At 43.0% G+C, this 53,597-nt stretch overlaps 7 non-coding genes across 7 annotated transcripts; 4 read left to right on the top strand and 3 right to left on the bottom strand.

The window, feature by feature from the left end:
- Window positions 1–21,823: 21,823 nt before the first annotated feature.
- LOC132896954 (U1 spliceosomal RNA) lies at window positions 21,824–21,982 on the bottom strand. The gene has a single exon (XR_009656212.1). It is a non-coding gene; the product is annotated as a U1 spliceosomal RNA (small nuclear RNA).
- A 5,046-nt stretch (window positions 21,983–27,028) lies between these two features.
- On the top strand, window positions 27,029–27,142 carry LOC132899219 (U5 spliceosomal RNA). The gene has a single exon (XR_009656668.1). It is a non-coding gene; the product is annotated as a U5 spliceosomal RNA (small nuclear RNA).
- A 180-nt stretch (window positions 27,143–27,322) lies between these two features.
- LOC132898252 (U2 spliceosomal RNA) lies at window positions 27,323–27,510 on the top strand. Its single transcript, XR_009656470.1, has one exon. It is a non-coding gene; the product is annotated as a U2 spliceosomal RNA (small nuclear RNA).
- Window positions 27,511–49,414: 21,904 nt separating this feature from the next.
- Window positions 49,415–49,599, top strand: LOC132897191 (U2 spliceosomal RNA). Its single transcript, XR_009656264.1, has one exon. It is a non-coding gene; the product is annotated as a U2 spliceosomal RNA (small nuclear RNA).
- A 349-nt stretch (window positions 49,600–49,948) lies between these two features.
- LOC132895977 (U5 spliceosomal RNA) lies at window positions 49,949–50,063 on the bottom strand. Its single transcript, XR_009655892.1, has one exon. It is a non-coding gene; the product is annotated as a U5 spliceosomal RNA (small nuclear RNA).
- A 1,506-nt stretch (window positions 50,064–51,569) lies between these two features.
- On the bottom strand, window positions 51,570–51,760 carry LOC132897052 (U2 spliceosomal RNA). The gene has a single exon (XR_009656228.1). It is a non-coding gene; the product is annotated as a U2 spliceosomal RNA (small nuclear RNA).
- An 843-nt stretch (window positions 51,761–52,603) lies between these two features.
- Window positions 52,604–52,675, top strand: trnad-guc (transfer RNA aspartic acid (anticodon GUC)). The gene has a single exon. It is a non-coding gene; the product is annotated as a tRNA-Asp (tRNA).
- The last annotated feature ends 922 nt before the right edge of the window (window positions 52,676–53,597 follow it).

The following is a 53,597-nucleotide window of genomic DNA, read 5'->3' as shown; positions in this document are numbered from 1 at the left end:
GAAAAGAGTCAAAATATTCTGATTCCCACAATATACAGTTTCAGTATTATATATGTGGGTTTAATACACTCAGATAATGACACGCCCTTCCTCAGGACAATCCAACAGTGTAATTACTCCAGTCAGAACAGAGAGACTCGGGTCCACAGTCATTGTGGAATTCTGGTATGAGGATTGAGCCAAGCCTTGTCTTTAGTGCACTGGCTATTGAGGAATATGGAATTGTACCATGAGGGTACAAAGATTTCTTTATGATAAAAACGACATAATGTCACACCAGAAGGAAACACTTTCAGCAGAAGAATTATAAAAATGTGATAATTTGATGATTATTTATTTTACTGGCAGCACTGTGACACATGTGCAGTTTTACATGTTCACCCCACATGGGTTCTTTAGTTTCGCTGTTGCATTGGAATGGGCCAGGTAATCAGCCACCATTGTTTTCTCGGAATCTGGCATGCTCACAGTTGCTGTCTCAAAGACTCTGCGTGCCTTCTGGCTGGTCACTGGTGGGAGGTTGTACCTTTTGTGGAGCCGGTTCAGGTCAGTGGAGGCATTGTGGATCTGCTTCCCTGTGGTGGAAATGAAGAAAAATTATTTTTCTCCACCCATCTTGTCCTTCACATCCCTGTTGTGTCTCCTGCTGGCTCTCAGGAGCTCTGGCCGCACCAGTCTGTAGTACACAACAAACCATGGTTGGCAGAGGAGAAAAGGGAATTGAGATTACTTTCTGCTGTAACAGAAATTATGTTCTGAAAAGGTTCTGACAGGAAGTGTGATGAACTTATGTGCTCGTCCTCCTTTGACAGGGCAAATGAGGCCACTTGCTGTGCTCCATTCTTGTGCTCCTTTACCCCAATTACATAACGTGAATCATATGCTTTCCTGCAAAGCCACTCCTGGACCTGTAATAAATAAGGGTATCATTATTTTGTAGAGTTAATGACAAAAATATCAAGGGGAAATGTACCATTGTAGACCAAAATAACACAGAAACACTCACAGTCATGTTCTTCACCACACTTGGTCGTTGGAGGTGTTTCAAAATCACAATAGCCTGGAGGTAGTACAACACAAGCATGTGATCGCCAGACTCCAGGGTGTCAGAACTATCATCAGACAGTTTATCCATAACTGCTAAGAAGTCCTTCTTGGCAAGCTCCAGTACAGACAAGCTGTCTTGTGTTGACAACGGATTCGTGTCCATCAATATGTCATACCTATGAGGAAAAAATGTCAAAAGAATGAACTAATCATATTACAGCAGCCAGAGAGAGGACTACCAATTCTTGACCATTTACATGGGTAAATCACTGATACCTAGTTGAGAGAACCTCTTCCAATGCAGACTTGGTAATAATTTCCTGCAAAGCACCAATGAAGGAAATGAAGTTCTCGCACTGTCTATAGAGTGTCACATCCTCATTTCTCAGGTTGGTTTGGACTGTGTGGAAAACCAGGAATCTGTCAGAGGAAGTATAAGGATATAAGTATGTACATGTACGAACAAAATACAGAAACTTGGCTGAAAGTTTAATTTACAAACAAGTTACTAAACTGTTGATATCATAATAAAAAACTGCTACCAACCTTTTCAAGCTCTTGAGGTAATTCTGCTGTGTTCTCTTTTTCAATTTTGCCCCCGAGAGGTCACGGAGGTACTGTCGGATATTTTCTCTGTCTTTGACAAACTGCAGGGATGGTGTCTGTGGTTCAGCATAATATAGATACCGAGCAACGTTTTCAACCTAAAAATAAAAGGGATCATGTTACATTACCTTCTGGTCATGACTGTTTTGCTTCATCTTTTATTAACCTGCATATAAATTTCCTTATAAAAACTGTTTAATAGTCCTCACCTCCTGTTTGTAATTCTTATTGAAGAGATCCTCCCTCAGGTATTTCGCAAAGTCATTCAGCAGTGGATGGTCCAGGGAATGCCTCTTGTAAAGGCACTTCTCAAGCATGAGCTGCTTGACCGGTTGAGAATACTTTACATGTTGGACATGCTCTTGACTCTCAGTGGTCCTGGATTGCCCAGTAGTAGCAATGGCATTGGGCGGTGAGTGAGGAGATCCAGGTGGCGTTTTGTCACTGGATGGCCCAGCTGTAGTGGCATTAGGCAGTGAGTGAGGAGATGCAGGTGGCGTTTTGTTGTTAGATGGCCCAGCTGTAGTAGCACTGGGCAGTGTGTGAGTAGCTCCAGTTAGCTCTCTGGTAGATGGTTCAGCATTGGGCAGAGGGGACAGGTGTCCAGTCACAATCAAGTTATGACGATCCGGCTCCTCGATCAATCTTTCAATCAGAAAAACAAGATATTTCAAAATGTTTAAAGGACATGGGACATGAAACATAAATGCACGCTATATCAGTTTCTTTCCATTAAAAATATGAAATAATTGCATCAACAAATACAAAATTATCTATTAAATTCAGCAAAATCGTTATATTCGTGATGATTATATGGCATTTCTGCTCGAGCTCCGATATACATATTTTACAACCGGAAGAGCCGCTGTCACGTGATCATACGTCACAAAAACTTTCGGGCACAGCACAAGCGGGTAGATGAATATGGAGAAGTGGATGACAAGAAAATTGTTTCTATAGTCTTTAACGTACATTGAACATCATGGTGTATTGTGCTGCTTATGGTTGCAATAATTCCAATGGGAAATGCCCTGGAGTAAGTTTTTTTGCATTCCCCAAGGACCCGAAGCTGAGGAAAGTGTGGGCTCACTACTGCCGTAGAAAAAACTTTGCACCTACTGTTTCCCACAAACTGTGTTCGGACCATTTCACTGAGGATTCTTTCAACATTAATACTCAGGTACTGAGCGATATTAATTGCCAAGCCAAATTTAAGAGGCTACTTAAAGATGGAGCCATTCCCAATGTTCCAATTCAGGAACAAGACGGCAGAGTGAAACCCGAAGTGCTACGGCTACCACGAGGTGCATTCGCTAAGTGACTGAAAACCGAGGTAAGGATTAGTATTATAATTTTGGGTGTATCAATTATTGATTATCATAATTCTGACTCATCTCTTTCGCCAAACGGCATAGTGTTGTTGGCTGTGTGATGGTGTTTCGCCATTTTGAATGTTTTCATCTCGGACTCTGGAAGCATTGTATCCAGGGTTCGAATTATAAATTTGACCCTATGGGGGTCTCTATTTAAAAAAAAAAGCAATGCATACTTGCTCTCCTGGACCAGCGCACTTTTGCGCACTGCAGTGCACAGCTTTCACACACAGGCGCGCGCATGCACGCACGCACACACACACACGGTGTTGCATATATATATATATATATATATATATTGTTAAATGGGTGGCACGGTGGTGTAGTGGTTAGCGCTGTCGCCTCACAGCAAGAAGGTCCTGGGTTCAAGCCCTGGGGCCGGCGAGGGCCTTTCTGTGTGGAGTTTGCATGTTCTCCGTGTGGGTTTCCTACACAATCCAAAGATATGCAGGTTAGGTTAACTGGTGACTCTAAATTGACCGTGAGTGTGAATGGTTGTCTGTGTCTATGTGTCAGCCCTGTGATGACCTGGCGACTTGTCCAGGGTGTACCCCACCTTTCGCCTGTAGTCAGCTGGGATAGGCTCCAGCTTGCCTGCGACCCTGTAGAAGGATAAAGCGGCTAGAGATAATGAGATGAGATGAGATATTGTTAAACAAAGGAAGATCGTTGTGAGATAGAGGACAAGTCTTCTTCGGACTTAACTTCACATTCGATTTCGCAGGCTGCAAATTTCAGTTTGCGCGCATAGTGGTGTGGTGGTGAAGTACAGCCGTACATGTTGCAGTTTAATAACACGTTCAATACAAAGTTATAGCTACATGGTGATCGGAAATGAAACGAGTTTTATTTATATGGTGATATAGGCTATTCAAGCTTATTATGGTGATATATGACATATTTGAGAGACTTCCATAGAAAATTAAGTTTGCTTCTTTCATGGGAGCCTGAGGGAATGGGAGCTCAGCTCCCATTGGCTCCCACGTAATTCGAACTATGATTGTATCTCAATCAATCTCGAAAAGTATCAGCAAAAAAAAAACTAGCTTGCAATGGACTTTAGCTAGATCTATGATGAACTTTCAATGTATGATACAAAAATAATACCGTATTTTCTGGACTATAAGCCGCTACTTTTTTCCTAGGTTTTGAACCATGCGGCTTATACAAAGGTGCGGCTATTCTGTGGATTTTTCTTCCACCGCTAGGGGCGCTCTAACCGGAAGTAGAATCAAAAATAAGATAGACGAAAAATCAATGCAAAGAAGAATTAGCAGATCTTTAGCAGATAGAACACGCACGACAAATTACTAACTGGTAATTATTTTCAAATCCAGCGAAGATGATTAAAGTGACTTGTGGTTTCAAACACAGGAGAAATGAAGGTAAATAAATCCCGGTTATTTTCTCTTGGTTCTGTTCCGTTTTAATCAGCAAAGTTGCTGCCGTGTTAAAAGGCACTGTTCGGAAAGAATCTGTTCAGGTACATACATGTACATTTACAGTACAAAATCGTTCTGTACATGCAGTAAATATCTAATTTTTCAACATAGACATCTGCGGCTTATAGCCCGGTGCGGCTTGTATATCTTTTTTTTTTTATTTTTTTTAAAAATAGAGCGGATGCGGCTTATATACAGGTGCACTCTATAGTCCAGAAAATACGGTACTTCTTTCACCAGATCATTAGCCTTTGAGCAGAATTGTTTTTAACTTACCAGGAAGTGTTATCGAGCCGACCGCTTTCAGTTTCATGGGGATTGAATGAACTCTCACTCTCAGAATCATCTGACCCGTCAGAGTAAAGACAAGATCCATGTTCATGTGAATTTCCAGCTATTGGTTCGAATTGATAGGGTCTAACTTCATATCTCTGTGAAACATCGGGAATGTTACTGTCGATGGTGTCCATTTCGGTAACCTGTTTACATTAGATTCCCAAGCGCTGGCTCCTTGGAAAGTTTTTGTGACGTCACGGGTCACGTGACCACCTAGCTAATTAACGAATCATTGTTTTACGCTGATGTATAAAAAAGTTGAATAATGTGATGATTTTCACATTTTTGACACCCTGCAGTGACTTAGATGGCATTTCTTATGTCCTTTATACATAATTATACCCAGAAAAAAATCCATGTCCCATGTCCTTTAATGAACTAAAGAAACTCAGTTCAAAGAAATAGCAAAATGGGATTGTGATGAAAGCAAAAAATAACAGTTTTAAGTGTGAAAGCAAGGCTTTTCACACACACACACACACACACACACACACACACACACATAGCTATCAGCCAGAACAAAATGAGGGCCATTAACCAAAATAAAGCATGTGGCCCTTTGGGGGATGAGCTCTGGCAGGACTAAAGTGTTTAAAACTAAATTCAAAGAAATATTAAAAGGGGATTGTGATTAAAGCAATAAAATAGTTGTGATTGAAAGTAATAGGAAGATAGAAAGTAATGAGGAAGTCACCATCCTTTGGATTGGATGTGCATTTGACAAAATGTGAATAAGGACTGCATAGTCAAATGCTCTGCCATTCCTCAGAAGATCAACAACATCCAACTTGGCCTTTTCTACAATGGCTGCAATTGCGGCCTCAGTACTGTTCTTCAAGCATGCCTTCCGCAAATGGCATGACAAGCTCTCTTGTGTTTTGTCACAAAATGGGCAGAGTAGAAAATGTCTGTTTTTAGGTTTCCAGGAAAAAGAAAAGAAAGGCATTAAGTAAATGTGGTTAATAAAAGAATAATATGTTGATTCATAATAGGTTGCATTAAAGGCACATGAAATGTACAAACTAAAAACAAAAACACCTTACCTTGGAGCCATATGGAATGAGTGAAGCAATCTCTGAACAATTTGAAGAAGTTAGAATCGAACCAGAAGAACAAAAAGCAAAGAAGTGCAATGTTATACAGACAGCTGGTGCAGTATAAACAATAAAGACATATAGTGCAGTGTAGACAAAAAGGTAACGGTCTGATCAAAATGCTCAAAAACAAGTAGCAATGAGATTTTTTTTTGGGTGGCTTCAGGAAAAAGCCAAATAAATAAATGCTAGGTAAAAGTCTGAGCAGAAGGCTCAAAGGCAGGTAGCAATGAGAATTGCTTTTTGGCTTCAGGTATAAGCCTGAAGAAATAAAAGCTTTTTAGTTAGCAATTTAAACTACTTGTGTGGCTTGATCTTGCAGAGTTTCCAGCAGAGTTTCTGGCAAAATCTCCAGGAGATTCAGGCTACATCCACACGACAACGGCAACGAGATGTTATTTAAAAATATATTGCATCCAAATAGGCAACGATCAGTAAAATATCAGGTCCATATGGCAACGCAACGCTTGCTGAAAACGATGCAATACACATGCCACACCTCTAGGGGCGCTGTAAGACGGTCCCTTCGGAGATACCAGAACAATAGAAGAAGTAACGATGCATGCGCATAAACTATTATGCGCGAGACTTCATATTAGCCACAAAGTCAGGAAAATCTGTTTGTAAAATTACATTATAATGACCAAATACAATGAAAAGTATTTTTCCAGTCTCACCTGTGAAAGGTAATCCCATGTGATCTCGTTTGGACAAAAAACCTGTTGGTACAGTTAAACGCAGCTAATCTTTATTCTCCGCTTTGGCCTTTCCAAAATGGCGGCGAGGATGACGTATGATTCTACGCGGAAGGCGGCGTCTTTAATGGTCCGGAATAAATTGGATTAATTTGCTCCTCTACGCCCTTTTTGAGGAATGTATTGTCGGACTTAAATCAACATCTGCAGAGGTGAGATTGCTCCTTTTTTTCCCTATTTTTGCTGGCGGGATTGCACCATTACACAATAAATATTCACAGTGAAAATATTTTGTAAGCGCGTTTCATGAACCAAGTTATAGGATTTGTTGACAACTCGCATCGCAATGAGAAGATCATTGGCACTACTGGTGTTAAGAATCAGACCATTTCATAAATTAATATTTTGCTGTAGAGCTGCAGTGTTTGTACAATTGCATGTTTTTGCTTCACTATTACTGTCACTATTCTGCTTCTTGCATTACTACTGTGAACTAACACTGAACATAATAATAATAATAATAATAATAATAATAATATTATCCAAGCTCGTGTTTCACTCTCACTAGTGCTCTGTAAGGCTTTTTCCTGGTGATATTCGTTACACTTCTACCCGGCGTGAAGCACTCACAGTCATGTGGTCGTGACGTCATCAAATCCATTCTACTCATCCAGACGACTTCACAATGGCAACGTTGCCAGATCTTTCCACTCTGGAACCCGTTCTCAAAAAGATTGCGTTTTGGGCACCCAAAACGCCGGTGCCGTGTGGACGCCAGGCCTAAACGATAAGCAATTGTATCGGAGTCACCTGAATCCGTTGCCATGTGACAGGGCCTAAGAACAGCACGAATCAGCTCGCTTCAGCCCTGCTCAGCCACCAAAACTCGCACGGTTTTGGAGTGGGGCTGAAGCGAGCCAAACCGAGCCAAGTGGGGCTAGGGGCGTGAGCAGACACTCCCCTGTGCACTGATTGGTGAGGAGGAGTGTCCTCACACGCCCACACACGCCCCGCGAGCACGCTGGGATCTGTAAACACCGTAAACCCGGAAGAAGGAGAATTACGAATTACGAGAATTATGAAGCCTTATGCGCCTTGCCTCATCTATACGCTCTTGCCAGTATCTGTTGGCGTTGTCGGTGACAACAAGCCACAGCACCAAGACCAGCAACACTAATGACTCCATGTCCTCCATGTTTATTGTTTACTCGCCGGGTTGTGAGACTACCGCTTAAAAGGTCACTGATGTCACTGTTTGCGCCGCCTAACGACATCACCTGATGTCCACCCACTTTCGCTAACTCCACCCAATGTGTCCACCTACTTCCAGCCAGCACGGTTCAGCGCGGTTGTAGTCGAAATGCAACGCCAACAGCCCCGCTCAGCTCGACTCAGCCCAACTCAGCACGGCACGGCTCAGCCCAACTCAGCCGCGTTGGTAGTGGAAAAGTGGCAATAGTCACAGCTTGGGCCAAAGCTGTGGCCAAAGCAACCCAACCACCCATGGACCAGCTCTTCTATTAATGGCTCTCTCTTTGTTAGACTCTAAGGCCCTGTCCACACGGCAACGGATTCAGGTGAATCCGGTACAATTGTTTATCGTTTAGGCCTGGCGTCCACACGGCACCGGCGTTTTGGGTGCCCCAAAACGCAATCTTTTGAGAACGGGTTCCAGAGTGGAAAGATCTGGCAACGTTGCCGTTGCGAAGTCGTCTGGATGAGTAGAACGGATTTGTTTACGATGACGTCACAACCACATGACTGTCAGTGCTTCACGCCGGGTAGAAGTGTAACGAACTCGATGCGAGTTGTCAACAAATCCTATAACTTGGTTCATGAAACGCGCTTACAAAATATTTTCACTGTGAATATTTATTGTGTAATGGTGCAAAGTGAGAGAGAGAGAGAGAGAAAATAGAGAGAGAGAGAGAGAGAATAGCCCTTAGGGCAGAGTCAATCCTGCCAGCAAAAATAGGGAAAAAAAGGAGCGATCTCACCTCTTCAGATGTTGGTTTAAGTCCTACAATACATTCCTCAAAAAGGGCGTAGAAGAACAAATTAATCCATCAACGTGTAGCATTCAATTTATTCCGGACCATTAAAGACGCCGCCTTCCGCGTAGAATCATACGTCATCCTCGCCGCCATATTGGATGGGTCAAAGTGGAGAATAAAGATGCCTCATTCATGTGCTGCGTTTAACTGTACCAACAGGTTTACCGTCCAAACGAGATCACATGGGATTACCTTTCATAGGTGAGACTGGAAAAATACTTTTCATTGTATTTGGTCATTATAATGTAATTTTACGAACAGATTTTTCTGACTTTGTGGCTAATATGAAGTCTCGCGCATAATAGTTTATGTGCATGCGTCCTTACTTCTTCTATTGTTCTGGTGTCTCCGAAGGGACCGTCTTACAGCGCCCCTAGAGGTGTGGCATGTGTATTGCACCGTTTTCAGCAAGCATTGCGTTGCCATATGGACCTGATATTTTACTGATCGTTGCCCATGTGGATGCGATATTTTTTTAAATAACATCTCGTTGCCGTTGTCATGTGGATGTAGCCTTAGACCCCCACCTCTGTTCAGTGATGGCCATTCCAGGTTTACAAAAATGGCTTCTTTAACTCCTCGCTCATACCAACGATCCTCTCTGGCTAAAATGCATACGTTGCAATCCTGAAATGAGTGTCCTTTGTTGTTAAGATGATGGTAGACAGCACAGTCCTGGCCTGAGGAACTGGCTCTCCTGTGTTGAGACATGTGCCTGTGAAGCGGTTGTTTTGTCTCCCCAATATACCGTATGAGTCCATGCATTCCTCACTGCACTGAATGGCATACACTATGGCTACATCCACACGACAACAGCAACGAGATGTTATTTAAAAAAATATCGCGTCCACATGGGCAACGATCAGTAAAATATCAGGTCCATACGGCAACGCAACGCTTGCTGAAAACGATGCAATACACATGCCACACCTCTAGGGGCGCTGTAAGACGGTCCCTTCGGAGACACCAGAACAATAGAAGAAGTAAGGACGCATGCGCATAAACTATTATGCGCGAGACTTCATATTAGCCACAAAGTCAGAAAAATCTGTTCGTAAAATTACATTATAATGACCAAATACAATTAAAAGTATTTTTCCAGTCTCACCTGTGAAAGGTAATCCCATGTGATCTCGTTTGGACAGCAAACCTGTTGGTACAGTTAAACGCAGCACATGAATGAGGCATCTTTATTCTCCACTTTGACCCATCCAATATGGCGGCGAGGATGACGTATGATTCTACGCGGAAGGCGGCGTCTTTAATGGTCCGGAATAAATTGAATGCTACACGCTGATGGATTACTTTGTTCTTCTATGCCTTTTTTGAGGAATGTATTGTAGGACTTAAACCAACATCTGAAGAGGTGAGATCGCTCCTTTTTTTCCCTATTTTTGCTGGTGGGATTGACTCTGCCTTAAGGGCTATTCTCTCTCTCTCTCTCTCTCGCTCTCTCACTTTGCACCATTACACAATAAATATTCACAGTGAAAATATTTTGTAAGCGGCAGCACGGTGGTGTAGTGGTTAGCGCTGTCGCCTCACAGCAAGAAGGTCCTGGGTTCGAGCCCCAGGGCCGGCGAGGGCCTTTCTGTGTGGAGTTTGCATGTTGTCCGCGTGGGTTTCCTCTGGGTGCTCCGGTTTCCCCCACAGTCCAAAGACATGCAGGTTAGGTTAACTGGTGACTCTAAAGTGAGTGTGAATGGTTGTCTATGTGTCAGCCCTGTGATGACCTGGCGACTTGTCCAGGGTGTACCCCGCCTTTTGCCCGTAGTCAGCTGGGATAGGCTCCAGCTTGCCTGCGACCCTGTAGAAGGATAAAGCGGCATGAGATGAGGTATTTTGTAAGCGCGTTTCATGAACCAAGTTATAGGATTTGTTGACAACTCGCATCGAGTTCGTTACACTTCTACCCAGCGTGAAGCACTGACAGTCATGTGGTTGTGACGTCATCGTAAACAAATCCGTTCTACTCATCCAGACAACTTCGCAACGGCAACGTTGCCAGATCTTTCCACTCTGGAACCCGTTCTCAAAAGATTGCATTTTGGGGCACCCAAAACGCCGGTGCCGTGTGGACGCCAGGCTGAAACGATAAACAATTGTATCGGATTTACCTGAATCTGTTGATGTGTGGACAGGGCCTATGTTGTCCTGTTTGTGTCTGGGTATTCTGTCCTTAGGGTGGACCAGTTTCTGCTTCAGAGTGGAGAATGCTGACCTTTGGCCCATTCCTCCAGTGGGCCGAATGCTTTTGTTTTGGTTAATGGATCTCCTTTTGTTCTGGTTGATAGCTCTGTGCTGCTGTGTGTGTGTGTGTGATGAAAGCATAAAAAATAGTTTTGAGAAAATGCATGTCCCAGACCCGGTGACATGCATTTTCCATTCCTTACATTGAATAATCAACGACCTATTTACATCTGACTGAGGGAGGTGATAGTGGGGCTGTAAGGATAAAGTACCTACTTTGGAGAATGCTGACCTTTGGCCCATTCCCCCAATGGGCCAAATGCTTTTGTTTTGGTATTTGGCTCTCCTTTGGTTCTGGTTGATAACTCTGTGCTGCTGTGTGTGTGTGTGTGTGTGTGTGTGTGTGTGTGTGTGTGTGTGTGTGTGTGTGTGTGATGAAAGCATAAAAAATAGTTTTGAGAAAATGCATGTCCCAGACCCGGGGTTAGGGTTATGCTTCATAAATTAATAAGTCAGGACCTAATCATCATCAAAGAGAGAGAGAGGATTGAGAGAGAGAGGACTGCTGGTCTTGGACTATTTGGTCTGGCTTCATAGCTCAGTGGTGAGAGCACTGGTCTTGTTCGTGAGTTCAATTCTCACTGGGGCCTGTAAAGGACATTTTGAAAGTAGAATGATGATCCAGACAGAAGAGGGAATATTAAGAACACTGCCACCAGAAGGTGAGCAAGTGCTGCTCATGATTTCTCATCACCTGAAGACCACTTTCTGCTGGTGAGAATGGCCACATGTGGACAGTTTGAAGATCCGTGAGATTACTGGGGATGAGACTGAGGACCTGAAGGTGTCTTTGGCACGCAATTTCTGTAAAACACTTTGCACTCAAGTCTCTATCAATCCACAGTTGATAACATAAAAAAACTTCAAATGAAGAGTATAATGGATTCAGAAATAATAAGCACTGCCCAGAGTATTGCAATAGTGAGCCAAGCAGCTTCAGGGACGGGACTGTGTGATTTCGGATGTGTATGATGCAGTGAAAGCTTTTCAAGTCAAGTTGCACCTGTGGGAGGCGCAGATGCAAAAAGGGAACTTATGCCACTTTCCATGTTGCCAAAAAATCACAGACCAGGTCTCCACCGCTGTGTTTCCAGCTGCGCTTTTTGCTGATAAACGGAACACACTGCGCACTGAGTTTACACGGCGCTTTGCCGACTTTGAAGTGCAGAAATTTACCCTTGAACTGCTCAGAAGTCTATTTGCAATTGACATGGAGAAAGCTCCAGCAAACATCCAGATGGAACTGATAGAACTCCACTGTAACGGCACACTTAGGGCAAAGTATGACTCTGTGGGGCCTGCACAGTTCCCCCAATTCATTCCTGACACGATGCCCCAACTCCCCTACACGCTGCTCGAATGCTCTGCATGTTTGGTAGTACAAACCTGTGTGAGCAACTTTTCTCTGTGATGAAGATGAACAAAACCACACAAAGAAGTCACTGATGCACATCTCCACTCCATTCTGAGAGTTTCCACAGCTCAGAGCCTAACTCCGAACATAAATGACCTTGCAGCCAAGAAAAGATGCCAGGCATCTGGCTCGGAGAAATGAAATAAGAGAGAAAACTAAATAGCTTTTTGTTGCTTGTTTCTGGACTTTTTGCTGATATCACATCACAGTTTTTATTTGAAAAAAATTGCAAATTTTCATCAGCTTACAATATGCTCATTTAGCCTGATGTCATTTTTGAAGAAAAATATAATTTTATATTTTATTTAATGTGTTGAGGAAAAAGTTGTTGTATTCTGGCTATTCAAATTCATATTGCTGATTAAAATATTGTCAGTTTTAGACTGTTCAATAAATGTTAATCCTGTTTGGCCCGTGACTTAGAATGTGTTTTCAATTTTGGCCCGTTCTGTGATTGGGTTTGACACCCCTGCCCGAGACCAACGAGCCAAACAACCCAAAAAATAAAAATAAATAAATAAATAAATTTGTCCGCCTCTTTCTCCATGGCTATAGGTTCTAAATCATCCTCAAAAAAAAAAACAACAACAAATAACGTCATGCGTGCAGCACCGCCGACGCTGCGATCTAATAATGGTGGACAAGCATTTCGATTTTTGGAACAGAATTCAGACGCAAGAAAGCATTTTTTAAACCAATTTTCTATTTATCCACCAACTTTACAGTGTATTTGAGCACATCACACACAGAAAACCAGGGATTTTCTGATGTATCTTGCACGAAACAAGCATTTTAAGAACAATGCAGCTAAGTGAAATCCATCTAGCCAGCAGTACAGGTCGACCATTAAAGGTAAAACCTGGGCTCATCGGGGATTTGAACCCAGAATGTCCCGCACCTAAAGCAAGAATCATACCCCAAGACCAATGAGCATAGCAGCAGCAAAATAAATAAATAAATCCGCCTCTTTCTCCGTGGCTATAGGCTCCAAGTCATCTTCAAACAAAAAAACAAAGATTGAGGACGAATTCGAAGAGTTTTTGTGTCTTTTTCAAAAGAATCGGTATCAAGAACCCACACACCACTGCAGAGAATAGTATTAGATTCCGTGTGGAAACAAAAGAAGGTACTGGCGCAAATAACATCACGCGTGCAGCGACGCCACCTGTGGCGATCTAATAATGGCGTACCTGATTTTAGTCATTTTGGAACAGGATTCAGATGCAAAAAAGCTTTTTTCAGACCAATTTTTGATTTATCTGCCAACTTTACAGTGTAATTGAGCACAGCACAAACAGAAAACCAGGGATTTTCTCATGTACCTTTCATTCAAAAAGCACTTTAAGAAGGATGCAGCTAAGTGAAATCCATGGAGCCAGCAGTCCAGCTCAATAGTTTAAGGTAAAGCCTGGGCTCAGGTAGGATTTGAACCAAGGACTACTTGCACCCTAAGCAAGAAACATACCCCTAGACCAACAAGCCACTGAAGCAAGAAATAAAAAAAACAAAAATTTCGTTCGCCTCTTTCTCCGTGGCGAGAGATTCTAAATCATTCTCAAACAAACAAAAAAAACAAACAAAGATTGAGGACGAATTTGAAGAGCCTTCGTGCCTTTTTCAAAAGAATTGGTATCAAGAACGCACGCCACTGCAGAGAATAGTATTAGAGTCCGTGTGGAAACAAAAGAAGGTATTGGCGCAAATAACATCATGCGTGCAGCGCCGCCGACCCATCAATCATTGCGATCTAATAATGGTGGACAAGCTTTTAGTGATTTTTGGAACAGGATTCAGATGCAAAAAAGCATTTTTCAAACCAATTTTTTATTTATTCGCCAACTTTACAGTGTATTTGAGCACATCACACACAGAAAACCAGGTATTTTCTGATGTACCTTTCATGAAACAAGCACTTTCAGAACAATGCAGCCAAGAGAAATCCATGTCGCCAGCAGTTCAGGTCGACCATATAAGGTAAAACCTGAGCTCATCTGGGATTTGAACCAGCTCTCACACCCAAAACAAGAATCAGACCCCTAGTCCAATGAGCCAAACAACCCAAAAACAGCAATTAAAAAAAAATAATAATCCACCTCTTTCTCCATGGCTATCGGCTCCAAATCATCCTCAAACAAAAAAAACAAAGATTGAGGACGAATTTGAAGAGCTTTCGTGTCTTTTTCAAAAGAATCGGTATCAAGAATTCACGCCACTGAGGAAAATATTATAGAGTCTGTGTGGAAACAAAAGAAGGTCCTGGTGCAAATAACGTCAAGCGTGCAGCGCCGCCAAGCTGTAAATCGCTGTGGTCTATAATGGCGGGCAAGCTTTTAGTGATTTTTGGAACAGGATTCAGACGCAAAAAAGCATTTTTCAAACCAATTTTTTATTTATTCGCCAACTTTACAGTGTAATTGAGCACAGCACACACAGAAAACTGGGGGTTTTCTGACATAACTTTCATTAGACTAGCACATTCGGAACGATGCAGCCGAGTGAAATCTGCCTACCCATCAGTCGCAGAGGGTCGTTGAAACGACGTAGAGTTTTGGTCAGAATGGTCGGTTTCCGTCGTACGTCAGAAAATCAACGTTGAAACGGCGCTGTGAAACGTCGATTTCTCCGCCGTCTGAGAGGGTCGATTTATCACCGTTGAATCAACGTGGGTAAAGGTTGATCTGTCGACCGTCAGAGAAGGTTGAATATACGACGTTGAACCATCGTCACTTTTGCCGGCCAGTTTTCAACATTGGTAGGATGAGCAACTGGCCCGTAGCCAGGGGGGATCGGAGGGTTCGTTCGATCCCCCCCGCCGCCGCGACACCGCGCCCCGGACACACACGCCTCAAGATTACTCAAGATTTATTCATTTGTTCATGTCCGATGAATATACATTGATTCACATTTAAATTTACAATATCAAATCCAGACTAATCAAAAAAGAAAAGTAGACTAAGTGAGGACGAGTTAGAAAAACGGGTTCATTTCTCCTATGTTTATGTTTACACGTTTTGTTCAGACTGCTTTACACCCCAATCCAGTGGGTGGCGGTAATGCCCCCATTAGACCCCTTTCACTGACGTCACCCGAAACCGGAAGTAAACAAACCCTGCGCCACATTGGAAGACCAACAAACTCGTGATTTGGGGGAAATGACGGCAGCGCGCGGTATGTGAATCCACGAGGCACTTGGTTCATCATAAACCTCCAATGGTAAACTTTTGTGCTGTGTTAAGGTGTTCTAACAAAGCTGATGGGAAAGGTGAAAAGAAGTCTTTCTACAGAATACCAGCTGTGATTGAGACACAAGCAAACCAAGGAGCTTTCTGCCGGGAGACAGAGAGAGGATTTAGCTGCTTTACGCAGAGCGGATCTGAATACTTCAAGTCTATTTTGTTACTGGTAAGTCACTAGGCTAGAGTGTTGTAGAACATTTTTTAAAATGTTTACTGAATAAAAACATCCTTAATTTTATCAAATATTCTCTACTCTATATTTCATTTCTTTCTTTTGTTTTAATTTTCCTCCCTCCATCCCTCTTTGGATTTTAAATATAGTTTTTCCCCATGTCCAAATAATGAGGTAGGGTGGCATTTAGAAACCCATAGCCTACTGCTGACTTTCTTTATCAATGCTGCATCAAATTAATTTTGGTTATGTCTTTCTGTTTCCATGTACAGGTCTGCGCCGCAGGAGGAATAGGCCACAATTATAAATAAATCATAAAATGTTTCTAAGAACTTGTTCAAGTGTGTTCTGTTCCTTATAAATGTTAAAAGTTATGCCTCATTAGATAGCTTGACAAACATTAGGAGAGGTGCATTGTTGCATGCATTTTTATATCCTGTTGTACATTAAACAGGACGTAGCCTACGCACATTGATATAAATTAAGTTTCACTTTCATGGTTGAAGTATGCATGTGTGTGTTCATCCTAGGCAAGAGCCCCGATGCTTTATTGTTAGCTAGTTTAATTTAGCCTGTTTTGCTTAATTTGTAGCCTTCCTGTTGTACATAAAACAGGAAGTAAAGTTGGATGAATCATCGCCGAAAATTCAACTATAAATCGACCGAAATACGTAGTTGAATAAAGGGTGAAAGGGGGTCTATTCTCTGTCGGCCACCATCCACTTTTCAACGTCGTTTCAACGGAAACTCGTATGAGCAAAGCGGTGTTGAATCAACGTCGGTGATCGACGGTGATTCGACGGCGTATAGGTCGAAGAACATGCCGATGATTCCACGTCGAATCAACGACCCTCTGCTATCTGGGATGCGATCTAATAGTAGAGTAGAGTAGAGTAGAGTAACTTTATTGATCCCTAGAGGGAAATTAAAGTGTCAAGTAGCTTATACAAAAATACAAAAAAAAAAAAAAAAATTAAGATACAGAGAGGGAAGAAATTACACTAGATCAACATTACACTAAATTACACTAAATCAACACTAAATTACTCTAATTCAACAAAGAGCAAAAACTTCTAGTATGGTGCAAAGAGAGATATTAAAGTAAAACATTAAGTGAACAAATAACAAGTAAACAAATAGCAAGTGTCAGCCATGATAGAGGGGATGCTTCTCAATTGTAACAGTAAAAAGTCCAGTGAAGAAAGTATTGCACAGTCAAAAAACCCACCCACACACATCACACACACACACCACACACAGGGATTACAGTGAACAAGAACAGACTTATCAGTTTTCACAGTGAGAAATCCAGTGAAAAGTGTATTGCACAGTATACACACACACACACACACACACACACACGCCAGCTCAGGCCCACACACACACACACACACACACACAAGCATAGAAGCCTGGAATAAATGGAGGACATGAGTGTTAGGCAGTCCAGTCCCTAATGATAATGTCCTTGTTGTCCTTCTGTGTGCTGTTGAACAGTTGAATGGCCCGTGGGACAAAGGACCTCCGTAGCCTATCTGTCCTGCATGAGGGGGCACGGAATCTGTGGCTAAAAAGACTCATTTGGTTGGTGAAAATGGTGTGAAGGGGGTGGTTTGGATTGTCCATTACAGAATCCAGTCTGTTCAGAGTTCTGTTCTCTGCTGTTGAGGTGAGGGTCTCTAGCTCCATGCCCACCACCGAACCTGCCTTCCTCACCAATCTATCCAGGCGTCCAGCGTCCCTCCTCCTAATGCTACCACCCCAGCATGCCACAGCGTAGAAGAGCATGCTGGCCATGACAGACTGGTAAAACATCAGCAGAAGTCGGTTGCAGACATTGAAGGACCTCAGCCTCCTGAGGAAGTAGAGTCTGCTTTGGCCCTTCTTATAGAGTGCCTCGGAGTTTGTAGACCAGTCCAGCTTATTATCTAGGTGCACCCCCAAGTACTTGTAAGTGGAGACAATCTCCACATTCTCTCCCTCAATAGAGACCGGCACCACAGGCGGGGTGGATCTCCTGAAATCCACCACCATTTCCTTGGTTTTGGTGGTGTTCAGGTGCAGCTGATTGGTCCGGCACCATCCCACAAAGTCCTCCACCAGACCCCTGTACTCCTCTTCCTGACCCTCCTTGATACAACCAACAATTGCAGTGTCGTCTGAAAACTTCTGCATGTGGCATATCGCAGAGTTGTAGCTAAAATCAGTTGTGTACAGAGTGAAGAGCACCGGGGAGAGCACTGTTCCTTGTGGTGCTCCTATGCTGCTGACCACCGTCTCAGATGTAAGGCCTCCCAGTCTAACAAACTGGGGCCGCTCGGTGAGGTAGTCTGTAATCCAGGTTACCAGGCCAGGCTCCACTCCCATCTGCACCAGTTTATCTCTCAGCAGCAGTGGTTGGATGGTATTGAAAGCACTGGAGAAGTCAAAAAACATGATTCTCACAGCACATCCACCCTTGTCCAAGTGAGAGTGCACCCTGTGAAGAAGATACAGAATAGCATCCTCAACTCCTACGTTCTCTTGGTAGGCAAACTGCAGAGGATCCAGTGCATGTTGTACCTGGGGTTTGAGATGGTTGCGCAGCAGCACACGTTCTAATGTTTTCATTAGGTGAGAGGTGAGAGCAACCGGTCTGTAATCATTGAGTTCTTTGGGATGTGCTTTCTTTGGGATCGGTATAAGACACGAAGTTTTCCACAGTGTAGGTACCTTGCCTTCCTGCAGACTCCTATTGAACAGATGATGAAGTGGTTCGGCTAGTGACTCTGCACATGACTTTAGCAGTCTTGCACAGATGCCATCAGGCCCAGCCGCCTTGGACTTCAGTCCTTTCAGTGCCCCCCTCACTTGGCCTCTAGTGACTGTAGGTGGTGGGTGTGCTGGGTTTGGGTGTGGGGAAGTGGGTGTTGGGTAGGTTGTTTCTGATAGCAGAGATGAGGGGACAGGGTGGAAAATGGAGTCACTGGTTGAGCAGCCGATGTCCGGGTCGTTGTCTGAGTCGTTATCACATGGGGGTAGTGGGGGTGGGGGGGCTATAGGGGTGACGATAGAATTGGCTGCCCCCATCACAGAGTTGCCAAACCGGTTGTAGAAGTGGTTTAGGTCATTGGCCATAGACAAGTCGCCATCAGCCATGCCTCTCTTCTTCCCACAACCAGTAATGTTTTTGATCCCCTGCCATGCCTCTTTAGCGCTGTTTTTCATTTTCAATTCCACCTTCCTCCCATATGCCACCTTGGCCTCCCTCAGACTGCTTTTGAGATCCCGCTGTACATCCCTCAGCTCCGTCAGATTGCCCTCCTTGAAGAGTTTCTTTTTCTTGTTGAGGAGTTGTTTGACATCCCTGGTTATCCAGGGTTTATTATTGGGGTAGCAGCGCACAGTCTTAGTTGGTGCAACAATGTCCATGCAGAAGTTTATGTAATCCGTTGTACATGCTGTGGCCTCCTCCAGGTCATCACTGTCCTGTAGTAAACTCCAGTCAGTGGTGTCGAAGCAGTCTCTCAGCGCCTCCTCTGCTTCTGGTGTCCATTCCCTGAAGGTGCGTGTGGTAGCTGGTAGCCTTTGTACTTTTGGAACATACACTGGCTGAAGGTGGATCAGATTGTGATCAGATAAACCCAGTGGGGGAAGGGGAGTTGCACTGTATGCGTCCCTCACGTTAATAATGGCAGACAAGCTTTTAGTAATTTTTGGAACAGAATTCAGATGCAAAGAAGCATTTTTTATTTATCTGCCAACTTTACAGTGTATTTGGCACATCACACACAGAAAACCAGGTATTTTCTGATGTACCTTTCATGAAACAAGCACTTTCAGAACGATGCAGCCAAGAGAAATCCATGTCGCCAGCAGTTCAGGTCGACCATTTAAGGCATCCATTAAATTAGCTAACTCAATTTTCTGATATTTACCTAAAAGCTAAAAACACAGAAAACAACTACAACTTAGTAAATGAAGATAAAATATGACAGAACTACAGACAAAAAGATCTGAACTTCAGCAAATGGAGGCATGAATTTTTCGAGGAGCATCCTGTCTGTCAATGTTAGCTAACGCTACTTATGTCATCTGCTGCACTAGTATATTTTGCCTGAGAAAGTTTCTCAACTAAAGACAAAATAAAAAAAAGAACCATGATTTACCTCTGTCTACTTTGCTAAGGCATAGTGTTTAGCAGATAGTTACAACTTCGTACGACACAAATCCTCATAAAATATAAAGTATGACAGACTGATAGAAAACAGTGGCGCCAATTTCTCAAGCTGAAGTCCATTAACGTTAACATTAAACGTATGATGATGCTGTGTGACGTCACGCATTCTCGCAGCGCATGCGCATTCAATGATAATTCCAATGAAAATGTTTTTTTTAATTGATGGGTGTAATTCACTTTAGCTTATTTTTTTTGTTGTCTAAATCATTATTGATGAACTCTCATATTGATGGTGTTTTTAGAATAGATGAAAATGAATAGAGGGCAGCACGGTGGTGTAGTGGTTAGCGCTGTCGCCTCACAGCAAGAAGGTCCGGGTTCGAGCCCCATGGCCGGCGAGGGCCTTTCTGTGCGGAGTTTGCATGTTCTCCCCGTGTCCGCGTGCGTTTCCTCTGGGTGCTCCGGCTTCCCCTACAGTCCAAAGACATGCAGGTTAGGTTAACTGGTGACTCTGAATTGACCGTAGGTGTGAATGTGAGTGTGAATGGTTGTCTGTGTCTATGTGTCAGCCCTGTGATGACCTGGCGACTTGTCCAGGGTGTACCCCGCCTTTCGCCCGTAGTCAGCTGGGATAGGCTCCAGCTTGCCTGCGACCCTGTAGAAGGATAAAGCAGCTAGAGATAATGAGATGAGATGAGATAAACACTGAAGCAGAGGGAGCTCAGCTCCTGCTGGCTGTACTGCCGAAGCGAGGAGGTGGAGCTGAGCTCCGGAGGGCTCCGGCCCAATTTACTGTAATCTCTGGGTTTGGAACCTGTAAAGTCGGTCCCCTTCCAGATAGCTGTTTTGGTTTTTTCCTGGTGCTAACCATGACGACATCAGAGGGCGTGTTTTTAGTTTAGGACAAGTTTCTACGTCTTCTTATGATTACTAGTTGGTCTGTGGTCGTATTTTGGAAGAAAGCAAATATCTGCTATGTCTGCAAGTCTTATGAAGACAAGGAGGCTCAAAGCGCAGCGTGTGGAGAAAATATACCTGGCTCCGCATGTTGCTGGTGTTTTTGTTCTGCTCGCAAGGCTTTCTGACCACCAGGGAAGAAATAACAGAATAAAGCTTGGGGGCAAGCAATGCAATCCACCATCTCCGGACTACTGTTTACTTCTGCTGTGCACTGTGCAATGCCTTCTGTCGATGATGCATTCTTGATGACAAATTCCTGCTGAAAACTCATGGAGACCCTTGCTCATGCCAAGGTTCCCAGAAGCCTGACCTAAACCTGTTCAAGAACACGTTCCCTGGTGGTCGGAAAGCCGTGCGAGCAGAGCGAAAATAACAGCAACATGCAGAGCCAGCTACATTTTCTCCACACACTGCACTTTGGTCCCTGAGCCCACTTGTCTTCATAAGACTTCAAACACATCGTGCAACTTGCACTCCAGCGCACAACGTCAGGGGAGGGGAAAGAAGGAAGAAAGCAAGGAAGGAGATAGATAGATAGATAGATAGATAGATAGATAGATAGATAGATAGATAGAAAAGCCACCAGCTCAATTTTTGACTCTGTCAGGGTTATGGGAAAGAGGAGAGAGCAGGAACGCATTCCCCCATTGTCAGAAATTATGCAGTCAATATTCCCACATTTGAGGAATTCGCAAAGGTCTGCACAACCCTGGTGAAATTCCCTCCATCCACGGTGCATCCTCAACAACCATTTTCTGCTCAAAACTTGTGGAAACCCTCGCTGGGTGCCAAGGATAAAAGAAACCTGAACAAAACCTGCTCCCTAGTGCTCAGAAACCCAGCAATACACAGAACCAGAAAGATTTTTTCCACGTTACCCTTAAGAGCATAGTTCTCCAAGCAGCCAGTAACTCTTGATATAAAACGTCTGAATGCTAAGAAAATAAAAACTTCAGAAAAACAAACAGCTCTATTTTTGACTCCAACAGAATTAAGTGAAAGGTACTACTACCAGAAATTATGCAGTTGAGATTCTTGCATTTGAGGAATTCATAAAGCTCAGCACAGCCTGAGTACAATGCCTAGGCCTTACTTTGAGCAAACCGCCTTCTTAATCATGGTGTTGCTCCTACCAAGTAAGTATGAGCGTCTTTGCCTGGCTGAGATGTAACCCTGCAAGGGTGTAGGCCGCTCCGTGAGGGTGGGCAAAGCGTCCGAGCAGGGTTTTGCATAATTTTTGGCCCCTCCTCTTCCAAGTCAGCACAAGACACTGGTGGTGATTTTATGTGCGCTCCCTCTACTGGTCAGACAAGATATGGACCCGACAAGACTTTGCACCGACCGACACGTAGCCCTTTTCCACCAACAGGGAACGGGTTCCGTTTTGGTTTGCGCACCAAAGTTTGATCCATTCAGAGCATTTTGGTCAAAAATCCATTGGTTCGGACAGTGGGTAAATTGGCTTTTGGAAGGAGGGGGAGCCCTTCTTCACTCACAGTGGTCAATATCTCTCAAAACATTTTTATTTATCGCACCATCGGTTTAATACATATTTTATCAACGTATGGCCTACTTATATCTCACATCAATGCACATATTGGTAACTTATTAAGCCTACGTTTCACCATCAATCTACACTGTAATTTGTAAAACTTATTCACAATATACACCACCAATTCACATATTAGCAATAGTTATTTACATCTCATCAATCTACAGTATTATTTGCATTACTTGTTTACATCTCACACCATCAATTCACATATTAAGAATAGTTCTTTACATTTCACACCATAAATCTACATCAATCAAATCAATTGTTTGCTAAACTTACTTATATATCACAACATCAAACCACATATCAGCAATAGCCAGTCATTCCAATTTAATTTACAACTTTCCAATTAAGACTTAGATCAAGTTTCTCCTGCCTTTCCTGTCTCTGTCTACATGCTCCTGGGGAGACTCCCAGAGCATCCGGGAGACTAGGGATGTCTGAATCATTTAATTTTGTTATTTAGTCTAGTCTTAGTACCCCACAGCAACCTCATAACTTTGGCCAACCAAAGCAACATTGGATTGGGGGTCAAGCGCGCGAGCCAATGGAAAAATCCAGCCTGCCAGTTCTCACTATCACGAGGGAGGTTTGCTAATGCTAAATGCACACAGATAGGTTAGCGGGCATCCATGAAATTAGCTAACTCAATTTTCTGATATTTACCTAAAAGCTAAAAACACAGAAAACTTTTTTTGTCTGACTTTTACTAGACTTAGAAATAGAATATTATTAGAAGAACATCATCAGAGGGTCTACCATTGGCAATTTATAATAGTCATAATTGACATTAACATTGACTTTAGGCATATTAAAGTATGGTCTATAGTCACTGGATTTATCTAGATCTGTTACTATTAATAAGATTTAATTGACACAAAACATGGTCATTCATATATACATACTGTATATGTATATATATATGCTCAAGAGCACTTCAGCACAACACCACCCCATGTTAACCGAACTACATGTCTTTGAACTGTGGGGTTAACCAGAGCTGACACAGGGAGAACACACAAACTCCACACAGAAAGGCCCCCACCAGCCACTGGGCTCAAACCCAGAACCTTCTTGCTGCGAGGCGACAGTGCGAACCACTCCATCCCCCTACTGCACAAGTTAATAAATTTTGAAGCCTCCCCGTCAGGGAATCAAACCCCGGTCTTCCGCGTGACAGGCGGAGATACTGTCCACTATACTAACGAGGATGATGCAATGGTCCTCATTTATCAATAAAAAATGTGGTATGGAAAGCACTTACTGCTGTGGTCAACAGCATTCCTGTCAATAATCAAACTCCAGCTGATGTTTTCATATTTAATTTATAGGCCTACATCCGTGATATTGGACAGATCACACAACGCTCAACTGTTCCTTTTCAAAATTCAACACCCCCCACCCCGCTTGCCTATCTATCTATCTATCTATCTATCTGTCGATCGATTGATCTTTCTTTCAAAAAAGCTTGTTGGTCAGACATTTCTCTGCCTGTGTGCAATGGCTAATATTCAGACCCTCCAGGATTTCGCGATGTTGCGATTTGCAACTTCAACGCAAATTCAACCAATCCCCGTGAATTCAGACCGGTGTTGCAATTATATCCAATCACCGCAACTTTCCCGCAAGTTTGACCAATCGTTGGCATCATCTTGAGGTGACGTCGACAAACTACCTTCTGCCTTCCGGGTTTTGAACATATTTTGGGATGGAAAACATCAGCAGTATCTGGCAACACTGCTTACTTCCGTGTTTCCGTTCAAGAGAAGTTGCATGTGCGAGTCAGTGTTTATGTAGGCTTAAATTCTGTTACTGAAAGTGTGTTATGTTTACAGTGAAGGACTGTGTGCATTTTACATTATTTTTTTTTTACTTAATACAAGAAATTAATGGATGCCAACATTTTTGCCAAAATGGTATTTTATTTTCCATTGTTTAGACAGCTTCAGCATCATACTGTGAGATTCTGTTCAAATTTTTTTTTTCTTCTATGAAGCCTGAGCCATTTATTTTCATTCATTCATTCATTCATTCATTATCTCTAGCCGCTTTATCCTTCTACAGGGTCGCAGGCAAGCTGGAGCCTATCCCAGCTGACTACGGGCGAAAGGCGGGGTACACCCTGGACAAGTCGCCAGGTCATCACAGGGCTGACACATAGACACAGACAACCATTCACACTCACATTCACACCTACGGTCAATTTAGAGTCACCAGTTAACCTAACCTGCATGTCTTTGGACTGTGGGGGAAACCGGAGCACCCGGAGGAAACCCACGCGGACACGGGGAGAACATGCAAACTCCGCACAGAAAGGCCCTCGCCGGCCCCGGGGCTCGAACCCAGGACCTTCTTGCTGTGAGGCGACAGCGCTAACCACTACACCACCGTGCCGCCCCGCCATTTATTTTATTAGTTTATAATTATTGTTTAATTTAGTCTTCAGGAGAGACTGCCTGCACACAGTACTAGTATTAATAGTTTTTTTTTCTTACATGAAAGCTTTATATTATATTATATTTTAAGGTAACTTCATGTTGTGCTGTGAGGTTCTCTGCACTTTAACTTTTGAACCAACAGGTGCATTTGGATAAGTAAAGCCTATTTTCTGCATTTTTGTAGTCCTGGTAACAGGCCCGGCGCCAGGAACAGTTTATTAAGGGGGCAATTAGAAATCGCAAGGGGGCAAATATTTTTCATATCGTGTGTAGTAGTGATGGCGGTCTGACAACGTGTTTCAAACAATTAACTGCGCCAACCACAAAACCACGGCCCCGAAGGTTGCTTTAGTCCGGGAAAATCATGTGACATATTACCAGGGCAGTTGTGCTTTATCAGCCCCCGTGCCCACCTGTTACCTCTCCCCTCCGATTTTCTCACAGACATGTGTTACAACCGGAAAGATGCCAAACATAAAACAACACACACAAACCTACAGGCAAGTCCTTTACATTTAAAATACTTACAAATAGCTCCGCGGCAGGGCGGCACGGTGGTGTAGTGGTTAGCGCTGTCGCCTCACAGCAAGAAGGTCCTGGGTTCGAGCCCCGGGGCCGGCAAGGGCCTTTCTGTGTGGAGTTTGCATGTTCTCCCTGTGTCTGCGTGGGTTTCCTCCGGGTGCTCCGGTTTCCCCCACAGTCCAAAGACATGCAGGTTAGGTTAACTGGTGACTCTAAATTGACCGTAGGTGTGAATGGTTGTCTGTGTCTATGTGTCAGCCCTGTGATGACCTGGCGACTTGTCCAGGGTGTACCCCGCCTTTCGCCCGTAGTCAGCTGGGATAGGCTCCAGCTTGCCTGCAACCCTGTAGAAGGATAAAGCGGCTAGAGATAATGAGATGAGATGAGCTCCGCGGCATGAAAACAAAACGCCAATGCAAGTCTAAGGTACTTGGCTCGGCGGCCAAAATAATACTAATTTAAAAAAATCAACAGACCCCGCGGCTGCACCAGTAACAGCCTTCCTGACTCGCACCGAGTCAACGCTAACCACTTAATCCGCGATCCCAGTTTAGGCGTGTAGGGGACTAAACACTCTGAAGTGATGAATTTTCACCCCCGCTGCATGGGGGGTGACGTCAACGACATATTCTTACGCTATTTGCGCACAAAGCGGACCATATATGAACACATACACCAACATAAACGGAGATAAACTTAGCCTACAAAGAAAGAAAATGGATTCACAATATTGTGATTGAATTCGTTTAATTCGGAGGAGGAAAGACTCCCGTAAACTTGACTGCATATTACAGGATATTGCAGAGACAGTGCACTTGTAAGTGTAGTACATGTAAAACCCCCGCCCGCCCGCACGACCCCTCCCCTTGTCCTTATCACAGGTGTGCGCGGCTGTGTCAGCATTTCACACATACACCCACAATAACTAGTCCCCAGTAGTTAGGATTGATACATATGTCTAAAACAGGGTTAATATTAAATTCAGGCTTTTTGAAATAATCCTACCTTAATACAGTTGAATTCTACGATTGCAACGTAAGAATCATAACAACCAATCAGATTTGTTCTACCGTGCCAGTTTTAGTAGTGATTTATGTGAAATGTATTTTTGTGCAATGCGCAACCACTTAATATTTCGTATTTGAAAATGCAAATTATTAATACGTCTATAATACATTATATTTTCATAAGAAAACAATTAAGTGATGAGTCTCCGTTGAGGGGGCGGGGCTGTAGCCACGAGGGGGCGACGCCCCCTTTCGCCCCCCCCCCCCCCCATGGCGCCGGGCCTGCCTGGTAATCTTTTACATTGGTAAAGTTGTTTATAGGACAATTTCTCAGTGTCTTTTTTTTTTTTATCAATAGTTTTTCAGTAATAACTTAATATTTAACATATCACTCAATTTTAATTACAAAAAGAGAAAATCGCAACAATTTCTCGCAACTTTCACTTCCTCCCGCAGTGTAATCGCAACAAAAACCTAAAAAACACCGCAACTTTCATCGCAATTTTTTTGGAAAACCCCCCGCAACATCAGACATTTTAGCCCGCAACAATCACAAAAAAAGGCCCGCGGAATCCTGGGGGGACTGAATAAAGCCCAGGCCACCTTACCCTATACCAGCTTTCTGCACCTCCAATCCAGTGTCACTAACCTGATCCAGTGTTAAGTGCAGCTCAGGTTTCTCTTCATTGACGCATAAATCTTTCGCCTTTTACTAAAGATTTCCGTGGAGAAAAATGTTAATGAGTTCAGTATATTTTTGTAAGCTTTGCTCTGGCAGAGCTGAACATTTTCAGTTAACAAATGTTAGATCTTTTTGCATTAAAACATCTCCCACACACCCCACAAAGCGATGTCTCTTTTCCAAAGGATCCAGCTGTTGGGGGCGGAGTCTAGCTGTGTTTACTTTCCTGGATTTTAATATTTGGAGGTGGTATATTTAAAGCCATTAGTTGCAGCAAGTTGTCATTTTTCCGCATTTTGACCTGGATCAAGTGTAGTATCTATTTTAATCAATTAAACATCTGATTTGTTCTCTAAATGAGAGCGTTATATCAAGCAGTTTTTTTAGAGCAAGGAGCTGTGATAGGAATTTGCTCTTTCGGCTCCATAAACCAACCTGATATTGCAGTATTTCTTTGTTCTAGAATTTTTTTTTCTTTTTAAATGAAGCTGGTGAATGGGTTTTTTAGAGTAGAGAATAAAAATAGGAATTTGGTCCTTTTATTCTATACTCTCATATGGTATTATAGTAGACTTAGGAATAGTTACCTTATTTAAAAAAAAAAAGAAAGAAAAGAATCTTTATTTTGCCTACCCTAACTTTTTCCCTATTTTCTGGTTTTCTCCATGCTCAACAACACAGGTGTAGAATTGGGTGTGGGCGGTGTGGGCGTGTCCCTACCAATATTTCTGATTGAAGAAAAAAAAATCCCGCCCCGTGCGCGGTACACAAAGGGTTACTGTAGGTTTCCACTGGGCGAAACACCACGCCCAATTCGCTCATGAATATTCACTCTGGGGGCGTGGTCGCGAAAACAGCCCGCACTTTTGGCTACCGTGTCAATTAGCAAGTGCGGTTGCAGTGATGATGATCATGATGATGATAGTTTATTTCAAACATGTAAACAAATGGGGCTTTTCCACTACCAACGCGGCTGAGTCTGGCTGAGCCGTGCGGTGCTGAGTTGGGCTGAGTCGTGCCGTGCTGAGTTGGGCTGAGTCGGGCTGAGCGGGGCTGTTGGAGTTGCATTTTGACTACAACCGCGCTGAACCGTGCTGGCTGGAAGTGGGTGGACACATTGGGTGGAGTTAGCGAAAGTGGGTGGACGTCACGTGATATCGTTAGGCGGCGCAAACAGTGACATCAGTGACCTTTTAAGCGGTAGTCTCACGACCCGGATAGTAAACAATAAACATGGAGGACATGGAGTCGTTAGTGTTGCTGGTCTTGGTGCTGTGGCTTGTTGTCACCGACAACGCCAACAGATACTGGCAAGAGCGTATTGAGGTATTTCACCTGACGTCACAGGGTCACGTGACGCCCCGGTGTCCGCCATTTTGAACGTCAAGCTACATACTAACGCTACAGACAGAGAGGGAGAACCGGCTTGAAAAAATCATGTTACAGACACCTAGAATAGATTAATTTGTCAGTAAGCACTCTATAAATAACCATGGTGTTTGCTTGTTGTGCTGTGGGCTGCCACAACAGACAGGGACAGCGTGCAGGACGCTCCTTTTACCGGTTTCTAGTGATGGGAATTTCGGCTCTTTTTCGGGAGCCGACTCTTTTGGCTCTTCTTACTATAAGGAGCCGGCTCTTTCGGCTCCCAAACGGCTCCTGAGATTTTATTTTTGATTTAATTGCTGCAATTAACTAGTTAATTAATTACATTATTTATATTTTATCAAGGGCGGCACGGTGGTGTAGTGGTTAGCACTGTCGCCTCACAGCAAGAAGGTCCTGGGTTCGAGCCCCGGGGCCGGCGAGGGCCTTTCTGTGTGGAGTTTGCATGTTCTCCCCGTGTCCGCGTGGGTTTCCTCCGGGTGCTCCGGTTTCCCCCACAGTCCAAAGACATGCAGGTTAGGTTAACTGGTGACTCTAAATTGACCGTAGGTGTGAGTGTGAATGGTTGTCTGTGTCTATGTGTCAGCCCTGTGATGACCTGGCGACTTGTCCAGGGTGTACCCCGCCTTTCGCCCGTAGTCAGCTGGGATAGGCTCCAGCTTGCCTGCAACCCTGTAGAAGGATAAAGCGGCTAGAGATAATGAGATGAGATGAGATATTTTATCAATAGGATGTTTTCCATTTTATTTTTTAGTTTTTGTAGCCATTGTAAAGCTTTGTAAAGTATAGCAGTGTAACAATGTTCTAGCTATAGAAATAAAACTTACCAATTAATAAATTATTTTCTCACAAACATAATGCAAAACTGTGTTATACTACCAATATAAAATACACAGCTGATTTTCCCCTCCTCAGGTGCCTCACAGACTCCTCTCCCCTGCGCTCCACAGCTTTAAGCATTACACCAATTTTCCTATTTTCGCAGCTGTGAATGACATCAACCCCCCCCAACCAAAAAAAGTAGGCGTACACCATGCTACTTTTTTTCCTTGGAATGGTAATAGACAACACAAAGACGCAATCAGACAGCAACTTTTTTTGTGAAAGTCTCTCTCTCTCTCTCTCTGAGGCACCTAAGGACAAAAAACTAATTCGGCTCCCCAACTCGGCTCCCACCGAAGAGCCGGCTCTTTGAACCGGATCGTTCGCGACCGACACATCACTACCGGTTTCCTACTGACCCAGACAAGAGGGCCAAATGGATTGCAGCTTTGAAGAGACAGGATTGGGAGCCAACAGAGTACTCCAGACTTTGCAGTGATCATTTCATTTCAGGTTAGTTTATCAGTTAACGCAATTTTGATAAAATATATAGCAAAAAGTAAATAGGTCAGTGTTTGTTAACCCATCTGAGCAGTGAAACAAGGCAGTGTTAATTTGTCTAGGGTTGCATGTAGCAGACATCAGACATAAAACGCAATAACAGAGGCTAGAAAGAAACGGGACACAGAAATAAATAAACAGGGCTCCATACCAAGGCTGGGTACAGTGTTTGTGATAAAAGACAGATCCAATTTAACACGAATCACAGCTTACTTTCTTGTTAAAATGTGCAAAGGTCTCCACCATCTCATACCGCCTTGCACTGAAGGACTTAAGCGTGCCGTCCAAAATGGCTGCGTCACATGACTTGGTCACGTGGGTGAAATACCTCAATAGATGAGGCGAGGCGCATAAGGCTTCAGAAAGAGAGGGAACTTCTTCAATTCCTTCTCAATGAAGACGACGAGGACACAGACGATACAGACACAGACGATACGGACGACACAGACACGGACGATGGAACAGTTTCTGACACGGAGTTCGAGCTCACTAGCAAGAGACGACGTGTAATGGTAAGCTAACAGTTACATTTCTAGCTTTCCGCTCTGTCTCATACACTACGTTCAGACTGCAACCTGAAACGACCCATATCCGATTTGTTGTGAAATCCGATTTTTTTGTTAGGCCGTTCACATTACCAATTATATGAGACTTGTATGCGATCTCCAATATGAATGGAAAACGACCCAAAAGTGTCCCGGATGCGCAAATTGACACGTAATAAGCACATCTACATAATACGTAAACAAAAAAAAAGCGCACTCTTCATGTTTAATGATTTCTTTCTTTTGTTTGTTTGTTTAATTATCTGGTTAGTGTTAAAGTGTGAGGTCTCGTGTGTGTTTTTGTTTCTGAACTAAAATGAAAACGTGTAGCCTGGTAACGAGGGTTGACTCCTAAATGTCTCTCTAATTTCTATATAAGTGCACTACATGTTACTAGGAAGTAATGGATTTTTAAACTCTATATAGTGCACTCGAGCTTCAGTAGGCAGTCATTTGGGATACGGCCGCTGTATTACCAAACTCTTAATTCAGGCTTAATAATTTGCACATATTTATTTCGTCATATTAATAAACTTTTTCTACATTTTTATAAATATTTATTTAGATTGTTTATAGCCAGCTGAATTCTGCAACTTCTCTCAGCGCTGGCTCAAGGTGCATAAACACCAGTGCAGTTTGCTATGGAGATGAGGCAAGACCTGGCGATGTGTTTTTTGTGGCGGCGGCGGAACTCACACAATAATCTGATTAATGTGGGCAGCAGACTAATGAGACCGAAGGTGTCAAATTACTGGAAATTTCCAGAACAATCTTATAATCTTGTAATACAGGATGGTTTAAGTTATAAATCAGTTATAGAAACTGTTTTATTTAATCAGGCTAACAGATCAACATCCAGGTCCCTACCAAATCCACCATTAGCTTGATCAATTCTATAAAAGTCTATTTAAATTCTGTTTAAATTAAACGTTGTTGTTTTCCACCAAAGAGGCGGGATTAGCCAACGCAGAATAGTGACGTTTGTCTCTTGTTGATGACGTGTAGGTCGCATGAATGTGACCTGTCCAGTCAGACTGCAGTCGCATGTGAAAATATCGGATATGCATCGGATTTAGGACCACATATCCAAGCGGCCTGGGTCGCATGTGAAAAAATCGGATCTGTGTCATTCAGATTGTCAATAACAAATCGGATACAGGTCGCATATGGGCAAAAAAATCGGATATGGGTCATTTCAGGGTGCAGTCTGAACGTAGTCATATAGACCCCTTTCACTGACGTCACCCGAAACCGGAAGTAAACAGACCCTGCGCCATATTGGAAGACCAACAAACTCATGATTAGGGGGAAATAACGGCAGCAGTATGTGAACCCACGAGAATAAAGTGGAGTGGCAAACGACTTAAACAAACAAATCTGAGCTGTTTTATTTATGATTTATTGGCCCAACAGTCGGCACGGTGGTGTAGTGGTTAGCGCTGTCGCCTCACAGCAAGAAGGTCCTGGGTTCGAGCCCCGGGGCCGGCGAGGGCCTTTCTGTGTGGAGTTTGCATGTTCTCCCCGTGTCCGCGTGGGTTTCCTCCGGGTGCTCCGGTTTCCCCCACAGTCCAAAGACATGCAGGTTAGGTTAACTGGTGACTCTAAATTGACCATAGGTGTGAATGTGGGTGTGAATGGTTGTCTGTGTCTATGTGTCAGCCCTGTGATGACCTGGCGACTTGTCCAGGGTGTACCCCGCCTTTCGCCCATAGTCAGCTGGGATAGGCTCCAGCTTGCCTGCGACCCTGTAGAAGGATAAAGCGGCTAGAGATAATGAGATGAGATGCGGTGGCCCAACAGTAGACTTGAAAGAAACCTGTGTGAGACTTGGCAAAAAACTGTGGATATAATGGATTAGTCTGTGCATGATCTGTGGACACTTTGAGGTAAGCAAACGCAAGAAATTCAGATTTAAAACATGCTAAATTGGCCCCAAGTTGATAACTGTATGAGGAGCAAGCCTCCCAGACTTCTACAATTTAATAATAATAATAATAATTTAGGATGGTTTGGGGCTTGCTGTCCCTCTTATTATATAAATAAAGCATAGTTGTTGTGTAGGCATATATCATAAATACATATGTATAATGGATAAATTAACCTAAATTATGTATACCTTAAAGGGATAGTTCGGGATTTTTGACATGAATCTATATGGTATCCCCGTCAGCAGTGTCGTGCATCCACACTGACTTACCCCCGACAGTGTTCTGTGAGCCTAGATATTGTACAGTGTTGGTCAGTGCACAAGTAGTTCCGGCAGGTTTCCTGGGGTCTGCAAAGTAACACGTTTTTCTTCTCAAAACAGCTCGTGTTCGAATGAGTGATTTATTAGCATAACAAAACCCTTGTAGTCCAAAAAGTCACACCTTGTAATTGCTTGGGGCTACTTTCTCTCAATAGCGATCAGTGCACGCTGTCACTGTTAACAGTTGTGTGCGAGCTAGCCAACAACTTTCATTAGTTGTTCGACAGTGTTTAGCAGCAGCAAATTGCTTTCCTCCTCAGTATACAAGTGCGCTTCCATGGCAGGGAAAAAGAAACTACCACTGCTGCCTATGTAGTGCCCTATTTATACAAATAGGAGTCATTCAGGATTCAGCCATGACACGGAGCAAAAACATGGCTGAATCCTGAATGACTCCTATTTGTATAAATAGGGCACTACATAGGCAGCAGTGGTAGTTTCTTTTTCCCTGCCATGGAAGCGCACTTGTATACTGAGGAGGAAAGCAATTTGCTGCTGCTAAACACTGTCGAACAACTAATGAAAGTTGTTGGCTAGCTCGCACACAACTGTTAACAGTGACAGCGCGCACTGATCGCTATTGAGAGAAAGTAGCCCCAAGCAATTACAAGGTGTGACTTTTTGGACTACAAGGGTTTTGTTATGCTAATAAATCACTCATTCGAACACGAGCTGTTTTGAGAAGAAAAACGTGTTACTTTGCAGACCCCAGGAAACCTGCCGGAACTACTTGTGCACTGACCAACACTGTACAATATCTAGGCTCACAGAACACTGTCGGGGGTAAGTCAGTGTGGATGCACGACACTACTGACGGGGATACCATATAGATTCATGTCAAAAATCCCGAACTATCCCTTTAATAGTAACAAAAAGTATTAATTTTTCAACTGAAAAGATATATTATTAAAAGATATCAACAAGATTACCTTGGCCATAACTATGTATAGGTTATTCTTAATAACAGCTGTAATATCACGAACCAAGCCACTAACAACATAATTGTAAGCCTGTAGCCCTTTGTAGGCCTTCAAGTCATCAGCAGTGTAGGCAGTGTTCGAACTACGGGGGTACTCGGGGGATCCGAGATCCCCTGAAACAGACATGAGATCCCTTGAAAACATGATTTGGGAAATGTTGGGGAGTCTCTAAAATATTGGCAAAATGATGTTTATTGACATAGCAATCGTGTGTAATGGGAAGCATTTGCATATCCGAAGTGTTGTGTTTACATCAAAGATAAAATAAACCGATATGACAACGACTGCTGCTGCCAGGTTGGTTGTTGAGTAGCCTGACTGTTTTTTTTTTTCTTGCGTGTGGTATCATTGTTGACGCGAGGTTGTTTTTTGAACATGCCAATGCGGACACGATTTCCCCTGATGAGTTATGACTTCAGACGTGATGCGTGTGTGGAGGTGTGGAGTCTACGTGATATGTGCGTAAGATAGGCTTCTCATGTGTTTGGAGATCCACGCTCTGAGACAAGCGCAAGCACACACACCCCCAAGGGAAAAAAAGGGACCCCCCGAAAATATCGGCATTGTTCGAACACTGAGTGTAGGCACTGGGTGTAAACAACAAATAGTTTACAATGTCTGGGTAGCAAACAGATGGCAGAATTGGTGTCCGGTCCTCCTTATGTTTCCATTCTCCCTTGCCGCGAATCTTATCATATGGGTCAAACCCATCAATCACAGCCAGTTTCTCCACATACCGTGCCCTTTCTGCAGCTGGTAATGTACTCACATAACCAGAATTATCAGCCATCATGTCACTTTACTCTCGCTCGTACTTTGTTTTATATTGTGAGTGCATGTATTTGGTCTTCCAATATAGCACCTAACAAAATCTCGCGGTGCGGTGACATCATGCGGTAGCCCTCTATAGAGGGCTATCACGTGACATCACCGTACCGCGAGATTTTGTTAGGGCGCCATATTGGAAGACCTCAAGTACATACATACATACATACAATATAAAACAAACTACGAGCGAGAGTGAAGTTTTTATTTATATATCTTTGAATTATTTGGACATGGGGGAAAAACTATATTTAAAATCCAAAGAGGGATGGAGGGAGGAAAATTAAAACAAAAGAAAGAAATGAAATATATAACGTAAATGTGATAAAATTTAAGGATGTTTTTATTCAGTAAACATTTAAAAAAAATGTTCTACAACACTCTAGCCTAGTGACTTACCAGTAACAAAATGGTCTGAACATATTCTGTACTGTTGTAGATTTGAAGTATTCAGATCCGCTCTGCATAAAGCAGCTAAATCCTCTCTCTGTCTCCTGGCAGAAAGCTCCTTGGTTTGCTCCCCTTGTGTCTCAATCACAGCTGGTATTCTGTAGAAAGACTTCTTTTCACCTTTCCCATCAGCTTTGTTAGAACCCTAACACAGCACAAAAGTTTACCATTGTAGGTTGTTTGATGAACCAAGTGCATGAAATTCTAACGAAAACACCCTAATCATTAGACACACTAAATGTGTCAGTGGCTGGCTGTAATAAACGCAGCCAAGGGACCAAACCATATCGCTTCCTTTCAGCAGGCTTCAGGGTTTTGAAATAATCTGCCATGTCCACAGATCATGCACAGACTTATCCATTATATCCACAGTTTTTTGCCAAGTCTCACACAGGTTTCTTTCAAATCTACTGTTGGGCCAATAAATCATAAATAAAACAGCTCAGATTTGTTTGTTTAAGTCGTTTGCCACTCCACTTTATTCTTGTGGGTTCACATACCGCTGCCATTATTTCCCCCAATCACGAGTTTGTTGGTCTTCCAATATGGCGCAGGGTCTGTTTACTTCCAGTTTCGGGTGACGTCAGTAATATCCCTCTATAGCGCAACAACATTGTAAATCAGCATGAAGTACTAAAATGTGTTGTGTTGTGTGCATTTCAGGCGGTTATTGGAACAGGCCGCACTCCTTCAGTGTGATCTCTCACTGGTGAGGTCCATGGTGGTGACTTGCTGTGCTCTTCACAACCTATGTGAAAGTCATGGTGAAAGATACGATACAGAGTGGGACCCTGCAGCAGTAGCATTGCCACTGCCAGGTGTTGCAGGACCACAAGAGGTTGAAGAGGAGGGCAGAGATGTTCGGGAGGGGTTGATGCATTACTTGTTGTCAAACAGTTAAATGTGAATGTGAAGTAACACTTCCTGTATGTATATAGTAAAATTTTTGTTATTGCTGATGATACCTGTGTTGCAGTTTTCCTGCCCTCTCCTCAGCGATGTTGTCCACCCACTACTTGCGCATGGAAACAGCCCCTGTTATTTGTAATGTGCCTTCAATCTTTGAATAAAACACCAATGCAATAGATCCATCTGCGTTTTGATTTCAGCTTTTAGTGACATCGCAACATATTTGGTTTGTCTCATAGTGCAGCATTCACGATACACGAAGAGGCAAATATCAAGTGCACATATGAAGCATTGTTTTCATGGTCAAGTTTTCACCAGCTGTAACTGTTGGAGTGTCAGAGTATGTTTACAGACAATGAGCATCCCATGATCTCATAAACCCATACTATGATTTTCATTACAGATGTAGGTCTCAATTACTTGTATGTACATGAAATCTTGGTCATTCAATATTTTTATGTAATAACTAATGCCTCCACATCTTCAATTCTGATTGACTCGGTGCCTCTGTGATGGTCTTTAATCATGTATATTTATGTTGGCAGTCAAAGCTGCCATTTTCCGGCGCTTATGAAATGCATGTGTAACATGCACATTATCACATACTATCTCAATTCAAACATACATACAATGATCTTAAAACATATTCTACACAAACACTTTGTATTTTTTCCCCTGGGCTCATTACAGGGGTCGTTCATAAGGGGCCTCATAACCCTGTGGTCAGGTTACCTGGAGTCAGGTGAAGTGTGAGGGCCCCCCTTTGTCTACTGAAAATGATGCAAATGACACATTACAGGGACATTAGGCTGGTTCATTGTGAGTTAATCTAACAAATCCACAAAAATCAGGATAACAGATGAAGAAAATACATGGATGTAGACAAAAATAAATTAAGCAGAATAACTAGGCCTATATAAAACAGACAGGATAAAAAAATATAGATAAATAAAAGCTAAATAAAAAATAAATAACCTCAGCAATGCAGATGTTATAACCCTGGAGTCAGGTCACCTGAGGTCAAGTGTGAGCCACACCACCCCTTTTTGTCTACTGAAGATGATGCAAATGACACATTACAGGGACATTAGGCTGGTTTATAGTGAGATTGGTAACCCTGAAGTCAGGTCACCTTGAGGTCAAGCGAAAACATGATGAAGAAACCTACCAATTGAGCTGCTAAAATCATGTCTAGAACAAGAAATAAGTTGTTGTCTTTGCATAATTCTCTAACTTAAGTATGAGTTGAATGTTTTGGGGTTGTAAATGACACATTACAGGGGTATTAGGCAGGTTCATTGTGAGATTGATAAGGTCAAGCGGTCAGGTCACCTGGGGTCCCCCCATTAAGTAATGGATGGTTCATTGCAAGATTCAGAAACCTGTTGTCAGGTTAGCTGGGTTCATTGCCACATTATGAACCAGGTCAATACATTTATGACACAAGGCATTTTGTTTTTTTTCTGTAAAACACAACTGTTTATTAAAACTCTCACCAGTGACCATAACACGTGCAATTAAAAATAAGGTGCAAAATTTAAGTGATTCAAATGACACAAACATACAATAACAATGAAACACAATGACGATGGTGAATAGTGCAAACTATATACATGGGCATGAGTATGAACTATATACAAGTGTGTTGTGCAATAGTCAGTGGACTATTGTGCAAAGGCAGTAGTCAGGGATCAGGGAACCAAGAGTCAGGGGTTTGTAGTGCCACTACAGCTGCGATGTCCGGTTCCTGTCAGCCATCGCCTGCGCCATCCGGTCCAGCACCCTGAGTAGTGCTTGCCCAAAGGCTTCAGACTGAGCTGCCTGGTGGCTTCGTGCGGCGAATTCTAACTCCCTTGCAGCACGGGAGTCTTCCAACATCAGCTCAAAGAGGCGTTCCCGATGGGCCTCACGCCGGGCCTCACGCTGTTCTTGCTGGGCCTCAGGCCGTGCCTCACGCTGTTCGCGCTGGGCCACACGCTGCGCCTCATGGCATTCGCGCTGGGCCTCTGCGGACGCCTGCAGCTCACGCAGGACAGTGCCCTGTTCCTGGAATAAGCTCCTTTTCCTCTTTCCTAAACAATGGAGATATTCAAAGAGAAACATATAAATGGGGGGCAGTAGACATTTTTCATGCAGTGATTCCTTTGCAACCAGTGAGACCATACCAACCATAATGTAGGCTGGCCAGCTCACTTTTGTTAGAGATTACAATGCTCTATGTCTTCATGTTATGCCTGATTTTTTACAGGAGTGGCAGAGTGTTTCTGGTGGTGTGACTGGGTTTGATTTGAGTACCCAGAAGTATTGTGATCACTTGTGAAGTAGCTACTGTTGAAATGCATTGTGTTGCAACCCAGAATACAAGTCAATGGAATTGTACATGTAAAATTATTCAGGCAATTTGTTGTGACAGCAAGACAAGATGTATGTTTAGTTTGCACATACCAGCGTGAGGACGTGGAGCGCTCACAGCCAGCACTTGCGGTTCCGACGCTGGTGTCGAAACTCCTGCAGGTGTGGAGTCTGTGGACGGCGAGGGAGGAACGTTTTCGGACTGTTCCGAGGTAGGCGCCAGTTCTGAGGTAGACGCCAGTTCCGAGGCGGACTCCTCCTCAACCAAGTCTTTGGGAGGAGAAAAAAAGGTGTATGAAAATAAGGCAGAGCAAAAGACACACACGTAGTTCTCACATGGCAACATTGCAATACTGCTTGGTATGTAGTATCCTATGCATTCGTTGTTAATGTGTTAAAAACCGCACCAACGTGTAACAGCTATTGCTAACTCAAAATTGCAGAGCAAAAGACACACACGTAGTTCACACATCACAACACTGCAATACTGCTTGGTATGTAGTATCCTATGCATTCGTTGTTGTGTTAAAAACCGGACCAACGTGTAACAGCTATTGCTAACTCAAAATGGCAGAGGAAAAGACACACACGTAGTTCACACATCACAACACTGCAATACTGCTTGGTATGTAGTATCCTATGCATTCGTTGTTGTGTTAAAAACCGCACCAACGTATAACAGCTATTGCTAACTCAAAATGGCAGAGCAAAAGACACACACGTAGTTCACACATCACAACACTGCAATACTGCATGGTATGTAGTATCCTATGCATTCGTTATTCATCTCTAGCCGCTTTATCCTTCTACAGGGTCGCAGGCAAGCTGGAGCCTATCCCAGCTGACTACGGGCGAAAGGCGGGGTACACCCTGGACAAGTCGCCAGGTCATCACAGGGCTGACACATAGACACAAACAACCATTCACACTCACATTCACACCTACGGTCAATTTAGAGTCACCAGTTAACCTAACCTGCATGTCTTTGGACTGTGGGGGAAACCGGAGCACCCGGAGGAAACCCACGCGGACACGGGGAGAACATGCAAACTCCACACAGAAAGGCCCTCGCCGGCCCCGGGGCTCGAACCCAGGACCTTCTTGCTGTGAGGCGACAGCGCTAACCACTACACCACCGTGCCGCCCTGCATTCGTTATTAATGTGTTTAAAACCTCACCAAGTCTAGCAGCTATTGGTAACTCAAATGTGACTTACCATTATCTATCGCCTCCAACAAAGACATTGTGGTGTCAAGACCCGTGTCCCTCTGGTTTGCCAGACGGTGGCCGTAGATAGCATCCATCTGATCGTACCATTTCCACCGCTTGCGGCTAGCCCCACTTTGTGCGTTGTGGTCCTTCACTTGCCTATATTCACTCTTCAGTTTCTTCAGTTTATCCCGGCACTGAACCACGGTGCGGGGATAACCGTGTTCCGACATCAGCCGGGATATCTCCTGGAACACCTTCTCATTACGCGTAGCACCGTCGAGATTTTTCTGAATGTGCTCCTCAGCCACAACACAGAGAAACGTCTGTGTCTCCACGATGGACCACTGGCTGGCCTTTCCTTGCTTGGGTTAATCTTCCATCTTCTAGTTTTCTGATCTTCTTCTTCTTCTTTGTCGTAATTCTTCTTCTTCCGGGTTTACGGTGTTTACAGATGGTGGTTAAAGATCCCAGCGTACTCGCGGGGTTTGTGTGGGCATGTGAGAACACTCCTCCTCACCAATCAGTGCACAGGGGAGTGTCTCCTCACACCCCTAGCCCCACTCGGCTCGGTTGAGCTCACTTCAGCCTCACTTCAAAACTGTGCAAGTTTTGGGTGCTGAGTAAGGCTGAAGTGAGCTCAGTCGTGCTGCTCTGAGGTAGTCAAAACGCGAGCCGTGTTGGGCTGAAGTGAGCTGAAAAAGGGTAGTGGAAAAGGCCCATAATAAAGGGAAACAGAGGTTGTACCTCCTATGTAGGCTGAAGCAGTTTCAGTTACCCATACAGGACCTGCTTACAGTCTACACATGTTTTGTACGACCGGTCCTGGAGTATGCAACACCCCTGTGGCATCCAGGCTTAACGAACAGCCAACGGATGAAGATAGAGAACATCCAAGTGCGTGCAACTAAGATCATCCTTGGCAATAACTTTCACAGTTACTCTGCAGCTTGTGAAGCTCTACGACTCCCAAAACTTGAGGACCGACGTGTTACGCTGTGTCTGAAGTTTGCCCAGAAACTGTACAAATCTGAGCAGTACAAACATTGGTTTCCACGACTGCGGGGAGAGATAAGTGGTAGGGAAACTTGACAGAACAAAAAACTTGATCAGTTGCCAGTTCGCACTGTACGATACTCTAAAAGTCCACTTCCTTACCTTGTTCAACTTCTGAATAGTGCATTGTAATTGGAATGGCTAATCATGATGTTTTATTTTGTATATATATTTGTTTGTGATTTTAACTCTAAATATGTTTGATTTGTCAATGTACCTTTTATCCAATGTACAGAACATGTAATTCAGCTCTTGGGCTGCCAAATGTTCTTTGAATAAAACCCATTTGAACATTCTGCTTTTTGAGTTAGCAGTTGATCTAAAGCAGATCTGGCTGCTTCTAATTTCTTCAACACAGAACTGGAGAAAGACACTTTAAAATCTCTTTCGAAGATAGCAATGTCTTGTTCAAGCTCCAACTGTTTTGCTAATATATTCTTCCTCTTCGCAGTTGTGTAAAAAATGATAGACCCTTTGAGGAAGGCCTTGTCTGTTTCCCATAAGGTCGAGGCTGAAACCTCAGGTGAATCATTTGTAGAAATAAAAAGTTCCCATTGATTTCCTAAATATGTCAAAAATGCAGGATTGCTAAGAAGAGATGGATTTAAACGCCAATGTCTAGATAAAGGGTCATAGTAAAGAGGCAGGCGTTCTATAGAGATTGATGAGTGGTCTGAGAGAATGCATGTGTTAATGGAGCAGGCTCTGGTTCTGTTGTAGGTATCATGCCGCCATCTTGTGTCAGAACTACAATTCCCAGTCCACTTCCGTGTGACCTACATCACGCGTGGGCGGGATCATCTACGTCATCATACAAGGAAACATAAAACAATGGGACAACGCTTCCATCTTTGTCTCTCACGTCTGGCTCCCGATGAATCTGGACGTATAAAGAGGCGCTCTCCACCCAAAAAGACGTCTTCTTTCTTGCAAGATCCATCACTCAGCGCGATTTTGCTTCTTATCCTTGGCAAAGGTAAACTCCAGAGTCGCGCGATCTTTAAACTCAACCTGAGTTACAACCGGTTTACTTGCATTAGAAGTGACGTCACGACTGCAGCCCAGGCAGTTAAAAGTTAAGAAGCGATTGAATCCTTTTTAACTCAAAAGCGCTGTGCATCTGATTCTGATCAGAGACTTTTCCTCACGAACGCTGAGGTTTGGACCAAGAATCCTCTGCTTTCCACGGGACCCACCCAAGTGCTCCGCTGGACCCGAAAGTTTTCTACGCCTCCATCACGAGCGGCTCACGTGCTCCCACGGCGAGGCCCGAGACTACACCGGCGAATAGTTCTTCATATCTTGCTAAAGGCAGGATTAAGTAAGATTTTGGCATTTGGGCATAATTAGGATAGTCTTAGGAATTTGCTTTTATTTGAAATAGTGTGAATTTAAACCCAGGTTTATGTTACACTGTTAGACACGCAGCGTGTTGATTTATTTTGGTTCTGTGTTCTCTCAATTGTTTAATAGATAGGCTGCACATGCTTCTCTTTTATTCTTACTAACATTATAATTTCATTATTATACATCTTGATGTCATTAAGATTTCAGTGGATTCAGTATGGTTATGAGCTAGTGGGTTAGCTACAGCTTCCCTTTTGTCTGCTTAGCAACACAAAGCTAATCAAGGCCTACCATATGCTCAGCAGGCCATCAGGCCTGATAAACCACACCTCAGCTAGAAATCCACAAGCTAGCTTTTAGTTAGCTACGGCTAATACCCTTGTCTTTAGCAACACGTGCTCAGTAGGCCTCACCAGGCCTAACAAACACACTTTAGCTAGGCCATAGGGCCTTTAGCAAACTCACACTAGCAACACAAGGCTAAACACAGAGCTAATCCTTTGTTCTGTTTAGATAACATTCTTTTGTTTAGCTACCAACAAGCTAGGCCTCCACCACGTGTAGTTAGCTACACGAGGCTAAACACATGGTCAAGTCCTTCACACACACACACACACACACCTCACTGCTTGTATATATTGATTTTTTTTTTTTTATCTTTGTATAATAGTCATTTATTAAACAAACTGTTTATTTGTGAACAACAATATCTGAAGTCCCCAATCTTCTCAAAGAATTCAGAAAGGGTGCATATGTAATATGGTAAGTGATTGTAATAATTTGGAAATATACCATAATCTAGCTGTTTGGTAATTTATCCAGGATTAATGGTATGATTCACTAAATGATTCATTGAACGATTCACCAAATGATTCACTAAATGATTCATTGAACGATTCACTAAACGATTCATTGAATGATTCACTGAATGAGACTGATTCTATGGTATGATTCAATTCAAACGAGTCAAATTAAACGATTCAATGGGATTGATTCATTTTAATTATTGACCTTCAAAATTTAATGAGACTGATTTAACGAGATTGATCACTTAATATCAATAACTAACTGATTGCACCCACAGTTAAACTGGTGCCCCGTGTGAGGCGATTGGTTTGTTGACTTCTGGAATATTGTTCAACAACAAATAAACTCAGTTGATTCAGCAACTGCTAAGGTATATCCCCAGGTGTGTTAAAACGGTTAACAGTAGTGTGATAACCATATCACCAATACTCATAACCTATTCAACTTAGGATAAGAGAGCATTTCCAAATAAACCTTATTAATTAATTACATAGTTAATTAATAATGATTAAATTAATAATTAACTTGATTAATTATCTAGTATCCAGCCTAAGTAAAATGGCATCCCCTCATGTCTCAAAAATGGAAGACAACACTCAAGACGTGTCTCTCCTTGAGGTCATCGCAGGCCTCCTTCACTGCTCTGCCTCCGGAAAGGCAAACATTAAGTACACGAGTGAGAGTGAATGCCAAAACAACTTGGATAATTCAAACAAACATGAGAGAGATCCAAAAAGAACTATTAGTGTCCAAGCGGCACTAGGTAAGCTATTCCTATCATACTTCCAAAATGCTGATTCAGAAATCAGATGCCTTCGCGGAGAGGTTGAACGGCTGACCACCAGCAACGCCAAGCTGACAGCCGATAATAATGATTTACATAGGGAGTGTGAGCTCTTGAAGACCTCCCTTGATGATTGCACCGAACGGCTAGAGAAAGCCGAAATGGTTGCTAAGAGGGCTACCCAGGAGCAGACCCCCCAAGAGCAGCGCAAGGGGCGTGAAAGACCCCCAACAATGTGCCAAAGCTCAGAGCGGGAAGAGGCGTCCGAACCGGACACCGTAAATGATCTGGTCGAGAACCAGACATCCCGCCAAACTCCATCAACTCACTACACGACCCCGTCGTCGCCTAGCCAGGATGGAGCCGCCCTGCGCTCATCCCGAGCCCAGGCCTGTAGCACACCTAGGTCAGTGCGCTTCAGTCTCCCTGATCCATCTTCAGATGAATCAGACCACGAATCTAGTGCGAAACGGGAACAACACCAGAGTAGCTTAGATCGTGAGTGCTCAGAAGAGCCAAGAAGGTCGCACAAGGACGTGCACCAAACCCTTCGCTTACGGCAAATTGACCTACTTGCCAAAGATGTTGAACAATTCGATCCCGACAATCAAAGAACTAATGTAAATAACTATTTACAAGAAATTGATCGATGCCTGATGGACCTGCCGAACGCCACAACACGTGAAAAACTTAGACTAATCTGGAAGACCTCCAGTAGTAGCGTTCGTGCCTTTTTAGAGACACTACCCCCAAACATTCGCGATAGTTATTCAAAACTTCGCAATTACATGAGGGAAGAATATGCGCCATACACGGACGAAACCTCTGCGATATTGTGTGCATTACAAGTCAAACAAAAACGGTCTGAGGCGCCTCGTGAATATTACAGACGGCTACGTACTGCCTATTTCCAAGGTAGTAGTGCACCAGGGTTGGAAGAAGATAGAGGTTTCATATCTCTCTTCTTACATAACCTCCACCCAAGCGTGCGGACCCATGTCACACTGACGTGTCAACAAGGTCGCTATTCGATGAGAGAAATTAGGCGCCTAGCCCAAATGACCTGGGAGACCATCGTCAAAACCGCAAACGATAATGAACCCAGAGTCCTTAGCCTCCAGGGTGAGGACAAGCCCCCGCTAACCTTAGAAGGAGGTGAAGCTCCAAAAGGGGGACCCACCTGGAAAAATTCCGGTCCAGCCCGATCCTTGCCGAACCATCACAAGGGTGAGTGGAAAAATCGACAAGGTAAGGCCAGGAGGGACCGAGGGCGAGTCCACAGTGACGATGGCAATCGCCCATCACATGAAAAGGGTCGTAGGGAACAAAACGGTTGGCAGCAAAACCGTCATCCCCGCTCTGACCAGAAATGGCAGAAGCGTTCCGACCGTAGCTCTAAACGTAAGGGTAGAGACGACCAACACAGTGACTCAGACCAACCTGGTGAGTTCCACTCAGAGCTGGACTCTTTAAAAGCCCAGTTGGCTGAGATTAAAGAACTGTTACAGGAGACGTCAGATCCCTCAACAGATAAAACAAAAGAGCCCAAGAAAAATGGCAAAAAGCTATTTGCTGGCATGACTAGGCCAGGAACCACGGGTATATCTCGTGAAAGGGGGAGGAGATCCCTCTGAAACAGCAGGCGAGGGTCAGGATGTAGGGCCCCCCCTGGTGGTGAAGGCAAACACAAAACGCACCCCTCATGTGCGCTAAAGTCTTCACCACCATTTCTCAGACACACGGCTCTCACAAGGCGACCCAATCCCAACCAAGCCCTGCGACATAAACTTAGTCAGCTTCACACAAAACCCCACAGTCGTTGGATCCCACAAAATATGCACAAAACCGTTGTGACGAGATTAGTGCGAACATCGATCAACCGAGTGCCACGCAAGATCAAATTTCTGATGAACTTCAGTTCATGTCTTTGAACACCGAGTCCGATGTCGAGACACCTGACATCGCGACTCCCCCTAGTGGCAAAAATCTCCCTCTATCCATCGACTCAGACACAGACACCCATTTCACCGCTGGTGTAATGGCTGCGCTGTGGAACATGTTAGGCGTCGAGGCGAAATTCCATATCGCGTACCACCCTCAATTCTCTGGTCAGGCTGAACGAGCCATTCAAGCCATTGTGAACATGCTGCGAAAGTATATCACAAACCATGGTAAAATTTGGGACGTGAAACTTCCCTTGGTGCTAAGGGCCATTCGGTCCACCCCTCATTGTGCCACTGAAGTCACACCCTTTGGGATGATGACTGGGCGAGAGTCGGTTCTTCCCCCGCATCTCCTATACGAACCAGAGGCCATGAGCGTCGCGATTGCATACACCGCACATCATGTCGCCGACCTACGACGCCACCTACAGTCAACCTTTACAGGTGCCCAAAAGAATCTCGATTCGAGAGTAGGGCGACACAAAACCTACTACGCCCGAATCTCAGAGAAGTTCCTACCACCCTGGTCGAGACCTTTCAATCGTGGGAAAACCGTTCCCTGTCGCATATCACATTAGGACATCTAGGCCTAATCAAACGCTTTCATATCGATTTCCACGATAATCGAATCAAACCTTTTGAACAGTCCTCACTCCAAAAGGGGGTGGACGACAGCTAGGCCCATCCTGTCCACATAGCTTGTACGCATCACTCAACCATAAGCGTACACTAACATTCCCGGTCAGACTTCACCAACTCAATGAAGTAATAACCCTTCAGTATAACATGGTAGATCAAATACTAAAATCCGCTATTATTATTAGTGTGTATTCATCACAAATACACCTGGCATATAGTCTTGGCAGTGCTATCCTCACTTTTGTGAATCCACAAAACTTAGAGATGTGCACCTTCACGAAAGACATCCACTGGGTCTGCCCAGGCAACCCATACATAACACTACACACCTAGCTAGATAAGATGGTCTGTGTCCCCGACAGCTAGCCGCAGTAGCGCACGCTTTCTAGCCAGACCACCCACTGCTATCACCTTCCCAGAAGATTAGGTTTGCCAACCCAAACACTAATACTTCTTTCCTTCCTTCATTTCTTCTCTTTTCTTGTTTTTTTTATGCATAAGAAATTGAACACTACATGTTTCATGTTCCATGTTTAATTTTTTTGATGTGGTTTTGATCTAGTTAGTTAGATAGTGATTATATGCCCAAAATGCCCATAGTGATTATATTATGCCCAAAATGCCTCTGTCTCCAACTGTCTTACTGGAACTCACAAGTTTACAGTCTTCACAGGACACCATGGACTGCACAGGACAAGTCTACCTCAAGGACTATGGACACGGCGATGATACGATACGGTGCTCTCAGTGCTACGACTCTGTCATACCCCTGAGACCAAAAGGGGGACTGTAGGTATCATGCCGCCATCTTGTGTCAGAACTACAATTCCCAGTCCACTTCCGTGTGACCTACGTCACGCGTGGGCGGGATCATCTACGTCATCATACAAGGAAACATAAAACAATGGGACAACGCTTCCATCTTTGTCTCTCACGTCTGGCTCCCGATGAATCTGGACGTATAAAGAGGCGCTCTCCACCCAAAAGGACGTCTTCTTTCTTGCAAGATCCATCACTCAGCGCGATTTTGCTTCTTATCCTTGGCAAAGGTAAACTCCAGAGTCGCGCGATCTTTAAACTCAACCTGAGTTACAACCGGTTTACTTGCATTAGAAGTGACGTCACGACTGCAGCCCAGGCAGTTAAAAGTTAAGAAGCGATTGAATCCTTTTTAACTCAAAAGCGCTGTGCATCTGATTCTGATCAGAGACTTTTCCTCATGAACGCTGAGGTTCGGACCAAGAATCCTCTGCTTTCCACGGGACCCACCCAAGTGCTCCGCTGGACCCGAAAGTTTTCTACGCCTCCATCACGAGCGGCTCACGTGCTCCCACGGCGAGGCCCGAGACTACACCAGCGAATAGTTCTTCATATCTTGCTAAAGGCAGGATTAAGTAAGATTTTGGCATTTGGGCATAATTAGGATAGTCTTAGGAATTTGCTTTTATTTGAAATAGTGTGAATTTAAACCCAGGTTTATGTTACACTGTTAGACACGCAGCGTGTTGATTTATTTTGGTTCTGTGTTCTCTCAATTGTTTAATAGATAGGCTGCGCATGCTTCTCTTTTATTCTTACTAACATTATAATTTCATTATTATACATCTTGATGTCATTAAGATTTCAGTGGATTCAGTATGGTTATGAGCTAGTGGGTTAGCTACAGCTTCCCTTTTGTCTGCTTAGCAACACAAAGCTAATCAAGGCCTACCATATGCTCAGCAGGCCATCAGGCCTGATAAACCACACCTCAGCTAGAAATCCACAAGCTAGCTTTTAGTTAGCTACGGCTAATACCCTTGTCTTTAGCAACACGTGCTCAGTAGGCCTCACCAGGCCTAACAAACACACTTTAGCTAGGCCATAGGGCCTTTAGCAAACTCACACTAGCAACACAAGGCTAAACACAGAGCTAATCCTTTGTTCTGTTTAGATAACATTCTTTTGTTTAGCTACCAACAAGCTAGGCCTCCACCACGTGTAGTTAGCTACACGAGGCTAAACACATGGTCAAGTCCTTCACACACACACACACACACCTCACTGCTTGTATATATTGATTTTTTTTTTTTATCTTTGTATAATAAAATCATTTATTAAACAAACTGTTTATTTGTGAACAACAATATCTGAAGTCCCCAATCTTCTCAAAGAATTCAGAAAGGGTGCATATGTTATGTAATATGGTAAGTGATTGTAATAATTTGGAAATATACCATAATCTAGCTGTTTGGTAATTTATCCAGGATTAATGGTATGATTCACTAAATGATTCATTGAACGATTCACCAAATGATTCACTAAATGATTCATTGAACGATTCACTAAACGATTCATTGAATGATTCACTGAATGAGACTGATTCTATGGTATGATTCAATTCAAACGAGTCAAATTAAACGATTCAATGGGATTGATTCATTTTAATTATTGACCTTCAAAATTTAATGAGACTGATTTAACGAGCTTGATCACTTAATATCAATAACTAACTGATTGCACCCACACTGTCAAGGGCCGATCTAGAGATGAAAATATAATCAATTCTAGAAAAAGAATGATGGGGATGTGAGGAAAAATGTGAAATCTTTCTCTCATGGATTAGTGACCCTCCATGTGTCAAATAACCCGAGGTCTGACCAAAGCTCTGTTGTTGTTTTTGCCATTTTTGATAAAATATTATTTCCAGATATTATTTGTCAAGATATTATTTGTTTATTGGTGACCTTGTTAAATTAATAAAGAAAAAATATTTCTTTCTTTGCCCGACCTAACTTTTCCCTATTTCCTGGTTTTCTCCATGCTCAACAAGCAGCTGGACTGTAAGTCTGCAGTAATTCTTTCCCCTACTTTTTCATTAGACAGATCACACAACACTCAGCTTTTCCTTTTCAAAATTCAACAATCCCCACTCCCTAGTTACTTACTTACTGACAGCTGAATCCTTTTGAAAAGAGACATCGTCTTGGGGGCGTGTGAGGGGGGTCCATGCAAAAAGCTCAATATTTCTAACATTTGACCACCAAAAATGTTATCTATCTATCTATCTATCTATCTATCAGAAATGCTCATTGGTCAGACATTTCCCTGCCTGTTTGCAATGGATAATAAAGCTGTAAAGGTGTAAGAGATTGGCCAAGGCCAAATTACCCTATACCAGCTTTCTGGACCTCCAATACAGTTTCACTAACCTGATCCAGTGTTAAATGTAGCTCAGGTTTCTCTTCATTAACATATAAAGCTTTTGTGGTTTACTAATGATTGCTGCAGAGAAGCATATTAATAAGTTCAACTGTGTGTGTTTTTTTTTTGTAGGTTCTGTTCTGGCTGAGTTGTACATTTTTGGTGGTCAAGTATTAGAAATATCAAGCTTCTTACAAAGAATCTCCTCCAACCATTTCGTGCACCCCTGAGACAATATTTCTCTTCAGAAGGATTCAGCTGTGTTTACTTTTCTGGATTTTAATATTTGGAAGTGGTACATTTAAAGCTGTTAACTGCAGCCAGTTATTGCTTCTCTGCCTTTTGGCTAAGATCAAGTGTAGTATCTGTTCTTATCAGTTTAATATCTGATATGTTCTTTAACAAAAACGTTATATTAAACAGGTTTTTAGAACATGGAGCTGGATTAGGGGCTTGCTCTTTCTGCTCCATCAACCTGGTATTGCAGTACCTCCAGGAATAGTGCCCTTCTTGAAAAAAAAAATCCTATGTCACTTTCATGTTTGATGTGTTTTCTGAATGATGATGATCAATTAAATTTATCATTTTTTTTTAGAGCAGAAAGTTGGAATAGGGGCTTACTCTTTCTGCTCTATAAATCAACATGGCATTGCAGTAGCTCTAGAAATGGTGACCTTATTAAAAAAATTACAGCCGAATCCTTTTGAAAAGAGACATAATTTTAGGCGTGCAGGGAAAGAATAACTGCAGACTAATGGTCCAGCTGCTTGTTGAACATGGAGAAAACCAGGAAATGGGGAAAAGTTTTGGAGCTATACCAAAAGCTTGATATTTCTCATCTTTGACCACCAAAAATGTTCAGCTCCCCCAGAGCAAAGCCTGTAAAAATAAGTTGATCTCATTAACATTCCTCTCCACAGAAATCTTTAGTAAAAGGCGAAAGATTTATGTGTCAATGAAGAGAAACCTGAGCTACACTTAACACTGGATCAGGCTAGTGGCACTGTATAGAGTGTTTTCACATGATGTCATCAAACCGAAAGTCAGCCATATTAGAGGCATTGGACACATGAACAGCAAGGCAAGCTTTGTGAATTTTTCAATAAACAAACCAAATAACGGTGAATTACTGCACAGTTTTGGGTTGCCACAATCGCTCAGATCTTGAGAAACATCTGCACTTCTAACGATTACCTAAAATAATCAAAACTCAGGGAGAGGAAACCAGAAAATTGTCAGAGGAGTGTCATCATGTCTGGCTTTCCAAACTAAACCAGGATCTGACCGACAAAAATCCGCACAACATAGTGTGTTCAGTTCACTTTGTATCAGGTCTGAGTTTTTTTTTTTTAAGTTTTAATCAATGTCTTAAAATTAAGCATGACACCATATTTCTACTGTCTAGCTGTGATGGTGCTTCTGTATGTTCTCTTGAGAGTAAGCTAAAGTTAAAAATCACAATCATCCATCTGCTGTCAGCTGAGGTAGGCCCACAGGGGACGTGGACGCATGACCTACAGTATATCACTGTACATGTAATGTACACAGTACACACCTTTGCTTTCACCAGACATTTGTCACCAAATTTCCGTGCTTTTCATTCCCTGACCCAGCCACAGCACATCTGGTTATAGGCTTCTAGTCCCTTGAAACACTTCAGATCCTCAGCAGTATATGGACTTGGCAAATAAATTAAATAGCTGATGATGTCTGGGTATATTACAGCGGGCAGCAATGCATTGTCTTCACTCAGTTTCTCTCCCATTTCATATTTTTCCAGGCTGTTGATTAACTGCAGTTTCCCCAGATAGTAGGCTCTTACACTGGGCTCTAGGCCTTCTACATGCTTTCTAGCAGCTTCTGTCTTCTTATTGCAAGTTTCTTTAACCAATACGATTACAAAAAATGTGATTTTTTTTTTTTTCTGGATGAAATGCAAGCACTGTTTATGGAAATCATAACCACCAACATGGCACACATCCAGAACTTTTGTGTTTTGGTGATGTTGGTGAAAACGCTATTGGAGGTCCAGAAAGCTGGTATAGGGTCAGATGGCCTGGGCCAATCTCTTGCACCTTTACAGCTTTCTTAGCCATTGCAAACAGGCAGAAAAATAAATAAGCCAATAAGTAAATAAAAAGAAAATAGGTGGTGTTGTGTGATCTCTCTCATGAAAAAGTAAAAGAAAGAATTACTGCAGACTCACAGTCCAGTTGCTTGTTAAGCAGGGAGAAAACCAGGAAATGAGGAGTCAGACCAGATCAAGCAAAAAAAAAAATATATATATATATATATTTTTCCCTTTTAAACAAAGTAACTATTTCTAGAGCTACTATAACGTCATACAGACACACAAAATAAAAGAAACAAACCACAATTCTATCTGTATATTTTTAAACATCTATTTATTATTATTTAGAAAACAAAAAATTAAATTGATTTACCAGAAAAAAAAAAGTAGCTCATCTCTTTTAGTTTTTAAACAAGGGCACCATTCCTGGAGATACTGCAATACCAGGCTGATGCATGGAGCAGAAAGAGCAAGCTCTTATTCCAGCTCCCTGTTCTAAAAATCTGCTTAATATAACATTCTCATTTAGAGAACATATCAGATATTAAACTGATAAGAACAGATACTACACTTGATCTTAGCCAAAAGACCGAGAAGCGATAACTTACTGCAGTGAACAGCTTTAAATAAACCACTTCCAAATATTAAACTCCAGAAAGGTAAACACAGCTAGACTCCGCCCCCAACAGCTGGATCCTTTTGAAGAGAGACATCGCCTTGGGGGGTCACAATATTCTGCTCCGTTGTGTTCCACCAAAAGAGATCCATCATCTCTCCAAAGCCCAGACTTTTAAAATTTGAAGTTTAGAACTGTAGTAATTAATTAATTAATTAATTAATAATAATAATAATAATAATTCATTTGATTAATTGAAAATCTTGCATGTGATGATTAACTCATTCTACCAATTTGCAAATGTGTTTTATTGGCTGTCGGGAGGGTGTATGTTCCTTTCCCTCATAAACGGCAGTGAAACCCATCCGGAGCCTGAAACCCTGCGTTCCATGAGGCTGCAGGGGGAGTCGCTCTCTTCTGGGTTAGCTGCAACTAGTTTAGAATGCGAATTTAAGCTGAGATGTGATTGGTCTAACGGTAAAACAGCACGAGCGCTCGAGAACTTTTTTGATACGTTGAAAGCTTACATTATTACTTGGCAACAGAGTGCATCTGAATTCTGATTGGTTGTTGTATCTGAATTCTGATTGGTTGTTGTGATATTATTGCCCTTCTGTTGTTCACGTCGTAAAATCAAGGAGCCTCTAAACCGATAATATTTAGGATTGTGATATTGAAATGACAATGGTTTTCACCCACCACATTTATCAATGCCCAATCATTCTTACGCTGTGATTGGCAAGATACAAACGTGTCATGAATCACACGTGAACCCTGTCATACAGTGATTTCTACCCTTTCAATTGATAAATGAGGGCTATTGCGTCATCCTCGTTAGTATAGTGGACAGTATCTCCGCCTGTCACGCGGAAGCCCGGGGTTCGATTCCCCGACGGGGAGACTTTAAAAATTTATTAACTTGTGCAGCAGGGGGATGGAGTGGTTCGCACTGTCGAACCACAGCAAGAAGGTTCTAATATTTCTGAAGTCACAGAAAAATGTTAACTCACCGAGTGAGAGCCACAGACACATGAATATACCCGTGAACATGACGAATGGTCTCAGCTGAATGAGAATATTCTTCCTGTGCTCTGATATATTAAGATCATAAAGGTTCCTGAAGCTCCGCCCCACAGCATCACATGACAGTGTCACCAATGTTATTGACTGATTGATGATTCTTACTGAATAATCCTGGCTTTACATTCAGCCTCATATATGGAACCTGATTTTAGCACATTGTAAGCAAATGCAAACTGGAAGCAGGAACAGCTAATAGTCACAACTACGCAGTGCAAATAATTTAATTTTAAAACTAATTATTATTCAATAATTACATCAGGATTTTATTTTTAAAATCAGGTTTCTGGTAGACAGTTGTGGTGAACCTTTGGCAATGTTGCCGCAAATTTGTGGCAAGGTCGTATTTTCACATGCAAATTAATTTTGTGGCAAACCTCTGGGGCACTTGTGGCTAACTTTGTGGAAAACTTACAGTTCTTTGCATAACAAAAGGGAACGTTCTTTAAACGTTAGGTTTTGGTTTGGTTCTAACCTAACCTTTAGAGAACCAATAGCCAATCCCATGCTGCCCCCATCACGCCCCGCCTCCTCTCCCCTCCCCGCCCAGTTAACGTTACTGCGCGAGTTACATTTTACACACAGTTTACAGGATCTTCTGGGGCTGATCACTGCAGAACTGTCTAAATTAAAGAAGGGGTTCGACAGGAACAAATTATCTTTAAACCTTAACAAAACTAAATTCATGTAATTCGGGAATTGTAAAAGATATTACCATACTTAAATTACTGTGTAGAGATTT

The sequence above is a fragment of the Neoarius graeffei genome, chromosome 1, assembly GCF_027579695.1.
Source record: "Neoarius graeffei isolate fNeoGra1 chromosome 1, fNeoGra1.pri, whole genome shotgun sequence".
In the NCBI taxonomy this organism is placed as follows: domain Eukaryota; kingdom Metazoa; phylum Chordata; class Actinopteri; order Siluriformes; family Ariidae; genus Neoarius; species Neoarius graeffei.
This window is presented reverse-complemented; position numbering and strand designations above follow the sequence as displayed.